Source organism: Hibiscus syriacus, unplaced genomic scaffold (genome assembly GCF_006381635.1).
Source record: "Hibiscus syriacus cultivar Baekdansim isolate YM2019G1 unplaced genomic scaffold, ASM638163v2 tig00110551_pilon, whole genome shotgun sequence".
Taxonomy (NCBI): domain Eukaryota; kingdom Viridiplantae; phylum Streptophyta; class Magnoliopsida; order Malvales; family Malvaceae; genus Hibiscus; species Hibiscus syriacus.
Window position 1 is genome coordinate 508,205 of NW_024062778.1, and position 72,089 is coordinate 580,293.

Genomic DNA, 72,089 nt, shown 5'->3' on the forward strand with positions numbered 1-72,089 from the left:
CATCCTCACTCAAATTCCAAAAATTGACATATAACCAATTTAATGGTATCCGACCACCATTAAAATTTCGCAGAACACCTCATAGATAATTCTGGCACAAAGTAGTCCAATTACTGTGCGTCATCCTTAAAATCACATCTCCATCCACTAGAAGCCCCAAGTGCATAGAAACATCCTCAAGCGTAATTGTGCACTCTCCGCACGGAAGATAGAATGTGTGGGTCTCCGACCTCTACCGCTCACTAATGCAGAAATAAGGTTTTGTTCTATCTTACAATGGCCTTTATATCTACCTATGTGACCGAATCCAACTAAATACGACCAAACACGGGTAGGTATCGTTAACTTAAGGTTTCTAATAAAAGGATCTAATATACGGTCGCTCTCCTAAAATATTAATAATTACAAAAATTAATTTATCCACTAATAATCATGCATTAAATAAATAAATTATTATTAATAATTTAAATTAAATTAAAATGTAAAAAATGTTACCGTATAAGAATAATAACTCGATATATGATTTTCATTCAAACGAAGCAGACCACCTTCTATTTTATAACTGCAAAAAATTAATTAAATAAAATATTAAAATAATTTAATAATTTAATAAAATACTAATAAAATATTAAAAAAATAAAATATACCTTAAGTTGAGAGGATTTGAGAGAAGTTGAGAGGATTTGGTGATGAAAATGATTGAGAATGGAGGTATTTATAGGGGTGGAAAAAGGTGTGAATGGTCTGAAATTAAAGCAAAGGCGCGGCCCGCGTGTATCCATGTCAGCGTAAGGCGCATTTCAGGGGGTGTGCCTTCCTGCAAAGGGTTAGATCGGGAAATAAAGTCTAAACGGTGTCTGACAGAGAATAAATGATTATAAGGGTGATTTTTCGAGAAATTCACCTAAGATAAGGCGGAGGAGCTAGTTTTGGAAGAAGGGAAAGATGAGAGAGGTGCATTAGGGTACTCTTTTCATTAGGATGGTTTTTAAAGGAAGTGACAACCTTGGGGCTCAAGTAAAAAGACATAATACTGAAAATAGCCCCTAATATTTATTAAAACAGTTATTTTGATATTTATTTTATTTTTTAGAATATTTTAGACCCTAATGTTTTAATTTGGGATAAAAAGCTACTCTATAATTTAAAATCATTAGTTAACACACGATTAACGCTCCAAAATATGAGTATTTTTAACTAAAATAAAACGTTGAGGGTTAAAATACTTCAGGAAAAAAGAGACAAGGTGATTATTATATTAAATGTTAGAGGTCAAAATACTACAAAAAATTGAATATGAAACAAAATGATAATTTTGATAAACATTGTGGACTAATTTTAATATTATACCAATTGGGGTTGGATTTTTCGAGGAGGATAACTCATTAAAACGAAAACTATATTTTTTATGGGTCTGAGAGACGAAATTGCCATTGTCAGTTGGTGTAGTACATTTTTTCAATGTTACAAAATATATTGGGATTGAAGGCACGGTGAATTATATATACATACCGTTTTAATCTTCAATTGATATTTAAATAAGGGTAAATTACATAAATGGTTCCCCAATCGTAGAATATTATTTCATTGAATTTTTTAACTATTAAAAGTTATAAAATAGTCTCCTGATTATAGGAAGTTGTTTTGTTGAGTCATTCGACTATTAAAAATTACAAAATGGTCACCTGACTATTCATTATGTTTCAAACTCATCCTTTATCATGAAAAAATTATCGGTCGTATGAGATGGACATTAACATGTTGACTGAGATATGATAGTTGTTTGAGATTATAAGATCATATTTTATCATATTTCAATCAGAATGTCAACGTTCAACTTAGACAACATTTAATTTTTAACGGAAAAATACAAGTTTGGAAATAATGAATAGTTGAGTGACCATTTTATAATTTTTAATAGTCGAGGGACTCAACAAAACAACACTCTATAGTCAGGGACCACTTTGTAATTTTTAATAGTAAGAGGATTTAACAAAAAATATCTTATAATTGGGAGACCATTTGTATACTTTACCCTTCAAATACTTACAATATTATTTTGATTAAAATCGTATTAGGTGGGAGGTTCTGTTGTGAGGCGGACTAATATATGGCTAAAAACGGCGTGACTGGTTAAATATGTGATCGGTTAAAAGCATTACCGAAATTTTAAATGTTTTCACCATAAATTTATTTGTGTTGGTAATAATAATGGTAATAATCAGAAATATTATCGTCGTATGTAAAACGCGCCAAAAAAATATTGACTTTAACATAATCAGTTAATTATTGTAAACATTATCAACCATAATAACATAACAGTAGCGCTTATGTAACGTAATATGTAACACCTTTTTAAAGTTGATGGGGCCTTAAAATCTGACGATAACAAAATAGGTTAATTACTTGATTTGCTATCAATATTATCAACATATTAGGTAGCGCCTAAAATGTTATCAAAGTTTAAGCTGGTGGAGTCTTAAAAATCCGACGATAACAAAATAGATTAATTACTGAAAACATCATCAACCATAATAGTATAACAAGTATCGCTTAATGTAATAGGTAGTGTCTTTTTAAAGTTGATGGGACCTTAGAATTCCAATGATAACAAAATATGTTAATTACTTAATTTGTTATCAATATTATCAACATATTAGGTAGCGTTTAAAATATTATCAAAGTTTAAGCTGATGGGGCCTTAGAAATCTGACAATAACAAAATAGATTAATTACTTATTTTGTTATTAATATTATCAACATATTAGGTAGCGTCTAAAATGTTACCAAAGTTTAAGATGATGGGGCCTTCGAAATCCCACGACAACAAAATATGTTAATTTCTTATTTTATTAGAAATAAATATTAATATTAACATATTAGATTGCGCCCAATAATGTTATTTTAAATAAAGAAGTATGTTGCAATCTGAAATATTAAAGTTGTGCTTAATGATATAGGTAGGATTTAATATATCATGTATCTTTGGATGACAATTATTTTTAAAATAAATATCGATAATACTATGATCTAATAGTCAATACTTGAGCAAATATCAATACTTTTAGAGTAAGTATAGATACATTATTATTAACCTTTAGAGTATCCATATTTTTAGAGTAAGTATCCATACTTTTGAATTTTAAAAAAATATTTCAAACGATTAAGTTGTATATATTTTACCGTTTACATTACCATCGAAACAGTATCCATACTTTTAAAGTATGGATACATTATTATTAACATTTAGAGTATCCATACTTTTAGAGTAAGTATCATTATTTTCGAATTTTTAAAAAATATTTCAAACGGTTAAGTTATATATATTTTACCGTTTAATTATTATTAACATTTAAACAAATCGGTAGCTAGTTTAACATAATAGGTAGTGCTTATTTAACGTAATAGGTAGTGTTTATTTAACGTAATATGTAGTGCTTATTTTATTTTACCGTTTAAATTATTAGTAACCTTTAAACAAACCGGTAGGTATTTTAACGTAATATGTAGCGCCTATTTTATTTTCCCTTTAAATAAATGTACCATAAAAAAGAAAATATTAGAAACTAGAAAAAAATAAAAATAAAGGTGTAATATAAGAAATTTAAAAAAATAAAAATATTTGAAATAACAACCAACAACAAGGCTCGTACCGTCGCAGACCACGCCTATCAACCATAATAATAATAATAAAAAAAAAAAGAGATAGGCAACTTTAGGGTTTTTGAGAAGTTTCAATTAGGAGAAAATTAAGGTTATAAATATAAATTATTTTATTTAATTAAGATATATTCACGAATTCATCAAGTAGTCTAATCGATCGAACGTAGTATTATTTTTCATAGAAGTTATAAGTTTAAAGAATTACATCTATGGGTATATGTTATCAATAACTAAGAAATATTCTGAATATATATTATCTTGTAATATCCTTAAACTATTATAAAATTTTATATTTATATTATATAATAAAATTTTAATTAAAATTTATGTCACAAGTTAATGTGAGCATCAATTCAATTGAAAATTATTATTTTTAAATATAATAATTTTATGATGATATTTTTTCATATAATTTTTAAATAAAAAGAAGAAAATATCACTTAAATAATAAACACAAATCCTAAGTTCTATGCGCCACTCCACCATTTGTTGATTTTATTTTACTAAATGTGATTTTTATGAATTATTTCTTTTTTAAAATGTACGATTGAATTTGATATTATTTAATTCAATAATACAAATTTAGTTAAGATTATACATAAAATTTGAAGTATAAAATAAAAAATATATATCAAATAATAATAGTAATTTAACCTTCTATATTAACAAACAATTATAATTGAAAATCATTAATAATTGATGAAAGGTTTTGTATCCTTTCTGTCTTCCTTGAAACCAAAAACAATATTGAAGATTAAACAATATAACCATACATGTACAGATAACCCTCACTGAAGGTCATTGTTACCCCTCTCTATTTTTTAAAATATAATTGCAACCGAAAACATTACTTTATCTAATCTAAGAAATTACGTTTTTAATAAAATTATTAGTTTTATACACCAAGAAAGAGGTTGTTCCTGTATAGTTGGACGCCAAAACTTGTCCATCTGAACTTGGTTCAGAAAATGCCATCTCAGATTTTTCAATAGCACGTCCCCTACAGAAGCTTTTCCTGCATTACACAGTTTAATTGGAACCAGATGCCATGAATTGGGAGAATGTATACCTCTGTTTTGAAAATCGGACCGGACCAGTCGGTTCAACCGGTTTAACCAGAAATCGTTGCTTAGTCCGATTCAATCTAAATCGATTGAACCGTTATTAGTGAACCAGCCAGAACCGCTAAACCGTTCGAACCGGACCGGCTGAAAACCGAGATTTTTTTTTAAATTAAAGCAAACAACGTCGTTTGCTAAACAAGCCAAGTCGAACTCGAGTATTGCTAAGCTCGACTCGAACTTAAAAACTTTAAAAATAAGCTCAACTCAACTCACAAGCTAAAAATTATCAAGTTCAACTCGAAATATAATATTGAAACTTGAACTCAAAAAGGCTTAAACTCAAAAAAAAAAAATTAGAAGCTCGATTAAAGCCTAAAATTCGAACTTGATTGAAGTGAAAAAATAGTTCACTCAATGCTTACCAAAAGACTCCATGATTTTGAAATCAAATTACCTCTATTATTTATAAAAGTTAGTTGTGATGCGCTTTTATGTTTCTTAGCAATGTGAGATTATTTTGTTATATATTTTTACTATTTAAGCTTTTGGAATGCTCTTCTATGTTTCTTAGCCATGTGAGATTGTTTTTAAAAAAAATTAAACCAAACAATATCATTTTGTTATGATTTTTTTAACCCCAAATTTATTTTTTAATTATAGTTATATAATTATATTTATTATTTAATATGTTTTACCTTAAATATTATGTTGTAGTTAATTTAAATCATTTTATTTCACTTAATTTTATGTTTTTAACTTATATATGTTATGATTTGCTTTGAATATGACTTGTGATATAAAAAATTATTTTTTATTAAATATTTTTATTTAATTTTTTAAATAATTATGATGTCGTTCGATTCTTCCGACCGATTAAACTGTTCGATCGATTGAACCAGTGAACCGGTAACATGACTGGTTCACTAACCGATCCGATTCTGAAAATCATGATGTATACTCGATGCAACACAATCACACATCACCAAAACTTGAAACTTTATTGGGGTAGTTTTATTGTACGGCAAATTAACTTAAGGTGAATTTTAACTTAAAATATTATCAAGTCAAATCTAAAAAGTTATATAATTAATAATTATTTCAGTTACAACCGAGAATATTATATTACAATGGGTTTTGACCTAAAATGTTACATGTTTACTCTAAAAAGTAAAATAATTGGTAATAATTTCGATTACAAATAAGAATGTTACATAAGTTTATTAACATAATTATTTAAGTTGCAACTATAATAGTTACACAATTGACATGATTTATTATGAAAAAACGTAATATTTTCAGTTTAAACTAAAATGTTATTAATTTACTCTATAAAGTTACATTCTTGATAATTTTTTCGATTACAACTGATTCTACCTTTTTTAATCTCATATTAACGGGTTGTATTTTAGACTGCTATTTTATCGGAACAACAATAGTGAGTTAACAATATTAAATCTCAAGGGTTTACCTTACTGCTTCCAACAATTGAGTGGCAATGCCTTTTCTTCTGTTGGAAGGAGTGACCCAGATTGCTCTTATGCCGCAAACGGCACGTACCCCTTCCTTTCTACACAGAGTTGCTCCGCTCCGGCTTTCATGTGACACCTCTGAAGGTGTTCTTTTTATGACTTCCCTCGGCAAAACAACTTCCCCAAACTGAAGTTCGCCTGAGCTTAACCTCGCTTTCTTTGCAGTTGCACCATCGCGTCCTTCGCCGACCAAACATGAGAGGACTTCAAAAGCTTGCTTTATCGGTTCTGCAACTAGACATCCAGCAATTCGTTGGGAGGAAACGAATAGGTATACCTGTAAACAGTATAATGGAGACATGGAAATTGTTTAACTTTGCAACTATTTGGACTGTAATACAGTGACATAGAAATAGATCAAATGTAAGAATCATTTGCTGATAATTGAAATAAATGAAACAGATTTTGTTAGATAATGTATATAATGTGCCGAATTGGAGTGCAAATATGTGAAATGTAATCACATGACCTTGCAATGCTTGTGAAAAATCCAGCCCTCACCAAGTTCAGTCTCCATCATCTTTACAACCTCTAGCACCTGCTAAAGCAACAGTATTGCAATGAAGCAACAGTTAACTGTGTGATTATATCAAAAAATACAACAACAACAACACCTTCTTCCCATATGTAATGGAGTAAGGGGAGGTAGTTATCCCCTAATGCCAGGTTGAGAGCAGCTTCCGTGAAAGACATCCAATAAAAAATTAGAAATAAAGATAAAATACAATGCATATTTAAATAAATAAATAAAATACGTAGTTGGACAATTTTCATATGCACGTTGTAATGGGAAGTAATCTCTGCAAATACACCCCTGCATAAAAATATAGATCTAGAGAGAGACTGAAGAAACAGTTAACGGAGAGAAGAGTGAACTTTTACTTCGAAATTCAAAACAAGTCGAACTAAATCGATTATATCAAAAAATGAAAAACCAAAATCTTGACCTTATTCCTCTGAGCAACAGGATCATAATCCAAAACCAAAATGACTCGACCACGTTCACCATTGGGCATAAGAACAACCCTCTCATTTCTCCATCCCTTCAAAATGAAGCTCAACAAAATTTCAACTTTTAATTCTTCAAATATTAGCTTATGGATCAAAACGAATTTTGTCTTTTACTGTTGTAGTAAATTGCAGAGCAACAGGTGGACGTGTTCCTTAATTACAGAAAGAGAATATATATATAGGTTTAAGAAAATACACGTGTGCGTACCTTGAATTGAATACCAAGAGTGAAATTCTTATGAAAGACGGTATGGTTCTTTTCATCAACTTCATCCCCAGGAGAATACTTGAGCCCACAAGTTGAACAACCATGGAGAAGAAAATTAGATTGACCTAACTCCAAATGGAACTGTGCATAGTTCCTCTTCTTATTCAGATTTCTCCCGCTTGAACCGCATTCTTCCCTCGAAAACCTATTATCTGAAATGGGATTTTCCGGTTTCTCATTGCTTGGTTCTTTTTTCTTGTCAATCCTTCAAAAGATAGAAATCTTTTTAAAAAATCCAAAACACCCCAAAAAAAAGCCATTACTTCTTTGGATAGAAGAAAAGAATACCCTTCAAAATTTGAACCTCTGCTCGTGTAGGTGTTGACAAAGATGTGCCGAGTCTGCTCCCAGGTAGCTAATTCATCGTTCTTGTCATCGCAGAACTCTGGAGGTGAATTCGAGCACTCACTTGACATAGAAGACGGCGGCGGCGGCTTGAAGAAAGAATTAATTTGGGATTGCATGTTGGTGTTTTAGGGAGATGATTGATTGAAGGAGATTTTGTTGCTTAGGAATTGGCGCTATAAAGATTTTAAAAATTTAGTTCCCATTTCCCACTTTAAAACTTCCCGCTTTTCCGGTATTACCTTTTTTAAATATTTCCCTTCCCATTTTAGGGTTCCGGTTGTGGGTTTAGGTTAGCATTATTCAAAAGTAGGAATGGTAAATATACCATAACCCGAAGGTCCCGATCCGACTGGCCGACTCAGTTTTATAGAGGTATTTTTTTTTAATTCTGAGTTTGAGTCGAGGCGAAATGAGTTATATGGTATATGACTTTGGGATGGGACGAGGCGAAATGAGTTCGATAATTATTAATTTATTCTTATATATATATATATATATATATGATATTTAAGATTTTTTTTTTATTTTTATATTGTTAAAATATATTGTTTAATTATTAAAAATATAGAAATTATTAGAAAATATATTATTTTAATTGTTTAAAATATAATAATGATTATAAATATATTATTTTAACTATTTTAAATTATGAATATATTCGAATCAAGTCAGAGTTGAAAATGGATTCAGGGCGAGAGAATAGCAAGAATTCATCAAGGGTGGGACAAGATCAAGTATAAGCAATATATTTTTAGGTCAAGGTCGAGGCAGCCAAAAAAAAAAGCCAACCCCAACCCGATTCAAAAGAAGATAATTTTAAAAAGTATGATTTTTAAGTGTTTATAAAAAATTGAAATCTTCGTTTTAAAATTAAAATATATTAATTTAAAGACCCTTTGAATTTGGGATCGAGTTATTTTATGGGTTGCTATCTTTTGTCGCATGGATATTCATTTTGAAAAAAGAGTTCACTTAGACCTGATATTCAATCATTTGATGTAATGAACAAATTCTCCCATCCCCTTTTCCCTCTGAAACACCAATACAATTTACAAACAACCAAACGATGGGCAAAATTAGAGAAAGGGTCCGTGCGAGGCCACTGCGGTTTTCCCCTAGAAGAAACCGAACCCGAAGAAACCGCCATTAATATGAACTTCAAATAACTGCAGTTCAGACAACAATCTTTAGCAGTAATCTTAGCTTTCTTAATACCGTCTCCTCTATGCTTCCCATCATATGTAATGTAAATTCCTCCATGTCAAACATGGATGGACACCATGAATATAAAATGGATCATCCAACTAATTTTTTGTTAGAACCCATTTTATCTGACTTCATTTTTCTTCTATAGTCCAGCATCCGACCCTCATGTCTTAACACATTTTTGAAGGAAGAGCTTAAGGTATGATCTTTGAAATATTTGGAAAAACTTAAGATAAAATTTGGGTTGTATCAAAATAATAATAAATAAAGAAAATAAACTCACAGTGGGCAACAACAATTGGATCATCAGCCAGCTGGTAATGCACTTGTGACCACCTTTAATTGTTCAAATAAACATTGCAATTTGTGCCTTTCTTCAAGGGTCATCTCAACTTCCGAAGACTGCAGGAACAATAGGAAAGAGACTAAGAACATATGAATTAATCACACAACCGCAAGACCATGGAGTTTTATAATGTAAGCTAATTTGCCGTTGCCTTGCCCAAAGAATTAATTCAAAAACACACTTAAATTTCAAACCCCTATGCAGTCAAAAGGTACTAAACACATACACAGCAAGAACCGACCAGATGGATCCAGTAGGAATCAGATCCAGCAGGGAAAAAGAATTGTAATGTCTTAAATTTGCCAAAAGCAGATGAAGAGGACCATGTCCAATGTCAAGGTGCTACTCTTTTGCCATTTAATGAAATTTGGAAGTCCACATAATTAGATGAGCATGCAGGACCAAAAAATGCGAACCGAAAGCCTTCAAAAATAAAATGTACTTTTTGTAGGAATGATATGCATATACAGTCAAACTTATCGATGGGATTGACACATCAACAATCAATGTTACGGAGCACAAGGATACCGATACTCGAATGCAAGTAGGTATTAATGCTTAAAGCATCCCAGTGCCTAGGATCCTTGTTAAATTTCAATCATGATTAGAAGAATAATGCATGCTGCAAAATCATACCTGAAAAGAAGCTATGCTTTGCAAAATTGAGCCGATCTCTGTTCTGAATGAAGAAATAATTTTCTGAACTTTAACGTCCTTGTACATTAATAGAAGTAAAGAAATCGTTGCATTTATCTGACTGTGACTGTCAGTGGCATATCTCGTAGAAAGCGGCAAATTACTGTCAGTAAAAAATGAACCAATCACATCCAAGACAAGCTTCAGAAGTTTGTTACTCCTATCAAACATGAAAAAGCATGGTAGAACGTAATATCGCCATGCTTGAACATCATCTTCTGGAATACACTGCAAAAACCAAAGACATTTGGCAACTAGAATCAAGAAAACAAAGAAGTCTTACAGAGCCGTATGATGACGCAGAAAGTTCTATTTGCTAGTTTCTCTTTCACTCCCGGTAGAAATTAGCACATCCAAACATATATGCACTAATAGTAAGAACTATGAAGTAAGAGCAATTTATATTATAGTTTATTAGAATCAACAATTCAACATCAAGGGAGCCAAGAGATGATCACTAGAAACAAAAAAAAAATTAGAAAGATGGCAGGATAATTGATAAGAAACAGGTGAAGCATTTAAGTTGAGGGCAAATGCTGACAACTTACATGCACAACATCCATAAGATATCCTGGAAGGAAATTGCTTAGAGCAATTATACTTTGTTCAGAAAGTTGAGTGGGTTTAGAGTCCAGCACGATGAGCACTCTCAACATTGCACAAGCATTTTCAAGAGGTGGTTGTAACAGCTGCAAAAAGTTACGACACCAACATGCAAATAAATTTTCAAGGGACCAAATTGAATGAGAAATAACTTATCCAACCAATCCAAATATTGCATAAAAACTTGACTATGGGTGCAAGGAAATAACTGAAATGGGGATGCAAGCAGTTCAGTTGACTTACTATCAAGTCAAGGATTGCTTTCTCTAGTATTTGGAAAACAACAGAACTATCACCGATCTGTGACAAGTAAGAGCAAAGCATGCTGGTGAGAGACTTAAAAGCTCCATGATTTGAAACCTTCCCATCACTTCCTCTAACAGGATATATGTTTTCTGCGAATAGCAAATCCCCATTGAGATAGATATCAAATGATCATCAAGTAAAACACAAGTATAGAAGTACGAAAACAGAACGAGGGAGGCAGTCATCTATTTTCATATAAACGCTTGCACCATGAAGCCCCTTATTTCTCATTTATAAAAGGACTTTTAGGAGCAACCAAACCAATATAATCTACCAGGACAATTCTCTGTAATTAGGAAGTCAACTTTTTACAATATCATCAGATTATAGTACAGCATGCTATTATGTGCTTGTGAGTTATGGATCTACAAGCAAATGCACCATAAAGAATTTAGTTAAAAGATACCCAAAATATATAAAAATGTTAAAAGACAAAAAAAAGGAAGTGCCAAGTGCTATAATCAACAAAACTGGAAAGTGAATATATTTCTGAGATACCCGGGAAATTTTTGAAACGAGATAGTAAAGTCATGAAGAAGCTGATGTGGTCAGCAATTTGGATGTGTCCAGCTTTGTAGGCAGCATGCAGAACCTCTATAATAAGGAAAGTTAAAAAGGGCTCCAATTCAGAACCTGAAACATACAGAGTAGAATGATGATTATAAAAGAAATATTCTATTTTAGGTCAGAGTAAATGTAACTTTGCTATTTTAAGCATCTTCTCACCAAATTTAAGTTACGATGACCCATCAAAAGAGAAACAGAAGATGCTAGTAACATCCAGAACCAAAAATGTCCAAATGTACAATTTCCTTCTTTTATGGGGAAAGAAATTTGGAAATATAAGCACATATGTCTTTCACTAAAAAAAATAGTACTCTCTCCATAAGTTACAATGACCCATCGAAAGAAAAACAGAAGATGCTAATAACATCCAGAACCACAAATGTCCAAATGTACAATTTACTTCTTTTATGGGGAAAGAAATTTGGCAATATAAGTCCATGTCTTTCAATAAAGCAAAATAGTACCGTCTCCTTAAATTACATGTCCAACTTGCTAGTTTGAAATGTCTGAAACTCGGTTCTCTTTCTTTTTTGAGCACTTCAAAAGAAATTCCTTTTTTCATATTGGTTTCCAAAATAAAATTTTTATCTTCTTTAAATGTTTTGGCATTATAAAAATATAAAAACTAAACATAAAGGACCTAAACCAACAAATGGTAAGTAGCACTTACACAGGCAACAAAAAGCTATTGATTTCAGCAAAAGTACATTCACGTTGGAGAAATAATAAAGGCAACAGATAGACAACTCCTGGCAATCCCTAGGAAGTCTCATGAAAGGACCGTAGTATACGTTTCCTGCAACAAAAGGAAAGGAATGACAAGTCAAATCAAAAGCATAAGTTTGTTTCACGGACTAAAATCTCAGTATGAATTAACTTATACCTTCTTGACATGTACTGAAAAACTCACTGAGTGCAAATTGAGTATTTTCATATTCCCAAAACAGAAAAGTGTTTGAACCAGAAAACTGCCCCAGACGAAGGAGGAGGCACAAGACAACCTAAGGTGCAAGGGAAATAGTTACTTCGTTTTGAAGATTTACAACAAATTGGACCATTGGTAAGATAATTATACAGGATACTCAAGCCTTTTCAACTTAAACAAAGTCCAATGTCAAAACATGTTAGTGAATCCCAGAAGGTAGAACAGGCTATTACCTGGGAAGAGGATGGTTGTTTATCACCAAGAAGGTTTAGCAACAGGGGCAGCTCTCTTATCCAGAGAGTCTGATAGTCTAATAACACAGTTTCACTTGCTTCAGTATAGTGCATATCTCCTCTCTGCAATTTGAAAAAGGAAAATACTAGATTTAATTTCCAGGTGGTGCAAAAGAGGGACAGAAAAGAGGAGTCTATATAAGCATGTCCACATGCATAGATCACGTTTTAGGGACATTTAAAATGTATTGAATTGAGCTTACAGGAATTAGCATTTCTTCAATCATGGACAGGCAAGCCAGTTTAAGTGAAGAATCTGGATTGCAACCCTTGAACGTCCGTGTAAATGACTGCAATTTAGTTTTTAATGGTTATACAGAATTTCTTAAGGCCTATGAAACAAAAATGTAGAACCAAATGGCTAACAAGAAGAAAGAAAAGTCAAACAGCGACGTCTGTTAAAACAAGAAAAACTAAGCAATATAATTAACTTGAATAATGCTCTCAGAATAAAACCAACCTCGAGAATGCGTGACTGCCAACCAGTTCCCACTTCCGAGGCAAGTTTGGGAATGAAAGGTAGCAATGAAGGTATATGCTTTTCCCATGTTGCTTTACCAGAACGTGTGCTACTACAGATCTACAAAATGTAAATTATGAGAAGCAATTCTATGAAGTCTGCACTCAATAACATAAAATGATTTTATATTTGAAGAGCATCAAAACAGTTTAAGAACCTGTAAACTAACTGAAAGAAGTATAATTACAAAAAAAAATGAAATTCTTGTGTTATTTAAAATTCAAAATAATCAGAGGAAAACTGCTCTAAGATAGACCATTGGTTTCTCAACCAAACCTGGAGAAAAAAAAAGAAAACAACTAGTAGAGAAATGCACTAATTTTCCCCTTTTTTCCAGCAACAAGAGAAATCCTATTTGAGTTTTCAGTGTTTCTCAACCTTTCCAAGATATATTTGGAACTATTCCCTGCTACAATCTACAATCAAACCCTTCTGAATTTTGAAAGATAATGAACAAGCAGGCAATCATCTTCTTCAAGAAATTGCAATGACTATCAGCCAACCGCCATCCTTATGATACGGTCTTAAAAAAGCCCCTCTCGCCAACCTACTTTTTCTCTTAACTTTCCAGTAGAAAACTACAGTGGGCATTGAACACCTTTTGAATCCTAACAATTCATAAGCTTTACCAAAACCATTTTTTTAGAAAAGCCATTACATGATCTTTAAACCAAAGTGTTAGGTCTTTACTTCAATGACCAAGTTCAGAAAGAAAACAGATAAAGGAGAGCAAGATGGTTTCAAGAAGCCAACCGTGCCGAGCAGTGCATTTTCGATGAACTCCAGAAATTTCTCAAACATATTTGCAGAAGGGCAAACCCATTCCCGGAGGTGCAAAAATATCTCTGTTATGACAACGTTCAGGATAAAATATCTATCATGCTCCTAAAATCAAAGTGTAAAAGGATCAGTTGCGACAAAATTAAGGAAAATACAAGAACAGTTAATAAAGACATCATCTAAATAGGGTTGCCGACACAAATACATATCAAGGATGGGGGAGGGAGGGGGCAAGACTATTAGTTCTTGATTCTACTGGTCAACAATTGGGGTTGATCGAAAGCCATATTATTCAACAAAGATATTTTTTCCACAGGAAATTGTTTTTTTTTTTCAAAATGCCGCTAAGTATCATTCAACATAGCACTTACAGTATTTGACGTACAGAGTAAAAGACAGCAACTGAAAATGGTCCAATTTCTAAGTACTTAATCAAGCCATCAAAATTCAAACATTTTGTATAAAGGATAAGTCAGCACACAAAATAATCCAAGGTACCAATTGAAGCAATAGTCAATAGATTGCAACATAGCTCAGCATCCAACAGCACGCAAAACTTTTTTTTTTGTTACTGCTAGACTATGAAATGGGTTGAGTCAATATTTTCTTTACAAAAGTGAATGGAAAGAAATTAAGAAAAAAAAATGTAAGACGCAAAAGATAAGAAAGTTAATTGGAAACAAAACAAAGCCATTGAAATTCTGGCAAGGAAATACCTTTAAAGAAAGATGATGCTTTGGATAGAGGGGAAACACCCCCAATAACTTCTTTGACAAGGCTGATGAGAGACTTTGATCACATATTGATTCAGGTGTTTCTTCATGAATTCCATAAATAAAAAATCTTACAGCAATATCTATGCTTTGAAGCATAGATAATATACAATCAAATGATAGCACATCCAGTTGTGGCATAGAATTAAGCAAAGGAATAAAATCTTGCAAACAGTTTATTAGAACTAGCACAAGCTCCTTCAGCTTCTTTATAATGGTAGAGAACCCTACAGAAACAAAAATACAGTTGTTAAGACAACCAGAGCAGGCCAGTATAGTTCTTTTTACCTGCATAATAATAATAATAATAACCTAAAAGAAAGAAAGAAGAGCAAAGTTGAGAAACTCTGGAGCTGAGTAATTAGCAAGGAGAAAAAGAGGGAGATGGGGCACTATTAAGAAACTTTGCAATTTAGATCATCTATTATTAACAATAATGAAGAAAACAGCCAACTCAATGCTGATTGTTAGATATGGAAGTCCTAACTCCATCAGGAAGAGATGGAAGCAAATGTACCGTTTAATACTTTTAAAGAATAATAAACAGAAAATGTTGCAAAAACCCTAATGAAGATTTTTTGAGAAAATTTTATGCAGGGCATAAAAATATAGAAACAAGACCATGCACTTTCCATTTAAGTGTTATCATCATTCATGTAGTTGAATAGAGTGCCAACAAAAAGGAGAAACAAAATGTAATAATGACAAGGTGCATTAAGCTTTTACATACTGGTATTTGCTGTGGGCGCATCAGGCTCAAAGCATGTATTATCCTGTCTCCTGAAATACTCTAATAAATTTAATGGAAATAAATACAAACATTAGAATCTGGTATCATGAATAGTGACTAAACTTTCAACTTATTTTATTAAATTATTACAAAAGAAGAACAACTTTTTTAGCCAAATTAATAGAGCTAAGAATGATTGTATACACATGATTGACAACAAGAACATACCTTATCAGCTTCTGGCTTTTTGCTTGGCAACAGAGACAAGCAGCGGACTAACCCCGAAAGAGTAGTTTTGAGCTTTCCCTTGTCTTCCAAATAAAACTGGGTTTTCCTTAAAATATCTTCATAGCTCTGAAGAATCTACTTATGAAAAAATAAATGAAGAAACACACACATGAAAAAAAGGGAAAAAGAAGAAACAATTACTTAAATTAATTCAAAATGGGAGTATCACCATCCAAAACAAAAGGATTAGCTGTATCACAATTTAAAGAGATCATCACTTAATTTTATGAAAACTTGATAATGCCCTTTTCCAATGAAACCTCAAAAGCTTAAACATCTAATATTATTAAGTATTAATGCAACTTTTCTTTTTCTGCACTATATATTAATTCTTTAACAAGCCTCTTATTTTAACAATGCTGCTAAAAACATAATAATTGCAATGGTGGATAAAATGACTTCATGTACCTTTTCAGCGTATAAGGAAAAGCAAGGAGGATGGTATTGCACAACAAGATCAAAAAATTTGAAAGCCATCAAGCGGATGTCAATAGCTAAATTTGTCATTGCATTGAAAATATAAGTCATCAACAAGGAGATGAAAAGTCCTTCATTATCCTGGACAGGAAAATCCAGAACCTATTGTCAGTTAAAATGGCCAAAGATCAATCACAATAAAAATAATAAAAGAAAGAAAATAGATAGATACAGCCATATCTGAACTCATAGGATAACAAATGAAGCACGGTTAGAAAAGATGGTAACAGAACTAAACTCTAAGGCAAGATTATATTCTAAAACACATACACACATATAATTTCAATTATTGTTCCTAGAACAATAATATGTTGTAAACATACACCTAAAAATGACACTGATTCCTTTGCCTTAAGCATGCTTCCATAATCCATCCAGAGCTTCATTTGAAGTGTGAGAGCAATTTAACATCTTACAACATACAAAAACTATACCAAACTCATAGATAAACGAAAACAGCAAACCCAGTTAGCATTTCTCCGGCTTGTTTGCAGATGTGAAATAAAACAAAATAAACTAGTCCAAACACACCCTTTGAATATCTAATACCTAACACTAAAGGCTAAAGCATTAAGATATCTGCATCACTAGTCTCTACATAGTAATCTAATCATGCAGCTATACATTTATCACAGTAAAATTAATCTTTGGAAACAGACACTGGCTTCAAATTAAGAGTAAACGATCAAGAAGGAAAAATCACCTCAGCACAACCAGGGAAAATTTCGGACTTAAACAGTTGATATAATGCTTCTCTAACTACTTTATCATCATCACTTATGCGCTCCCGCAGTTTCTCTATAACTGCATATCTGTGCAGCCTCAGCTCTGCTGGATGATTAATGACTAAATCCTTGATGCCAATTAATGCATCTTCAAAGAGAACAAAACTTACATCAAGATTGATTTATGGAACTTGAGTACAAACATTGACTCATAAAATTATACTCAATAAACAGATCATCTAAAAGAATAAAAAACGCAGAAGTTTATTCATAATTGAAATAAAGCAATTGGAAAATAACAGCCTATATAATTCTTTAAAATCATATAATAAGTGACCTCTTCGAACTTTGGCATTATGATGAGATGTTTGCTGAAGTAGTTCTTTCAAAGTCAATCCTTTCTTGCTCACAGCTAAGCCTTCCTTGTTTGTTGCCACACTCTGCTCAGGAAGTACAATTGCTGCTCCCACAATAGACATAAAAAGCGTATTTCAATCAATCACGTCAATTTTTCAGGAGCATGACAGAACTTTTTGCAGCAAAAGAAATGTTTCAAATTCCTCTATTTTTTTTCCAGTCAAACAAATGTCTCCCTGATTCAAAAGTAAAAATTAATATACATATTAAATTCTCGATTCACACCTTTGGATTTAATTTCGGTATTGGTGGCATTCTTCGGTGGAGGCAATTTCCGGCCAAGCTTTCTCTTAATTTTCTGTACATAAACCCAAATAAATAAATAAATAAATATTAATATTAAAAAAGTAACGAGTAATGAAAGAAAACAGAAAGTGAGCGTTAGCAATGGAATTACTTTGAAATCTATGCCCTTCTTTTGCTGCTTCTTTGAAGGGGCCTTCGAACGCGCCATTTTACCACCGTTTCAAACAGCGGTGACGTAGCAGTGTAATTTTTTGCTGAACCGATAGCTTTCAAAGTAACTCAAATTCTCTATGAGTCGTGTAAAAACCAATATTCAAGCTATCTTTTTGAATTCCATTGTCTGTCACTAAACTTGAAGGCAAGCGAGGGCTTTGGAGAAAGACGAGGCTGCGCGGCACGGGTTATGTTAACAAATATAAGCTGTGTTTGTTTACCGATAATTGATTTAGGGGAAATATTCTTCATATTTTTTAATATTCGTTTTATGGAAACTATTTGGTAAACTATATAATTAGTCACCAAATTACTATCACTTTTCTATTTTAGTTACCAAACTATTGTTTTAAGCAAAGATACAATGATAAAAAATTATCTGAACGATTGACTAAATAATCAATTTGACTTCTATTCTCTTTCTTTTTGGAGTATTTTGACTTCAACGTTTTATTTTAAGGTAAAAAGCCCTTCTGTTGATGAAAATCGTTTGTAACTAATGATAAATACTCTAAAATAGGAGACTTATTGTCCTAAAATTAAATATTTGGAGTCAAAATACTCCTAAAAAAATAAGAGTTAAAGTGATTATTTAATAAATATTAAAGATCCTTTTACCTTAAAATAAAATATTCAAAAAAATCTATTTAAGCAAATATTATATAATTTTTTGATACTATGCCTTTAACAAAAGCACCACTAAAAATTTAGACCAATAAGATGTGACACATCATTTTTTTCTCTCCTTGTCAATAATCTGTCATTTTTTAATAATTTTATTTAGATGAATAAGATGTGACATTTAATATCTTTATTAAATAAAAGAAGTGCAAATTTAGAAAGAAAAAAAAAGACTCAAACTCGTTTTAAGGTTAAATTATTGAGTTACACCAAAAGTCTATCGGTTCATTTTCAAGATGTCTTAGTGGTGAAATGATAAACACGTGATACTCAAGATCACGAGATTTGATGATCTTTTCTATCTAATGAAAATAGGGAATCCTCTTTAAAATCGTTCTTTCTACACTCACTCCGAGTATATGCTTCAACACAAATTACGCACATAAATGTAGATTGATATTTTAATATAAAACCACATGAGAGTTGGATGTGGACTTGCATCCGTATGTCACTGCACTAATCATGTCTTATTGCCTTATATGTGCTAATTGAATCTGTTGATTCCAAAGATGTTTGTTTCCAGATTTCTTCTCTCTAGGCAGAAGCTTCTGATGGGAAAAAAGGAAAAAAAACTAAAGTTTAACCAACTGAATAACTCTCCAATTTGACTTCATAATAGCATGAAGGATATTGTGGTATCAGGGATGGATGGAAAGGGAGTTGGGACAATAGTTCTTGAAAATTTAAAATTAATATATATTTTAAATATAGGGCAAACTACACGTTTAATACCTAAACTATTACTTTTGTTCCGCTTTAGTATCTAAACTTTATTTTATTTCAAAGTAATGCATAACGTTTAGTTTAGGTTTCATTAAAAACTTAACGGTGATGTTGACGTGTCACCATAAGGTAATATCATATCAACATTGATTTTTTTTAAAAAATAATATGTTAATAGTTTTGTTAAATTTTTAACGGTAGGTTACCAAAATGAAACCTAAACTAAATGTTAGGTATAATTTTGAAACAAAATAAAGTTTATGTATTAAAACTGGGCAAAAATAATAATTTAGGTTCTAAACATATAGTTGACCCTATTATTTATCATTCATTACAATTATGTGAACTCGAAAGCAGGAAGCCATTATCCTTGTTTACATCATTTGCCCACCTCCCTTTATCCAAATAAAATTAGTAGTGGAGGGAACTATTGCTGATCTGAATTTCCATTTTAAATCATAGGAATAACAACAAAATAAGCAAGGCTGTCTAATAAATCGACAGGAATGCTGGGGACCAACCATGTGTGCTATCAGAGATAGACCGGGAGGAAAGGGTCGGGACAGTCACTCCCCTAAAATATTTAAAAGTTCACATTCCTTAGAATTTTATAAATTCGTTCTTCTAACATAAAATCCTACATATGTCCTTGTGTTCTATTGATATCATTGATATGTATACTTTTGTATTATTTCAAAGTTATTCAGTAATTTAGATATTAATTGAAAGATATATATTACATATCAACATTGAATTCTGAAATAGACAGAACACAAACTACTATGTACAAGTACCAAATCAACAAGGCATTAATTCTCAAATAAATGCAACAAAGTAGCTGTTATTATCGACCATCTGCAGAAGTGAATGAGTCTGCAAAACCAGTAGGCCTAGCTGGGATACTCCCTTTGCTGTCTTCTAGGTCCAAATAACTAAAATCTTTTCCTTCAGCTTCTTGCCAATCTTTCACCATCTGGTTAAGAGGAAGGCTGTAATCGATGCCGCAATAGTCGTTGTTATCTTCATCCAGCGGTTTCCATTTTTCCACGAGCGGAGCCAATACATTCACTGCATGCCCCATGTCCGGTCGTTGGCTTGGTTCCCTTGTAGTGCAATGCCCTGCAAGTTCAGCAATGATGGAGATACTCTCCAGTGTTTCATCCTTTACGTCGAGAGCGGGGTCGATAGCAGCCCTTAGTTTCTCCTTGTCTGATTTGATATGCCAGAACCATGCAGCTAAGTACTGTGTCTCTTCAGGCCTATCCTCATCGAGTGCAGTCAATCCAGTCAGAAGCTCCATCAGCACAACACCGAAACTAAATACATCGGCTTTGGTCGTGATTTTTCCTGTCACTGAATTTTATTGGCACTTGAAATTAGAGTTTGCAAAGAATCAAAAGGACATCTGTGGGTCTAAATTATGCTACATGTAGAAATTATTGAATAACCATAGACAGCTTGCTTACCTGCATATTCTGGTGCTAAGTAACCGAAAGTCCCTGCAAGCCTGGTCACAACAGATCTCTCCCCATCAGGAGCAAGTTTAACTAAACCAAAATCTGAAACTTTTGCTCTGAAATCGTCACCAAGTAAAATATTTGAAGACTTAAGATCTCGATGTATGAAGCTCCGATGAGCTAAAGTGTGAAGATACTCCATTCCTCTGGCTACATCCAAGGCAATATTTAGCCGCCTCTTCCAAGATAGCGGCTCGAATTTGAGGCTCTTCCAATGGAAAAGATGCTTGCTAAGAGCACCTTGAGACATATATTCATAAACAAGAATTCTCTCGTTGCCTTCAATGGAATAACCCAAAAGAGATACCAAATGACGGTGTCGAACCTTAGAAAGAACTGCAATTTCAGCCTGGAATTCATCCAAAGCCTTGTTTGTAATCACACCAGCCTCCATTCTTTTAACTGCAATTTGTGTTCCATCATCTAGTTTACCTTTATAAACTACACCGAAGCCGCCACGGCCAAGTTCATTCTCTGGTGCAAAATTTTTTGTCACATTCCGAAGAACTTGAACTGATATAACCAAATTTCCAGCTTCAATTACCTGAGAATCCCCAATGCTGCTACTATTTCTGCTTGCAGAACCACTTCCAGCTACTGTAGAAGTGCTTCCATTGGTGTTATTGGAAGCAACAACAACCTTAACTGTATTACCAGGATCAGATGGATCCCGTGGATGGATTACCAGGGAAGTCGAAGCCAACACACTGTCTTTTCTCTTCTTATAACAGTAGATGGATAGAGGAATGACCAGAAATGCAAGAACTGCAAAACTTGCAACAAGAGCAATGATTAAAACAAATGTGTTTCTTTTGAAACCCTTTGTTTTGGTGGATTCAACAGAAGAATCATTGGTAGTGGAACCCGAATCTCTTGATGAACTAGGTGGGACATAGGGTGGCGAAGCAGAAGCTGAACTCTCAGGTGGAGTATTTTCCCCACCTATTGTAGGGGCTGTCTTACCACCATTCAACAAAGGATTGCCAGTTATGACAAGATTCACACTTCCACTAAATTTTGGTAATGGACCGGATAAGTTATTGCCACTGACATCAAGAGTTTCCAGGGATTTCAAGCTAGTCCAGTTACTTGGGATGGAACCACTTAGATTGTTAGTTTGAAGCCTAATTTGAGAAAGGGAGTCCAACTTTGCAATTGAAGGACTCAAACTACCAGAGAGATTATAATGTGGCAAGTTTATGATCGAAACCTTCCCACTATTGCATCTAATTCCCAACCAGTTGCAGGGATCATTATCAGACCAAGAAGAAACAAGCCTGGGAGGGTAATTCACCCCTGCAAGAAACCCTATAAGTGCCATAACTTCGGGAGAGCAAAGAAGCCCCGGTGTGGCTTGACAGAACTTGTTCGAAGCCAAAATCACCTTTGATGCTTTGAACACTGGAATTGGACCCATCAGCTGATTATTGTTCAAATCTAATTTTTCCAATCTCATATTTGCTAAACTAATAGGAATCAGGCCAACAAGTTTGTTACTATTAAGATTGAGATCCTTCAAGAGTGTTAAGTTACCGATGTTCTCCGGGATTGTTCCGGCGAATTGATTCCCGTGCAGCCATAAAACTGTGAGGGACTCCATTGTTGCCACAACATCAATTGGACCAGTCATCCCTCCATGAAGTTGATTGTTGAGCCAAAGCATCTGCAAAGCACTGCCACTGAAAGTTCCCTGAATTTCACCAGACAACCTATTACTAGAAAGCATCAAGTTTGTTAAGGACGACATGGAACCAAGAAAACCTGGCAATGAGCCAATCAAATTGCAGTTCATACAAGAAAAATTGGTCAATTGAACAGAATTTTGCAAGGCCTTGGGGAATGACCAGCCGGTGGTAGCATTAAAATTGTTGTGGTCCAATGCCATGACTTCCAAATCATCTAAGCCATCAAAGAAATCAGATGGGATAGAATCAAAATTGTTATAATCCAAATAGGCATACCGCAAATTAGATAAGCCTGAAAAAGACGGCAACTTTCCACTCAACTGATTTCTCTGGAGACCAATGTTGTTGAGCATGGAGAGTTTGTTCAAGTTTCGAGGCAAAGTACCCTTCAAGCCCACACCTTGAGCCTGAATCTGAGTAACCCTGGAGTTCTCACAGTAGACGTGGTTCCAGCTGGGAGGACCACAAGGATCACCACCATTTTCAGGCCACTTCAAAAGCTCAGGATTATCAAGTCCATCTCTGAATTCCATTAATACATCAAGGTCACCAGGGTCAGTGGTGCTAAAAACCACAGTGACAAGAGATAAAAGAAGCACTGAACCAAACTTGCTTTTCATTGCAGATATTTGAGCAGATAACCTCTACTGCTATAAAAGAAGCTTCATTTGAGCAACAATGGTGGTTCTTCAAATACCCACTTCATTTCTTGCATCAAACAATTAAAAAAGGACTTCAGATTCCATGAATACTACTGAGAGACACTGAAGAACACACAAGAATTCATGAAAACAAGCAAATGAACATGGGAAAAATCCATCTTTGGGACCTACAGAGCAACAAGATCAGATCTTTGACATGGATACTGGATCGAAGTTGAACTGTTGAAGAATATGAACCCAACTACAGGAAAAATAAAAGAAACTTGGACGATACTTTAAAGCTTAAGACTTAAGAGTTGAATTTAGAAACGAAAATATATAATATAATCCTCAACATCAAGAATCTGGAGGAACAGTTTCTTCATTTGCCACACATTTCCTTTTCACCCTTCCCTGCTTCACCAATACCTGCAGGAGGAGGAGGGCAGTAGTGTCTTTTGCAGAAAGCCATAACTTTGAACAGTTTTCTTTCTTTATATTGCCATTAACTAATGAATTTGTTGTAAATTTTGTGGTTTGTTTAGTAGCAATGAAGGTGGTGGGTCTGTGCTGCTTTGATTTCCGTGACCATTCATATTCGTCTGCAGATGATAAATAAATAATGAAATGTGTTTTTGAATTTGAGGTTGGAACAATAATTGTCAAATTGTGGTCCTCAGCTTTCTTTTCAGATTTCCATTGAAAAACAACTGCTGAGAATGAAAAGGGTTAAGATTATACTTAAGAAAACTGTGAGATTAGATTGGGAAGTGTAGGAGAAGAATCCATTGATTAAGAAACGATACCTGAAAAGAACAAACCTATGCCATGATTAACCAAAGACACAATCCCTTTATTGGTCCATATCATGGCACCCAGCTGAACTTGTTGAATATAATATTAATATAACAATATATAATTTTAAATTAATTACCTATATATGATCTATCAATTTACTAATTTCAAACGAATATTACAAAAGTTTACTATAAAACAATCATTATAATTCAATTTACTCCCTTGACTTACATTTTCTAATAGTCATTTTCAGTATTATAATTGTTGACCATAAAATTGTGATTGTGGCAGTTTTTTGCGATTTATCCTTTTTAGTTTAGACAAAAAATTATAATTAGTGACAGTGACGGAGCTATATCTTGGTGAGGGTGATTACGTCTCTACCCTGAAATTCGAGTTTTCTTCTATTAATTAATTATTTTATTGATAGTGATTATCCTGAAATTTTATTTGTGTACACTCTATTCAAAAAATTTATATTGTTAACATATGTGTGTTTACCTTAAAAAATATTTCTGGATCAATCACTAGTTGATGATTTTATGAACTGGATGAATGATAAATAATAACTAGATTGAGCTCAGAAAAGAGATTGTGAGAAATAGAACTTTCCTTATTCCAACCATATATGAAGACTTATATAGTGACCCTTTGATAACATATTCAGGATAATGATAATTATTTGCAAGTTGATGAACTAAATAGATATAATCCCTATATATTCAAATGTAGATCATATATACTTATCAAAGATCACATCAATAATGTATAGATGTATAGAGGATATAGAATTTCATATGTTTCAAGAAACTCTAGAAATTAAAAAAAATAGAAAAATTAAAAATTTCTGAAAATCTCAACATTCAAAGAGTTACAACAATAATCAACTCAATTCACTTAAATTACACATGCCGATCATAGTATGAACTTTTTTGCATAGATTTCTAGAATCATGATATATGAATGAATCCTAAACTATGGTCCAAGTAGGTTTGGAGGGTTGATTTATGTATGTTAGGGATTATTAGTTCATTACCAAAAATTCATGTTGGTTTGGTAAGAATGGACTTTATTTATTTTTAATAAATTCGGAATGAATATAAGGTATTACTTATTTAAAGATTCCCAATTTTTTTATAATAAATGTTCATATCCCTACATAGGTGATGTTCAAATTGAAACCGCAAAGAATAATTATAAATCCCTTAATCATTGGATCGTTAAACAAGAAAGATGGCATACTATTGGTACGTTAGGACAATGAATACTCATATCTCTACATATTTGCATCAACATTTCAAAAAATAATTGTAATAAATTTCTGAAATTGGATAATTATATTGTTTCATGGTTAGTGGCATTGATATCTCTGTCTCTTTAGTTTAAGATTTTCTTCTAAAAGAATTAAAATTTTTAAAAATTAAATAATATTATTTTAAATGAATAAATTATATGATTTTAAAATTAAATAAATATTTTAAAATTTTGAAAATATTATTGCAAATAAATAAATAATACGATTTTAAAAATTATAGTGAAAAATTAAATAAATATTTTTAAAATACGACAAATATAATTTTTATAATGATTTAATATAAATTTTATACAAATAAATAAATAAATAATTTAATTTTTTATTTTTAAATAAAGTAAAAAATTAATCTTTTACTTTAATAACGATTTAAGTATTGAGTTCAATATAATAAAAAAAGATTTATACTATAGTTGAGTAGTTAAGTTTTCGATCATTAATTTAAAGTGTTCCATTCTAATTATCAAAAAATATTTATTTTTGTGGTGATACAGTTATATAAGTTAAATACAAAATATGATTAAATTAACTCACGTGAATAGCTTAGCTCAATGGTTAAGTGCCTTGTATCTTATACAAGTGTCCCATGTTCAAAAATTCATGCTTGGGAGCAAAAATGATTCCTTTCATCTTATCCTCGTAGTCAGTGACATTGATTAAATAAAATTATTTAAAAAATATTGACGAAAAAAGAGAAAGATGATGTGAAAATTTAAAAAAAATAAAAATTTAACATGTCATGTCACATCAACATTATGTATGATTTTGAAAAAGAAAATTTTAAATGCTAAAACAAAATAAAAATAATAGTTTATGTACTAAACATTTTGTTTATCTTTAATATTTACTTAAAAAATACAATTTAATTAGGGAAATACTTTAATGGGTCGTGAAGTTATTTTAGACGTCCCATTTTAAGTTTTAAAAAGAAAGACATTTTTTTAAAGAAAAAATATAATTATATATTTGGTTATTGTTATTTATGTATGACGTCAAAAAATTACTCCACTAAACAGATTCATTCTATGCTATTCGATATATTTAAATGATTCTATATTCTAAATTCTAAATTCTAAATTATAATATATTAAATTTAAAATTCAAATTTACACTCTAAAACCCCCAACATGTATTCCTAAAATATGTATCATAAATCTTGAATGGAATACACGACATCATTAAAATTTCATTTGCAAAAAGAATTTCACCGTCGATCTATAAAATGTAATTTTTATATTTATTAATATTTTATGTTTTATTTTATTTACAAATTTAGTTAAAGGTTCACTATCGATCTATGGAATACATAACGAAGTGGGAGGAAAACGTCAAAAAGAAGAAGATAATGTTATATAAAAAGGTTAAAAATACAGAAGAGTGGTTGAGTTGGAGGCACAAATAAACAAAACGAGTGGAAGCTCTAAAATTATTTTGATAATAGAATATAATCAAGACGGACCGAGATGAGTGAGTGAAGAAAATTCATCTTGAAAATTTAAAATTATTATATATATATATTACTAAAAATTTATTTTTTAAAATTTTATGAATTTATTGTCTCTTAAAATTTTAAAAATTCGTTCTGAAATATAAAATTTTACATATTTAACCCAACTTTTCATGGTTTGTGATTAATAAATAATTAACCTCTAAGGTTTAATTTGATTGTCGGTGGAGATGTTTTGCTCAACTAATATCATGACATAATTAATTTTAATTTATACAAGTTTTTTATGTCATTTCATATGCACCCATCTTTAATTAATGTTCTTTAATAAGATTTAGATTTTAGTCCAATATCCATGATGGGACATAGCAACATAATAAAAATTACTTTTTCAAGAATTTTTTGTGCCTAAATAAAATGAATTTTTAGGATGTAGGAAAAACTTGTTCGCTGGAATATTTATGAGGAAATTGAAATCTGTGAAGGAATTGAAATCTAATTTCATATTCTATTTGGTTGGAAGAAAATGGAATTATAATTCAATTCCATATTCTGTTTGGTTCGCAGACATGTCAGATGAATTTGATTTCAGTAATATAAAATGACAGAATTACCCTTCTTGTGTTTTGCTTTATTTTAGTTTGTTTTACAACTTACATATAGTAATATATTATAAAAAATTTAAAAATATTAAATTTTCATTTTATTGATTGATTATTCATTTCAATAAATTATAAAAATCATGCTAATAAACATCATAAGTTAAAATCATCGCAATCAAAATATGTTTAAGTTACCAAAAGATAGAGCAATATTTCGATACATTTCAATCGGAATATGTTAATTAGTTACAAAAAAATATACCAAAAACTATTTTTATTCAATATATGAATTAGAAAACCGACCCGACACGACACAAAATAATAATAAAAAGTATTTTTATTCAATAAAAACATTGACTTAATTGAAAAAAATTATATATAGAGGGTATTATTGTAATTATTCCTAAATATATAAGGTAAAATTATATATTTTTTTCGGGTCGGTCCAGCTTTTTTCACCCTAAACCCAAACCCGACCCGACCCGACCCGAATATCACACTTAAAAAAACCTGACCCGACTCGACCCTAATATCACACTTAAAAAACCCGACCCGACCTGAACAAAATAAAGTTTCACCGACACGACCCGAATATATGAATTAGAAATCCAACCGACTCGACCCGAAATAATAAAAAATTATTTTTATTCAATAAAAACAGTAACTTAATTGAAAAAATATATATAGAGAGGGGTATTATTATAATTATTCCTAAATATGTAAGGTAAAATTATATATATTTTCGGGTCGGGTATTTTCACCCTAAACTCGAACTCGACCCGACCCGACCCGAATATATGAATTAGAAACCCGACCCGAAATAATAAAAAAAATTTTTTTATTCAATATATGAATAAGTTACCAAAAGATTGATGAGGGTAATATGATCAAATTTCAATTCCCTCCAACAAGGGAATTGAATTCCATCCATTCTTGGATGGAATTCGGGTATTATTATAATTATTCCTAAATATATAAGATAAAATTATATATATTTTCGGGTCGGGTATTTTCACCCTAAACTCGAACTCGACCCGACCCGACCCGAAATAATAAAAAAATATTTTTATTCAATATATGAATAAGTTACCAAAAGATTGATGAGGGTAGTATGGTCAAATTTCAATTCCCTCCAACAAGGGAATTGAATTCTATCCATTCTTGGATGGAATTCACTTTCCCTCATTTGATGGAAAGTTGAAGTCATAAGGGATTCCAATTCCTTGGAAAACTTGTACCAAACATGGGAAAGTGGTGGAATTGGATTCCAATTCCCCCAATTTCAAGGGATTCCATCAAACCAAACACCTCCTCAATTTGTGAAGAGGTGTGGGTGAACTCTGTAATGCATTGTAAAAAATCAAAAAAATATTAAAAATATAAATGAATTAATGGATCTAAATGTAAATTAGAAGCATCTTCAAGAAACTTTTATAAAAAAAATGAATGAATGAATGAAACAGTTTGAAAAGGTGAGTATGAAGAACGCTAGTGTTGTAAATGAACTGGATTTGAACGAATAAAATTGTATTTGTGTTCGTTTGTTCATTTCTGAAGGTGTTTGTGTTTGATTCGTGTTCGTTTAAATTTTAAGTATTGTGTTTATGTTTGTTTATTTATTTTTGAAGGTGTTTGTGTTAATTCGTTTAATGTTCGCAAACATGTTCATTCAATGTTAGTTCAATGTTTAGCAACCAAAGCTCTCTTTTTATTTTTTTTATTTGCAAGGCAAAGAAAAATGGTGAAATTACATCAATAGCCATTAAGTTTTTCAAGTTTCACAGTTTAAACTCTAAAATTCATCTTATGTTTAATTTTGTCCATATTTTTACCAATATTTAAAATATAAAAAATAAAAAGAAGATGAGAACTAAGTAAACAAGTGTTATATTTTGACCCAAGTTATAATTGGTAATTAAATTAGTTTTTATTGTAATTCTAGTAGTTGCATATTACTTGGTAATTAGGTTTATTTAATAAAGTAAATATTTATTTTAGGTAAGAATTATGAATTATTGGTGACCAAATATTTGACTCGAGAATGTCTTAGCCTTTAGAATTTGTGAGACATAATTATTTTGGAGAGATGTAATCCTTTTTGGATTTCTGCAACTTTTGAGATTTATGTTGCAAATATAGTTTTGTAGGGATATTGAGTGTTTTTGTGATACACCGGGTTTTGGTATCTGTAAACACCCGTTTTGTCCGAGTCTACAAAAATATTATTATATTATATTATATTATATTATTATTATTATTAATTTATATTTTTGCAGGTCCCATGTTCAACCCCCACTTGTCTGAACCATTTCTCTTCATGGGAAACTGGTTGTGCATTCATTATCTCCTCACCTCACGTCTTTTGCTTAGGAGTTGGTCTTCTTTTTTTTAAAACAAAGGTCGCAGTACTCAGCTTGGGGATATTTCGAATGGCTTCTGAAGATGCTAAGAATCTTGTTGATGAGGAAATAGCACATGCTCGAGCTGAAATTGAGAGCGAAAGAGAAGCAGTTCAGAGGGTGTTAGAGGCCCTTCCGGAGCAAGAACAAATGTATCGAGCTTCAGGCAAACAAATTATAGATATAGAGCATGAGCTTCGTGCATTAAGAATTCAACTTGTAGAGAAGTCTAAGGATTCATTACTTTTTCAAATAGAGCAAGGCCACGCAGTTCACTCAATGCTCAGGAAAATAGAGAAAAAAGAAGGGAAAAGGGGAGAACAAAGCAAAAAAGAATAGAAGAGAGAGAGAGGCATTATGGCCTCTCGGCCATGGCGCGAAACCACCAAACAATATACTCTTGCACCAGCCTTACTCATTGAGCTTCATTCGCCTGAACCAAAGCCTTGCCATTACCATCACCTTTGCCTAGACGAGAGATTACATGTCACCATAGCTATGTTAGTCTTGCATGACAACTCACTACTCACATCCAATTTTTTCTTTTGAACTACCCATGCATTAATAAAATTCGGAAAACCTTAAACTGAAGCCATTAATCGTTTCCATTCAACACCATCAATGTACCATCGATCCCGAAACCTGCAAATGGTGACCCGAACCCGAAAGAAGTAAAAGGACCGAGATAAGAAGAAAAAGATGAAAAGAGCCATAACAAGGATATGAGCTTACCCATTCAGCTGAGGCATATTTTCGGCGATCGGAGGCTCCCTTCATCTATCCGAACGGTCAACAAGTAGATGAGGATGCGATGATAAACATACTCCGACCGCTATTCGATCCAACGACTCAATCTCAAGGAATCCAATTAAATTTCAAAAGATTATCAAATGTAAATAATTCATATTGTATTTAAATTATTATTTAAACTTCTACTTTTTGCGATTAAGACAACCGAGAAATTAAAATGTACCGAAAGAACAGTTCAAGGGTGTTAATCCTTCCTTGACTGTAACCGACTCCCGAGCCTGACATATTTCTGGTAAAACGCAGATCAAGTAAGATGGTGTCTGATCAACCTAGGTATTTTTAAAATGATCGGTGGCGACTCTAACGTTTTTTATTTAAGTCGAAGCCCAATTTTGGGCCCACCCGAAAGATGGTTGTTACAGCTTGGCGACTCCGCTGGGGACAGGTAAGTGAGTCAAGCCAGAATTAGTTTTTTTAAAGCGAAAATTATAAGTTTAAATTTTAATTTAACTTTTCGATTCTTATTATTTATCTTTGATTATTTTTTTCAAATAAATAGTTGTACTGGTGTTTTTCAATGATTTCAGATTTTTGAAAAAGTTTTCATCTAAGGCTCCATACCTGAGCCCCAAACCTTTTTTTTAAATGGGAGTAAAAGTGTCGCATTCGTGAGAATTTATTCTCCGTGCGGGCCTAGCAAGTAACCTTCGGGATTCATATACCTTATGTGTTCATGTGAATTTATTCTCTATGTGGACATAAGGGAATGTATCCTCTCGAGTTTAACTTATTCCACATAAGCTTGTAATGGGCTTAGGACTAAGGGTATGTCAAGCCCAAGGGGGCATCGACAAGGAGAACTCGAGTACCTTCTTTAGAACCTAAACCGGGAGATTATAGGGAATTAGAGCCCACCCCAAAACTCCATTTCAAAACCTAGGATGCCTGAATTATTTAATGCTTTACTTTCTATTCAAAGCATACGAACTTGACAAATATGCGGTTAGGACTTATTCAAAATTAACATGCGGGGTAGAGATCATGTCCGGGTAGGAATAATAAGCATGTTGGGTAGATATCATGTGGGGTATGACTTTTTATTTTCATTATCACTTTGATTATTATCTTTATTTCACTAACTTTTTCTCCCTTTTATTTTTTGCCTTATTTTTATTTTATTTTTTTCATTTACATCATTTAAAAAAGGTGTTGATCCACCAAAAAAGTGTTCATTAAACATAAATAATTTGCATTAATGGACAAAGGGGTTATAATACAAGAGGTGAAAACACAGAGGTCCGACTATGGTAAAAAAAAGACTCATAAGGAAAAAGAAACAATCTGCAAGGAAACTATGTGTCACATTCAATCAAGAAGACGTGGTTCCCACAATCGAAGAGTATACCACTCTGATGCATTGTGAAGGACTCAGAATGGATCAGGATTTACACCAAGCACATCAAAAGTCTACTTTTCGAAAATGGGTTGACAAATGTTATAGGGGCAAGACGAGAAAAAGGTAACTAACCTGGAGAGTCCATTCAAAGACAACAAAACAAGATGGCAAAATGATAACTGAAATTGGAGGTTATTGTTGACAAATTCAAGAAACAAGCAAATGAACTTTAGATAGTTCCTTTCGATGGAGGGCTCTAATGACATTTCCGTTGGGAACAGGTTCAACAAAGGGTGAAAGCTAGAAATGCAGTCATTCGAGCAGCTCAATACTTGCACGGTTTAGCCAGAGAAGCTGGAGTGGTTCGACAGGGTATTCAACTGGTGACGGACGAAGGTAGAAGACTAGTCAATCTTTTTTAGGTCTAGAAGACTTAGTCAGAATGTACCTTTAGGATGTTTTTTCTCTTAAGAAATAACACTTTTGTCCCAATAAAGATTATTTATAATAATAAATGTGTTTTTGGATCAATGCCTCGAACATTTCCAGCATCATTGCATTTTGCATAGCATTCATTTAAGTATTTTTACATGCATTAATCATACCTTGTGGGGAACTTTGAGGAAGTGATTCTAACGGTAACTGCATTTACACAATACTAAGAATGGAAGCAAAATTTGATGAATTGATGAAAGAGCTGGAAGAGAGTTTGCAAAAGATTCAAGCAGAGTGGGAAGCTAAAATGGAGCAGACACAATAGGTTGCCGAGGAGTGTATCCTGCAAAACAAAAAAGACCTAGTTGACCAAATGGTAGAAAAATTGGTTAGGCTCAACCAAAAAAGAGGCAAAAAGAAGATTTTCTTGATTAGAGGAACCTCTGAATGTGTGAGTGCACATGCAAATCCACTGATACACATTTCGCCGCATAAGCTTCTAAGTCATCCAATAGGCTTCTCTGCCACTGATCATAACATATCCACTCCTAAGGCAATGAGAAGAGCCAATAATGAGATCCCTGAGAACTTGAAACAGTGGTGCAGAGAGATATTCAAAGTAACGAGAGAACAAGGCTCTCACAATGAAATGGATGCAACTGAACTAGTTTTAGTTCCCGACCTGATGCTCCCACCCAAATTTAAGAAGCCCTACTTTGGAAAGTACAGTAAAACCAGTTGCCCTAATGCCCATTTCACGATGTTTATTCGAAGAATAACTGGATACACCAACAATGATCAGATGTTGATCCAATGCTTCCAAGACAGTCTGATTGGACTCGCTTCAAGATGGTATAATCAACTGAATCATATTTAAGTTCACTCCTGTAAGGATTTAACTAGTGCTTTTCTGGGCCAATATAAACACATGATTTATATGGCCCCTAATCGAACAATGCTGCAGAATATGGAGATGAAAGTGACAAGAGCTTCCGATAATATGCTCAATGATAGAGGGATGTTACATCTCAAGTGCACCCACCAATGAATGTAAAAGAGTTCATCACTCTATTATCGATACATTGAAGTCTCCATATGATAGGAACTGTCACCAAGAGTTTCTTTGACATCGTCATGCGTGAAGAAATTATCGAAAGAGCTATCAAGAATGACCAGATATGAGACATTAAGGAAAGAGCTTAGATTAATATCATGGGATCTTACCTATCTAATATGGGGACTAGACCTCATAATGTCTTCCGTGAAAAGACTCGATCAATCCAATTCCAATGACGTATGAGGAATTACTCCGAATGCTAGTTGAGAGAAATCTTATGATTACAGTTCAATCCAAACCAAAATAATTCCTATATCCTGAAGGCCATGATATTAACGCCATATACAACTATCATATTGGGAGCTCATGGCGTACCACTGAGAACTGTGGGGTATTGAAGTGCAAAGTCAAAGATCTGATCTATTCAGGGCATGATTGATTCCAAGGACAAGACCAGTAGACAAAGAATGACTTTCTGTCTGAGGAATAAAACAAGAACTAATTTATTATGCATACATCTTAGACATAATTAAGAGCATCACATTTATCATTGTTCGCATACATAATTTTGCAGCTTTAGAGTCAAGTTTCAATTTCAAGGTGAAAGATACTCGATTCAAAAGAGTTTTAAAAAATTTCGATGGTGGTTGCTACACCTCAACCAAGTTGACCTATGGAAAGTTCGAGAGTTAATTCAGGGTGGATCCAATTTAGCTTGACTCAACGGCGAATGGCTAGTTTCCCGTTAAAGTTTCAATCCATATTTCAACGTCACTCGAAGAACATTTCATATGACTTTCTCATGAATGGGGGTCATCCAAAGATCATCTCACTTGGTTCAGACCCACTAAGGGGAACCACCTGAAGAATTATGATCGGCTTAGACCCGCGAAGAGGGGCCATCATTCATTTAGAGGGAATTTATTGCACAGCTTAAGCCGAGAAAAGTTGTCTGTCAACAAGCAACTTTCCAGTTTCATTCAAAGTCAATTTCAACTTCACAGTGAAAGATATTGAACTTGAAAGCAATGCAATTTTGGATTTCAACTTCACAACGAAGGACATCCGATTCAAAGATCAACTTCACAGCGAAGGAGACATCCATGATTTCAACTTCACGACGAAGGATATCGTGTCCAAGTGGATTGACTTAGTTTCATAGCAAATGAGTTATCTGTAACAATGGGGGGTTATCTCCCAGCCTATTACAGTATAGCTCAAGGCGAGAAGGGTTATCTGTCAACAAAAACCTTCAAGTTTGATTCCATTTAGCTCAAGGCCATATCAAATTTATAGCATGCTCAAGGCGAGAAGGGTTATCTATCAATTATCAACAAAAACCTTCGAGTTCGATTCCATCAGCTCAAGGGCATATCAAATTTACAGCATAGATCAATATGAGAAGGGTTATCTATCAACAAAAACCTTTGAGTTCGATTCCATTCAGCCCGAGGGCATATCAAACACATTTTAGCCACACTTGTGTTTGCACTTCCACAACATTTTAAATAAAATGCTTTCTTTTGAGGAAATGAGCAATGAGGAAGTTTAATCTTGAATTCCTTGAATATCACCTTAATTAAAAGTTTTTTAATAATTGAGGTTATAAATCTTTGACAAATGACAAGATTGAACCCTTGTAAAACAAGGACCCCTTGATCCTAATCCAAAAGATACATATGAATATATACCTTTCTCTTGCAGGGACCTAGCTAGTTTTCTCTTCTCTGAAGAGTCCATCAAGGATTTGGCATTCAGGTATGTGTTAGGAGTGGACAAAATGGAGCAAATAGCACATCAAATTTCTAAACTAATTGGTTTCTACTTCTATTAATTATGTTCAACGACGATCATGATATTCTCAGATGGAATGATCAAGTAGGTGAATCTAGTTTAGGTCAGTTGCTTGGGAATTGAACTCTAACGATGAGATTTTTTAACCTTCAACAAACACCGGGACTATAATAGGTTATCCTCGACAAACTTAAGAAATAAAATCCGTATACCCAGACAAATATATATATGTGTACAATAAAGTTGAGCTATTTCGCTAAAGTAATTGTGTAGAACTATTTTTTGATATAAAAAATTAAGGGAAAATGTTTTTTGGACTTGAATTGAATTTATTCAAAGTTTTAAAAGATTTCAAAAATAATTCAAAGTCCATTTAAAAGATATATTGAGCAAAAATTACAAGTAGTACCAATATTGTTCTTTGCAGTATCGATACCACATGAATGGGTATCGATACCCTACATATAATATTGATACCTTAGGCAAAGATAGTACTGATACCATCAAGGTAGTGTCGATACTACCATGAAGGATCAAAACATCGAATGCAAAATGGGTACCGATACTATGAAAGGGTATCGATACCATAGTGCAAAGTAGAACCGATACCCCTTAGGCAGTATCGATACTACAAGGCTCCAACGGCTAGCAACGACTAGTTAAATTTGAAATTAACAAAGGTAATACAAATACCCTATAGAGGAGTACCAATACTTCCTATTCTGTACAGCCTTATTTTATAGAAAATTAATCCCCAACGGCTCCAAAACATCCTTAACGGCTAGATATGACTTCAAACTTATTTCAAGCTATAAAAACAAGCTGAGGACACTTTAAGAACATATAGAACACCTATCCAAGCAATCAAACACAAGATAAGAGTTTCTAAATCTTATTTCATCTTTCTCTTGTAAATATTTTTGTTTTTGTGAGCTTAATTCTTGTAAACACCTACCTTAGAGAGGTTTTCTTGTTTACATTTCCTTTCATTGTAAAGGGGTTTTGGTTCTAGCTAAGCCTGCAAAAACTAGGGAAAAGGTTCTAGTTTAGCCCATGAAAAACTAGGGAGTTTGTAAAGGTTATCTCTTTGTCCTTGAAAAAGAAAGAACAAATTAGTGAATTTGTTGGAAAATCCTTGGTGAGGAGCTAAGATAATGGATGTAGACTTGGTTGAGAATTCGAACCACTATAAATTGCACAATAAATTGCTGTGCAATTTTCTATCTTTCAATCTCCTTACTCCTAAACATAAAAATTGACCCTACCCCTCTTGGTGAACCCTTTCGGATGTCGATTCGAGCTTCCGCAACTCCCAATAATTGGTATAAGAGCTTGACTCGTTAGAAAGCTTCACATCCTTGAGACGATCCTCGAAGAAGCTCTACCAATACCCGACTCAGCCGACAAAGAGATGGCTTCAACCTCTGGTGCCTATTACATTGAAGATTCGCATATTGTAGATTCACAACCAGTAAACAAGCCGCCCTTCTTCAATTGAGAAAATTATGCCTATTGCAAGAATAAGATAGATTCTTTATTCAAGCCTACGATCTAGGAGCTTGGAACTCAATTATGAAGGGTTACTCCACTCTACCGGGTGATTGGGATTGTAACACCCCCAACCCGTATCCGACTCGGATTCGAGTCCGAAGTGTCACATTGACTTTTCAAAAACCTTTACTTTTATAAAATAGTGAGTAATTTAAAATTTATTATTACATATAACTTATTCAAAACCTTTATCGAACTATTCAGAGCTTATACAATATATTATCTTTAATACATGCCAACTAGAACTTTATGTATTAAAATACATATTATTCACATTTCTTCAGATCTGACCTTTGGTAAGGAGAACTGACCTGTCTTGCTCCACATTGCTCTTTACTCTTCTCACTTCGGTAACCTACGTGTGAAACAATCACACACTAAGTCGATGACTTAGTGAGGCATTAAACACATTAAAGTAACTCTAACTACTTAATCATGCATGAACATATCATATCATGCTATCTGATCAAAAACAATATAACATTTCATGTAATCAAATGTACACATATACACATCATCATATCAATCATATAATACAATTCATATCACAAAAGCATATACTTTACATGTAATATATATGTTTATTATTATCTCTTTGTTAGCCCATGTACATCCGTGAGAACTGTAGATATGTGAGTCTATTGAGGTTGTGCACTATGCTGTCACCACAGCTCGTATAAATGCACCGAAGTGCCACCTAGAATTGCACCGTAGTGCCGCGTAGAAATGCACCGAAGTGCCATATAAGGTTGTCCCTAAAGACCACATATCATTTCTTAAGAATCATATACATATGCCAAGGATCAAGTATGTGTCTCAAAAGACCTCACATATGTTCCAAAGAATACATATATGTTCCAAGGACCGCGTAGACCCTCAACTCTTGGCATGCCAACTATACCCTAGCTCTCATGACACATAACATGGGCATCATCATTTATGTCCATTTCACATTTTCACATACACACGTAGTTCACTTTCACATAAACACGTAGTTCACTTTCACATAGCACGTAGATTATGTCACATAAGTTGAATCACATATACGTATAAACACGTAAATCACTTTCACATATCACGTAGCTCATATCCATTTTTCATACTATTTCACATTTCTTGTCACATTGCTTATATCTTATTTTTATATCTTATCCTATATATATATAGTCACATGTTCATATAATCCATCATTTCCTCATCTAAATGTGTATTCATATAATTCATCTTCCTATATATATATATCATTTTTCCTATATTTGTATTCACATCATTTATATTCTTCTTCTCATAATCTCATATATCCTGATTAATAGCTTATATCATATATGTATAAAATAACTTATCTCATATCATATAGCTTATACCTCATTCTATGACATTCACCTAGATCATATCACATCTGTCATACTCATAAACATATGTCACTTCTATTATTTCATTTATATACTAATCTAATCTATTTACCTAGTTCAATTCATATAGTACCTATAGCTTTCTAATATGACTATGTAGATTTCCATCATACAACCCATATATCATAATTTTATTTAAGCATATGTATCTTTCCCATCTAACTCATCTTATATGTTCCTATTATCACTTATGTTCAAGTCTCATATCATCATATAAGTCAATATTATCTATCTTGTTTCAATTCTCATTCAATGATATAATTATATTTTACTATTTCACATAAATGTTCATACCATTATTCACTTACCCAACTCACATTCTTATTGTTTATATAACCTTGACACTTGAGTACTTCATTCCCATCATTTCTTCTAAACTCGCTTTTTACCATATTCCCATATTATTACTTAATTTATCTTCTATCATGTATTCGCGTAATCTTATATTCCATTTCTATATATCTCAACGATCTTATCACATAACTTCTCTTTTATATTCATATAATTTCTTATCATATCATCATAACATAGCATATATTCACATCAACCATGAAATACATATATAATAACATGTCAACACATACCATAACGTATAGCTCAGACACTCATAACAAACACATGTTCATGTTCATGCGTCATGCACAATATTATAGAAATTAGACTTGTCGCAAGTCTTATTTCCCATTAAACATCATATATAAAATAATACGCACTCACCTTGGCCTCACTAAGTTCCAATCCATTTTTATAATTTCCTCTCTTGCGAACGAATCATAACTTGATAATCGTTCTGGGACTTGTTCGTGCTCGACATCTATATAATCATACATTGATACATATTAGTATCCAATTGATATACTCCAATCTATCATTTCTTAGACCAAAAGAAAGGTATAATTCTATTTCCCTTGAAGTGCATCGATGCATCCCTTAACATGTGCATCGATGCACTCCTTATGCATCGATGCATTAATTGCATTCGATGTTTCCATTTTTAATGGGTGCATCGATGCACTTCCTGTGCATCGATACACAATGAACAATTTCTGGAAATTTACCCTTGATGCATCGGTGCACCTTGAATGTACATCGATGCACATAGCCCAGAAATCCAATTTATGCCCGAAAATCCCCTCTTTTCAACTTAATTACTTCATATATCATTCCATTTCGTATTCTTAACTTACTTACTCCTATTCAAACTCATTTATATTCATTTATCTCGTCTTGAACCTTAATATCCTCTTCTCTTTATTAACTTCAAGAATTATACCAGATTTTTCATCATATTTTAAAACTCATTTTATCACTTCATATCTCTTAATTTAACCCTTGACAAGTCAAATTTATCTTCCAATTTGAGTAATGAACTCCATTCCAAGATTTTATTTGTAAACTCTAAATCTTTAATCTCTCCTAACTCCACCATCCTTTGCTTTTAAGATGATTTAAGCTTTCTTTAAGCTTAATTATCATCTAATAATCAAAACTCAAATCTTAAATTTAACCAAGAACTCAATAATCAGAAAACTCACCTTTGGCTCTTGGCTTTCACGCGTGAAGGAAGAAGAAAGATAAAGAGAATTCTGGAAACCACTTTGTTTCCTCTTCTCTTCCACGTATTTAGTATATAACCATATTTAAATATTTTCCTTACAAATGACCATTTTGCCCTTCAATTTACCTTATAATTACTAACATCTTTCAAGTAATATTTCAAAATAAATCATTGAACTATTTCATTCTTCTACTTTGGTCACCAAATTCTGAAACTTTACAATCTAATCACTAACCCGATATTGAGGATGTTACAGGGATGATTGGAGTAATAAAGAGAAGAAAAAGTTCCAGCTTAATGCTAAGGCTATGCACATTCTCTTTTGTGCTTTAGGCACAAATGAATATGGAATAATATCATCTTGTTCCAGTGCAAAAGAGATTTGGGATAAGCTCCAAGTTACTCATGAAGGAACCGAAAAAGTGAGAGAAACAAAGATAAGTCTTCTCAACCATAGCTACAAGAACTTCAAGATGAAACATGATGAAGATATCAAAGTTATGACGGATAGATTTTTCATGATTGTCAATGGTCTCAAGGTATTTGGAGAAGTAATCCCTAATGAGAAGCTTGTGAGGAAGATGTTCTACTCTCTTCCAAAGTCTTAGCAATCGAAGAAGACGTCCATTATCAAAGCTAAAGACCTAAAGTCTCTCACTCTCGATGAGTTAATTGGTTCCCTTTTAACTCATGAGTTGATGGTGAAGGAAGAGGAAAAAGGTGAAGAGAAGAAAAATAAGAAGAGGAAGGAGGTAGGCATTGCCTTCAAATCCACCAATGAAAGCTATCAAGATTCAAGTGATGAGGTGGATGAAGATGATGATGAACATGAAGATGAGATGACCAAGCTCTTCAATTAAAAAGATTCATGACTTCTAAGAAGTGAAGCATGAATCAACCAAAAAAAAGAGTCCCCCGGTGTGCTTCAATTGTCAAAGAACGGGGAATGTCAAGTATGATTATCCCCTTCTAAGAAAGAAGGGATCATCTAAGAAGAAGGCATTTGTTGCAGCTTGGAGTGATGAAGATGACTCCAATGATGATGAAGAAATAGTCTACCTATGCCTCATGGCCAACGAAGAAGAATTTGAGGTTTCTTCTAACTCAAATGAATTAAATTCATGTTCTTTTAATGAGTTACAAGATGCTTATAATGTGTTGTATTTGGGATTTGAGACCATGAATTCCAAATATAAGAAATTAATTTCAAAACTTAGAAATGAAAATAATTTGGTTTTGAAAGCAAAAATTGATTTTTAAAATCAAAATGAAATTTTGCAAAATAATTTATAGCTTTCAAAAGTCAAAATAAGTGTTTTAGAAAAAAGAAAATTTTGATTTAAAAGTTAAGCTTGAAAGCTTAACAAAAGAAAAAAAATTAATTTCTAAAAACAACTCATTATGTTTAAAAATGGAAAAATGCTCACATTGCCATTTTCATGGTCATTTGGAACATACTTGTCCTATAAAGAAAAGAAAATCTTTTAAAATTAGACAAGTATAGGTTCCCAAGGGAACAAGGGGCATTGAAACTAACATTCATGGATCCAAAGCAATTTGGATACCAAAATCTACTTAAATGTCTCTTTTAGGTGTGTGGGAGTAATGGTGATGAATATAAAGAAATCTAGATGCTCTAGCCACACATGAAAAAGGAATGAGTAACCTCTAAGCTTAATGCTTTTGATTTTGATTATTTGGTTGCTCATTTTGGTTTAAGCATGCATGAGTTTTGATTTTAAATAATTATGTTTTGTTTTTAATCTCATGTATGTTAAGAGGAAATTATGATGAGCATTTTAATGTTTTAATGATTTTTCATAAATTTTTGTTCATCATAATGAATTTTGGTCAAAATTGGTTTTAAATGGAAATGATATCTCTCTAACAATTGATATCAAATTTTCAAATACTTTGATTTTACAAATTTTAAATTTTTTACCTTAATTTTTAAATGTTTATGCATGTGGTTTAAAATGTAAATGATATCTCTCTAACAATTAATATCAAAATTTTCAAATACATAACATTTTTAAAATGCTTTATGCATATGCACTTAATTTCAACAATTGGTATTGCATAAAATATTTTAAACTTAGATATATTGAATTTCATGTGCCAAATATGTTTATTATTCTTTGTTGAAATTCAATCTTGTTTAAGTGTCAAGATTTTAAAGCTAATTTTTGTTTGGAATACACTTATTGAGGGGGAGCTTTGATTTTTCAAATGTTTTTAATGTTAAATTAGTACTTACTCTCCAATGTTATTTTAGAACTTTAATAGTTGAATTATTTTTGATATAACAAAAAGGGGGAGAAGTATGTTTTGAAACATTTTATTAAGGGGGAGTTTGGCCTAAAACGATTTTTCAAATGTTTTGTTATATCAAAAAGGGGGAGATTGTAGAACTATGTTTCGATATAACAAATTAAGGCAAAATGTTTTTTGGACTTGAATTAAATTGATTCAAAGTTTTAAAAGATTTCAAAAAATAATTCAAAGTCCATTTAAAAGATGAATTGAGCAAAAATTACAAGTAGTACCGATACTATTCTTTGCAGTATCGATACCACATGAATGGGTATCGATACCCTACATATATATCGATTCCTTAGGCAAAGGTAGTGTTGATACCATCAAGGTAGTACCAATACTACCATGAAGGCTCAAAACATCGAATGTAAAATGGGTACCGATACCATGCAAGGGTATCGATACCATAGTGCAAAGTAGTACCGATACCCCTTAGGCAGTATCGATACTACAAGGCTCCAATGGCTAGCTACAACTAGTTAAATTTGAAATTAACAAAGGTAGTACTGATACCCTATAGAGGAGTATCGATACTTCCTTTTCTGAACAGCCTTATTTTGTAGGAAATTAATCCCCAAGGGCTAGATACGACTTCAAATTCATTTCAAGCTATAAAAACAAGCTGAGGACACGTGAATAACATATATAACACCTATCCAAGCAATCAAACACAAGAGAAGAGTTTCTCAATCTTATTTCATCTTTCTCCTGTAAATATTTTTGTTCTTGTGAGCTTAATTCTTGTAAACACCTACCTTAGAGAGGTTTTTTGTTTACATTTCCTTTCATTGTAAAGTAGTTTTGGTTCTAGCTAAGCCTGCTAAAAGCTAGGGAAAAGGTTCTAGTTTAGCCCATTAAAAACTAGGGAGTTTATAAAGGTTATCTCTTTGTCCTTGAAAAAGAAAGAACAAATTAGTGAATTTATTGGAAAATCCTTGGTGAGGAGCTAAGGTAGTGGATGTAGACTTGGTTGAGAAGTCGAACCACTATAAATTATTGTACAATTTTCTATCTTTCAATCTCCTTACTCCTTAAACACAAAAGCTGACCCTACCCCTCTTGATGAACCCCTTCGGTTGTCGATTCAAGCTTCCGCAACTCCCAACAAATTGGTTATAGAGGAGACTCGAAAGCCTTAGCTTTATGAATAGATTGTATTCAAACCATGACGTTGATCGGGTACTTGGCAATTCAGTGTTTGCTCCACTGTGGTTGTCAAGTCAAAGACTTTGTGACAACATGACTCCTTCAGCTAGCCGAACAAAGGCAATTAAAAGATATATGTACAATAAAGCTGAATTCAGCTAGCCAAACAATGACAAGTTAAGTCAAATTTACTAAATAAGGAGTTTCGGTGAATATGGACTAAGGGAGTTGAGGAACACCTTTTATAGTCGAATTCACATGAGAACTTAGAAATCTCATTTTTAGACCGATATTTCTGCACTACCTTGACTAGGTGAATCTACGAAGCTTGAAAAAATGGATGATTTCAGAGAACTGAAACAATAGTGTTCTAAAGAGTATAGTAATTGACTATGCTAGTTACGACATTTTGTTCGCATCCGATCAAAATACCAAACCAAGAAACAGGGGCATGCCATGATCTTCAAGGTGACCGAATTGATGAAACAAACCTTAGAATTTAGGTAGTCAACCTCTAAACCAACATTTTCGATCTTGATATTTGTCAAAGATTTGCAGCTATCAAATATTAAAAGAGTAGTTGATTATTTTGATATCCAATGAACTCCTGTTTTATGATTGTTTCAGTTTGAAACTTAGAAGGAGGCAATATTTTCAAAATTCCTTTTGATATGTTTCAAAAATTTAAAAATTCAAAGGAAAAAAAGTATTTTCAAACAAGATAAGTTCTTTGGAAGTATCTTGGAATTCAACATATATCTTTCCGAAGCTCAAGATCGAAGCTGGGGCAAAAGGAAACCAAAATTTTGGGCAAATTTTGATGGGGAAAGGAAAATAAATTGTCTTAGGTCAAGGCTTATGCACCACACTTGAGAAATTTAAAGGGCATCGCCCAAATCAAGACTAAAAAAATGACATTCTGTACATTGGATTTAAGCCTGTTGAAGAATCCAAGATCAAGAATAAAAAATTCAAGATTCCAGAATCAAGAGTCTTCAAGATTGACAACCAGAAAATGAGATTTCTCTCAAAATCCTAAAATAAATTATTTCGCATATACATTTTAGGCACACATAAGAGCATTGCATCCATAGCATCGCATATGTACATATTTTTGCAGATTCATGCTAGAGTCAGTTTCAACTTCACAGCGAATGATATTGGACTTGAAGCGAATGAACTTACACAAGATTGGATTTCAACTTCACAATGAAGGATATCCAAGCCAATTTAGTGAAGCAATATAACTCGAGATTGGATTTCAACTTCAGAACGAAAGATATCCAACTCAAAGCTCAACTTCACAACGAAGGAGTCACCCACGGTTTCAACTTCACGATGAAGGATATCGTGCCCAATGGATCAACTTAGTGTCATAGCAATCGTGTCACCCCAGATAACCAGCAGTCCTCATCACGTAGGAACCGTGTTATCACCCTTTAGATAACCAGCTATCCTCATCGCGTGGGAACTGTATTATCATCCCTAAAGATGGCCAGAACTCTTCATCACGTATGAGCCGTGTCACGCTTAGATAATCAACCGTCCTCATCAAGTAGGAACCAAGTTATCACCCTTCCCTTAGATGACCAGAACTCTTCATCACGTATGAGCCATGTCGTCCCCCAACAACAAACACTATCAAGTCTCAAATCAAAGAGAACCGGACAAAAACTTGTTGTCTTTTTCATCTTTTCCCTATTATTCTTAACACAAAAAATGTGCAAAGAGGGGAAGCTGTAGACAGTCATTTTTGTCCGGGTCTACAAAACATTATATTATATTATATTACATTACATTACATTACATTACATTACATTACATTACATTACATTACATTATTATTATTATTATTATTATTATTAACTTATATTTTTACAAGCCCCATGTTTAATACCCACGTGTCTGAACCATTTCTCTTCGTGGGAAACCGGTTGTGCACTTATTATCTCCTCACCTCACGTTTTTTTGCTTAGGACGTGGTCTTTTTTTTTAAAACAAAGGTCGCGACACTCAGCTGGGGGATATTCCGAATGGCTTTTGAAGATGCTAAGAAACTTGTTGATGAGGAAAGAACACAAGCTCGAGCTGAAATTGAGAGTGAAAGAGAAGCATTTCAGAGGGTGGAAGAGACCCTTCAGGAGCAAGAACAAATGTATAGAGCTTCAGGCAAACATGTTATGGGTATAGAGTATGAGCTTCGTGCATTAAGGATTCAAATTGCAGAGAAGTCTAAGCATTCATTACTTTTCAAAAAGAGCAAGGCCACGCTGTTCACTTAATGCTCAGGAAAATAGAGAAAAATAGAGGAAAAGGGGAGAACAAAGAAAAAAGGAACGAAACCACCAAGCATTATACTCTTGCACCAGCCTTACTCATTGAGCTTCCTTCTCCTGAACCTAAGCCTTACCATTACCAACACCTTTTCCTAGACGAGAGATTATATGTCACCATAGCTATGTTAGTCTTGCATGACAACTCACTACTCACATCCAATTTTTTTCTTTTGAACTACCCATGCATTAACAAAATTCGAAAAGCCTTAAACTGAAGCCATTAATCATTTCTATTCAACACTATCAATGTACCATCGATCCCAAAACATGAAAATGGTGACCCAAACCCGTAAGAAGTAAAAGGATCGAGATTAGAAGAAAAAGATGAAAAGAGCCATAACAAGGAGATGAGCTTACCCATTCGGTCGAGGCATATTTTCGGCGATTGAAAGCTCCCTTCATCTATCAGAAAGGTCAACAAGTAGATGAGGATGCGATGATAAACATACTCCGACCGTTGTTCAATCCAATGATTTAATCTCAGGGAATCCAATTAAATTTCAAACGATTATCAAAGGTAAATAATTCATATTGTATTTAAATTATTATTTAAACTTTTACTTTTTGCGATTAAGACAACTGAGAAATTAAAATGGTACCGAAAGGGCAGTTCAAGGGTGTTAATCCTTCCTTGACCGTAACAGACTCCCGAGCTAGACATATTTCTCCTAAAACGTAGATCAGGTAAGATTATGTCTGATCAATCTAAATATTTTTAAAGTTTTCAGTGGCGACTCTAAAGTTTTTTATTTAAGTCGAAGCCCAATTTTAGGCCCACCCGAAAGACGGTTGCGATAGTATCTATAACGGTTTTTAGATATATGTGATATCATGTACTTGTATTCTTCGTGTTCCCTAATTTATAGTGGATTATTGTTTATCTCGCCGTTGATGTAAGCAAGGCCGAACCACATTAAATTTAATCTCTTGTGTTTGTTGTCGATACTTGTTTTCGTCCGAGTGACGTTTTATAATATTATTATAAATAATATTATATAATCTATAAATTTTATTATTATATTATTATTACAAAGCCCGAAGACCTGGTTAAAGCTCGGAAGCCCAAATTACACGTGTGGTTTTCACCTCCGTATGGGATAGGGGACCATTCTTTGAGCTCACACCTTATGTTCCTCGTGTGGTTTTCACCTCCGTGTGGGCATAAGGAAGTGTGTTCCTTCGAATTGAACTTAATCTGAAAGTTTGTAATGGAATAGGATTGAAGGATTGGCAGTCCAAGGGGACACCAACAAAGGACAATTCGTTGACCCTTCTTAGTCTAGAGCCAAAACTCAGCATATAGCAAACCTAGAACTAGAGTCTAGGTGAAGCCTAACCAGATCGAGTCTTGTAAGATTAAGTACACAAGGAAAGACATGTTGAGTTTTTTTTATTTAATATTATCTTATTTCCGGAATAAATGCATACGAACTAGAAATCATGAGGTTAGATTATTTTTCCAAAAAAAACATGGAACTAGAAAGCATGAGGTTAGGATATGATTTTTTCTTACTAACCAGTTTTGTATATATTCTGAAAATGCATATATTAATTGTTCTATTTGCATTTGCATAATCATGACATACTCAAAGGTGTTGATTCAAGAGTGATTATCAAAATCAAAGGTTTTCATTATGGACAAAGGGTTTCATGATCAAGTAAACTATGAACCAACCAAAGAAGGATATCTTGAGGAAGCTTTTAAAATAATGGAGGGGTATGCATACAAAAATCCTGTTAGATTGGTACCGAAAGCTTTTTATGGTAGAGCATCAATAGAAGCAGTCACAAGGGAGAGAATTTTTATGAAGCTCAAGCCCATTTTTTGGAAAAACGAAAACAAGAAATTGAGCAAAGAGGTCGAAGCCATGCTTGATGATTTTCGAAAAGTCAGTCAAACCTTTAAAGATGTTGGACTAGGAAATACCCCTGAAGAATGAATAACATAAATCATTAAACTGAATACTGATGTTTTATTTTGGAAAAGATACATGAGGATCACGCAAAGAAATTCTCCTATTAATGTGAGATTAATGTTAAGCTGAAAATATACAACGCAAAGCAATTGTTGAAGAAATATACAATGCAGCCATCACCAATTTAGAGAAATGTCAAGCTGAAAATCAAATATTTAAGAAGGATATAACCAACATAGAGACTTCATATCTGATCCATTAATGTGAGATTAATGTTAATTAAAATCCACTAGAGCTCAGAACCATACATTGATGAAAATGGTGGATAATTATGGAGATCTAGTATAAGAGCTTCTTGAACATAAATGTTCTTTGATAAAGAAAAATGAACAATATTATCTACAACTTCAGGAAATGGCAGGTAAGATTCAAGAAAAAGAAGATAACATGAAGAAAGCTGCTGCCTAAGTAAGCAAGGTAGCTCACAAGCTGGTAAACCTAGCTGGTTTTACAAGGGAACTGAAGCAGGATGACGATATGATTCTGGAGCATAAATGGAAATTAACTTGGTTTTTTAAGGAAATAGAGAAATTAGGAGGGAAAGTTATCCTTTTTATGTAATGATCATTTGGATGTATTAAAAAAACCTTTTTGTGTTTAATGGAAGCTGTTTTAAGATAATTACTCTTGCATTATACTCTTTTATACATGCATTTACATTTTTATTTGCATTCATGCTTTGTATGACATCACATGAGAGTAATCAGTGAAAGATTTTGAAATCGAAGGACTTCTGAAAATCAGGGGCAGGTCTTAAAAAAGATTGAAAGCAATGAATGGAATATTATCTCGAGTTGGAAGGATTGAGAGAATCCAAGAGAAGCTTGTGGAAATCCAACAAGAAATGCTTGAAGAAATAAGAAGGTTTCAAGATGAGTTCAGGGAACAGATGTCTAAGATGATGGGTATGATGGTTACTCTATTATATGGGGGGAAATGTTAGAAGACCCTATGAAGAATGAAAAGATGAAGATCTCAGAAAAGTATGGATTTCAATGATATAATGACAAATGACCAAGAACCTATTGTGGAATGTATAAATCCAACTCAGCTTCATGAATCCATAAATATGACAGAAAACATGGACATTGAAGTTGGTTCCAAGAAAAGAAGTATGGAACAAGTCCTATTGAAAATGAATAAAAAGGGCAAGAAGGAAAAAAGAATGACGCATTTCATTCCAATTCCAATTTTGTATTCAGATTTGTTACCATTTCTATTTGAAAGTAGTCTTGTAGTACTTATTTCCATCCAAATTGGAAAAATATCAAGAATCCATGTAAACATCATTCTGAAGATTTTGGTCACTCTACAAAAAATTACATAATGCTGAAATTAAAAGTCCAAGACCTTATGGCAGGAGGATTGTTATGTTTTGAAGGTAGGAAACCAAAGCTGGTTGAAAAATAGAAATTTTCAAGTCATTTTCTCTCTCAAGACGATGGTCAAAAGTCAGACATTCAAAGCAAACATTTTTAGGAAAGCAATAGTAAAGAAACAATCATATCAAGGGAATCTCTACCCTGTTTTCCATCAATCTCATGCAAAGAGTTATATGCAAATTACATGAAGAACAACTTATTTCCCCATGTCTGGCTAAACCTTTCGCACCTCCTTACCCAAGATGGTATAATAAAAGGGTCTTTTGTGAATATCATGCTGGAATCCGAGGACATTCCATTGAAAATTATGGCAACTTCAAACGACGAGTTCAAGATCTTCTGACTCATGGAGTTATAGAAGTAGATGCCAACAATCAATTCATTTTGATCAAACATCTGGGAGACAACTCCGGAAATGAAGTTGATAGTGTCAAAACAAATGAGGACTAGGCAAAACAAAGAAGGATGAAGTATGTATGGAAGATTTAACTCTCGGTACTTCTCTTAAGCTAAAAGATGGTGCAAGAATGAGAAATGAAAAAGCAAAAGGAAAAGTAATTCAAGACTGTCCTACAGGTTTAAAAAGAAACAAGGTAAGTATAACCTTGGAGACACTCATATCAGATCTTTTAAAATCCAGAGAAGTAGGGGAAATTTAGTGAATGCTACTCCAAGTACAATTGTAAGAAACATCCAGAATCAGGATACAACTATTATCACTAAAGAGATTGTTTTAAAATTCAAACTGAGCCCAATTTTTAGTCGAGAAAGATGATGATAGGATTTGATCAAGAAATAGCTTAGGAGAAAGCTGAGATTTTTATACCTAAAAGCTCATCCAAAGAAGCTAACCGAGAAATGATAAGAAATGGGGGGAAAATATCGACAGAGATCCTGGTTTGATTATACATCCAATATCTAAGGAAAAATGAGGCAGTGGAAGTTGTTATCTACCACTATTATACTTTTCATTTTGTAGCATCTTGTTTGAATAGGTTTTGTCCTTTTTTTCTGCCTTTTGTAATAAAAATGTATTGCCTTTAAGGTTATGAGCATTGAATCAATTTTGCAATCTTGCAGTTCTTTGAGTATCATTAGATTAAAACTCTTTACAATTAGAGTTATACATTTTTGGCAAAGTATCAAGATTGAAAACCAGAGAAAAGGACTTGAACTTACCTCAGATGAAATATACCCAAATACTACCCTTTCCACAAAAATGAGAGAGTTTTCTCTATTGTAAGGAATTAGACAAAAAGCTTGGTATTGATATTTAGAAGTATACAACGTGGGAAATCTTTTGTAACATTACAAAGCTAACTAGATTGCTTTTATATTGATGATATTTGACGATGAAACTTTTTCTAGTCTAAGGTTAACTGTTTGTAAATTGAAATTTGGTAATGAGATTTTTTGAATTTCACCAAACCACAAGACTATAACAGGTTCTTTGTAAAAAGTAAGAGTCATATATGCAATAAAGTTATCCCTCTAGAGCAATTGGTTAATAGCATGGCTTTATGGATAAGTTTCAATTAGCCCAATGATGGCTAATGTCAATAAAGCTGAATTCAGCTAGCCAAAATGATAAAAGGTTACAAAAGAAGTTGCTGTAAGAAAGTGAAATAAATGCCTGTTATGGTCTATTTCACACACGTGCACGCAAAAATTTCATTGTTAGACCGATATTTTCACAATGCTTTGGATAGATCAAGGATTTTAGAGAATTGAAATGGAGGTATTTTAGAAGGTCTAGTAATTGTTATACTAGATTGTGTCATTTTGTACGCATCCGGTTAAAGATACCAAGTCAAGAAAGTGAGGTATGTGACAATGTTCACAATAGAGCGAGAGGGGAGTGACATCTTCACTAAGATGTAACCATAGAAAATAGAGAAGCCAACCTGAAACTAACCTCTCAATTTTGATACTTGTCAAAGAACTATAACTCTGAAATAGTGAAAGTTGTTGATTTTTTTTATATTCTTTGAATTAATGCTTATGATTTGATTCCATTGTGAACCTTTAAGGGGAAATATTTTACAAAATTCTTTCATTTTTTATAAGAAAAGAGGAAGAACATTTTTTAAAACATGATAGTTTCAAATGAGAAAAGATCTTGAAACAAGTTGATGTTTATTCTACCCGTATTGAGAAGAAGAATTAGCAAGGCCAAATGATGAAGCCTTTCACATTCTTGAAAGCAAGTGGCCTGAGAGATCAGAAAGTCTAGAGAATGGGACTTATAACATTCCTTTATGACAATATGTCAAGAAGAAGATGATTACCTCATTCAGAAGAGGCATATATCTCGTATATTTATGTCAGAAGAATTGATTGCTTCTTAAGTTTGTAACGACATGAAAGAATCCCAGAATTTTGGGACATCTTGAAGGCTCACATCAGCATGAAATAATGTTGGGGCATTTTAATACTGGGGCATATTAAAAGCTTACGTCAGAAAAAAATAAAATGTGGGGTATGCTGAAGGCCCATTTCAGACAAAAATGATCCAACCAGGTATTCCAAACGATCACATCAATAGCATTTGTATTAGCAAAATGCTAGGGCATGCTGGACCCATATCATTCTAGAAAATTATTTCCCTGAGACAAAAAGGTATGAAGAAAATGGTGAAACAATAGAGTTGATCATATATCACTTTTCTGTCACCATGTGATCACATTATTCCCACATGAGCTATAAGAAATGATGGATGTGTTGTCAAATATTCCCTGATATGATGATAACAAGTTAAAGCATCTCATTTGTATTCTTATTGAAATATCATAGTGATGTCATGCAAAAAAAAACTCTGAATATCATTCAAAGAGTTCTCTGGTTGAGAAATTTAGAAACCACAAGAAAGAGTGAATGTGTTGTCAAATATTATGGTGTTGAACCAATGTTGTGATCGTGTGGTTGACTTAACATGAAGTTTGTCTTCAAATTCCAAGAATCATAAATGAGAAATGATGAAGATTTATTTCCATGAAAAGACGTTGGAACTTTAACAACAAGAAACTAGTAGAGTCAACTAAGATTGAACGATGAATTGTTGTTAAACATCTTGACATGATATGGTTTAAATAACCTTATTTGAAATCTGATTAGATGTGGAGACATGAATGAATTAGGATAAATCCTTCTTATGAAGTGTTTTAAGAGTCAAATAGAACAGATGTGGTTGATATCTTGATTAATCTCTGCTGAGTTTGGCATAGTTATGTCTACATTTTGTAAGGATGATAGATTATCTTTTCAAAGATGATAGATTCTCTTTTCAAAGATGAAAGATTTATCAAATTTCTACATAAGTTCAAGGACAACTGGTGTTATGAAGAAGAGTGAGCAACAAGGTCATAATTCTGAATATGGCAAGAGTCTCATAGATGAAACAATTCTTCTAAAGGTAAAAGAAGATACGAAGATATAAGTTGACCATATGGTTATTCAAAAATAAAAAGGAATGATCGAGTGGAAAAAGAGCAAACTTTGGAGTCAATTAAGGATTAAACCGATATTTTGCATTCATACATTCATAAGAACATTATTTTCTTAAATGTCATGCATTTAATTGCATTTGCATAAATACTTTTTTATAAGAAAGATGCAGGGACAAAATACCTTATGAGTATAAGGTAAAATTTGAATCACAAATTAAAGGAATCATGTTTGAAGAGGCAAACATCTAAAGAATAGATGAACACAATCTACAGAGGAAGCATTAATTTTGGGGCATGCTCAACTAACAAGTTGTTTCAAAAAATGAGAACACGATTTTCAACGTTTCTCATTTAATATTTGCTAAAAATGAAATTTTTGAAGAAAGTTTCTTACCTAGTAAATTATTTTCCACGAATTTGTAAAACCTTCGGGTCATTTGTAAAGCCTTCGGGTCATTTGTAAAGTCTTCAGGTCATTTGTAAAGCCTTCGGGTAATTTGTAAATCCTTCGGGTAATTTGTAAATCCTTTGGGTAATTTGTAAATATTTTGGGTCATCTATCAGTATTTTGAGCAATATGGTTCTTTTCAAGTCAAATCAAACTTCACGGAAGAGTAGTGGAAGCAAATACAACTTCGATTCTAACCTTCACGAAAGAGTAGTGAAATTAGATTCTTATCAAGTTAGTCATTTTTAGTCTTTACAGAAGAGTAGTGAAGCTAGAGCAGAAGCAAGATCAAAAATCGAACTCCACGAAAGAGTAGTGGAAAGGATTTTTCAACAAAATATGAGATCTTCACGGAAGAGTAGTGAAGCAAAAGCAAGAACAAGAACAAAATTCGCTCTCCACAGAAGAATAGTGAAAGGATTTTTCAGCAAAGTATGAAATCTTCACAGAAGAGTAGTGAAGTAATCCAATTGCGAGTCTAATCTTCACAGAACAGTAGTGAAATTAGATTCTTATTAAGTCAATCATTCAAGTTTTCACGGAAGAATAGTGAAATAGGTTTTGTTCAAGTCATGCAAATTCGGCCTCCACGGAAGAGTATTGAAGCAAATCATTTGCAAGTCATCCTCAGCCTTCACAGAAGAGTAGTGAAGCAGGAGAACGAACAAAATAAATTTGCTCTCCATGAAAGAGTAGTGGAACGAATTTCCCAGCAAAACAAGAAGTTCACTCGACGAAAACTTGTCTTTTTATCTTTGCTTTATTCTTGTTCACACAAAAATAAGCAAAGAAGGGCAGCTGTCGACACTAGCTTTCGTCCAAGTGATGTTTTATAATATTATTATAAATAATAATAATAATATTATTATATTATTATTACAAAGCCCGAAGGCCTAGTTAAAGCTCAGAAGCCCAAATTACAAGTGAGGAGGCCCGGTTACAATAGGCAGATTCAAGTCTAACCTAGGAGGCCCAGAAGTAGTAGATCCGGTCCAATTCTAGCTGACCCGAAAGCCCAGCAGGTCCAGAAGACCCAAATTAGCAATTAGGTGGCGTTTGGTTCGCATGAATCCCTTGGAATTAGGGGGAATTGGAATCCAATTCCACCACTTTCTCATGTTTGGTTAAAGTTTTCCAAGGGAATTGGAATCCCTCATGGCTTCAACTTTCCATCAAATGAAGGAAAGTGAATTCCATCCATTCTATGATGAAATTCAATTCCCTTGTTGGAGGGAATTGAAATTTGACCATACTACTCTCATCAATCTTTAGGTAACTTATTCATATATTGAATAAAAATATTTTTTTATTATTTCGGGTCGGGTTTCTAATTCATATATTCGGGTCGGGTCGGGTGAAACTTTATTTTGGTCAGGTCGGGTCGGTTTTTTTAAGTGTGATATTCGGGTCGGGTCGAGTTTGGGTTTAGGGTGAAAAATACCCGACCCAAATATATATATAATTTTACCTTATATATTTAGGAATAATTACAATAAAACCCCTCTATATATCATTTTTTTCAATTAAGTCACTATTTTTATTGAATAAAAATAATTTTTTTATTATTTCAGGTCGGGTCGGATTTCTAATTCATATATTCGGATCGGGTCGGGTTGATTTTTTTAAGTGTGATATTCGGGTCGGGTCGGGCTTGGGTTTAGGGTGAAAAATACCCGACCCGACCCGACCCAAAAAATATATAAATTTACCTTATATATTTAGGAATAATTACAATAATACCCCTCTATATATATATATTTTCAATTAAGTCACTGTTTTATTGAATAAAAAATTTTTTTTATTATTTGGTCGGGTTTGGTTTCTAATTCATATATTTTTGGGTCGGGGGGTGAAACTTTATTTTGGTCGGGTCGGGTCTCGGATGGAGGTTCCCTTCTTTTCGGGTCGGGTCGGGTGGACCAAAAACCCGACCCAACCCGACCCATGGCCATCCCTAATTGGGATGATTTTAACTTATGATGTTTATCAGCATGAATTTTATAATTTATTGAAATGAATAATCAATCAATAAAATTAAAATTTAATTTTTTAAAAATTTTATAATATATTGCTACATGTAATTTATAAAACAAACTAAAATTAAGCAAAAAAAAAACAATTTAGAGCAATCCTGTCATTTTATATTACTGAAATCAAATTCATCTGACATGTATGCAAACCAAACAGAATATGGAATTGGATTTCAATTTTGACAGAATATGGAATTGGATTCCAATTCCTGACAGATTTCAATTCCTTCACAGATTCCAATTCCCTCAGAAACATTCCAGCGAACCAAACGCCACCTTAGGGTTTTCTCACACAGTTCCAGCGCCGCTAGCTCATCTCCACCGCACGATCAAAGGCATACCAAGGGCCATAAACGAACCAGCAAAACCCTAGGGTGCTCATTACAACCCTAAGGTTTATTCCGGCCACCGCCTCTCGTTGTTCCAACCAGTGCATGCCACGACGATCGCCACCTCTCCAGAGTTATCCCGAAGGATCTAAAAGATCAACGAGGACCAACAACATCAGTCTATGGTGAGTCACCACCATAGGTCCAGTAACTCATTGAATTTCCTCATCATTACAGAGGATCTCCGAGGCCTATATAAGGCGACCCTGCAAACAACAACAGAGAACAAGCAACAAAAAAGAAGAAGCAAGCGACAAAGGGCAACAAACGGGAAGTACCCACATAAACACATAAACAAGAACAACTAAAGCAAGAAACGGAAGTTGAGAGCACTTACCATCGTCGAAGCCCAAAGGTCGTTGGAAAAGAGATTTTACCGAAGGTAAAAATCTTAGATTTAGGCTATTTGAAGGGTTTTTAGAGAAAAAAAGAAGTCGGATTCGAGTGGAGGGGGTTTTGATCTACGTTTAGGGTTGGTTTGATGTTTTTCGGCCACCATGTGTGGTGGTCGGGGGCGGCGGAGATCGGTGGAATAAGGTGGCCGACCAGTGGTAATTATCCCTCAGGCGAGGGATTTTTAGAGAGAGTTCAGAGCTTCTCTCTCCTTTGAGAGAGAAGCAAAACGAGGAAATGAGAGGGTTTACCCTCTTTGGGCCAGTTCTGGGGCTTAAATACCCTCCCTCGTTCGACGCCATTTTGGAGGGAAGGTATCTATGTAATTTTTACATGGGTAAACTATATGCGCGGTCCCTCCAGCTTTGTAAACCTTTCATTTTTGTCCCGAAATCAGGTTTCTTCGTATTTTAATTTGGCATCTTAATTTTGTTATTTTTATTTTAACCACTATTACGTTTATATATATATAAATTATATATTGCAAAGCAATTTAATTAATAAATACCAGTACCAATTTTGGGCGTTGTGGGAATGCTAATTCTTTCCCATACGTAACTGACTCCCGAACTAATTTTTCTGGTAAGCAGACCTGAGTTGTATTATTTTAATATTATTCTTAGGAATTTTTATTAAAATAATATGACATTTTGGTGACCAATCTCACCAAATAAAAAGATTGGTGTCGACTCTATAATTTGGCGTTTTATCTGATTCAAGGAGGATAAACAATTACTTTTTTGATACTAGTTATACCGTTTGGCGTGTACTATTTGCCGTCTCCATCGCCGGGTAGACAAACGTCTCGACATTTGTCTTATTTTATGTTGTTATTGCTTTAGTTATTTTTCAACTTTCAAATTCCTAAAAAGAAGTTTATAAACAAGCTGATAAATGAACTTATGAATGAGCCAATAAATGAGCTAATAAACGTGCTTATAAACGAGTCGATAAACGAGCTTGTTCGTGAACATAAACGAATCAAACACACATTTGTTTGTGTTTTTTTATTAAATGAACATAAAAATTCGTACTCATTTATTTAACTTAATAGACGAACATTATACGAACGGTTCACGAATAATTTGTCTAACATTATATTCATTTACACCAAAAAAGAAAAGAAAAGCAAGCCACGTAAAATGAAAGTTAGGTTAAAGAAAGAATCTCACATATATATAAAGATTATTTGTAATTATGTTAGGTTGGATTAATGTTGGCGTGCTTTAAATTTGATTCTGTAACAATTTAATCTTATTATTTTATGAAAAGAAAATTCATCCTATCCACCATGAACTTAGTTTCTTTTAGAGAAAAAAAAAACTAAATCTTATAAAATCTCATTAAAATTTGTCATTTTTAGATTTTTTTTAATAGTCTCAGATGATTATAAGATAATATCGTTTTATATTCTTTCTTAATTATTGACAACGTCAATATATACATACCCTGCAGACATAACTGCTCGAACCCAAAATCTTAACATAAAATAACATTCATCATCATATATTTTTTTTGCTATCCCTATTGGTGAGTAAAAAAAAGGGTCCCCGTCCATATGAAATGGAATCTTTTTTTAGTAGTAGTGGGAGATGGACTTAGTGCTTCAATCCAAAGGGTCAAAAGTGTTAAGGCCATATCTTCACACTATTCCAGCCTTTTTCCTATCCAAATATTCTTTTATTTCTTTATTCTATCTTCTCACTTTAGCCATCAACATTTGCTTTCTTATCAACATCCCGAATTAATCTTCTTCTTAATAATAAATTAATTTAAGAAGTTATATTAAAAATTGTAAGGGTTGCAAAATTATAAAATTTTAGAGAGTGTGGAATTAGATAATTAATAGAAAATAAAAAAAAATCCTAAGATATAAGAGAATTTAAAATTTCTAAGGATATAACTGCACCTCATTATCCCTCGATCCATCCCTATGCTCGAGGTTAATATTATTTGAATTTGGAATGAGAATATGATATATATCTATATTTTAAAAGTTATATATATATATATAATGGTTTCTAGACTATCTGAGTTATCAAAAACATATATATAATTTAATAAAATTGGGGAGTCGTCACGGATTTTTTTAGATGCAATCGCCTATTTAGAAAATATATTATTTTAATAAAATATTTAATTTTTTATTAAAACGATAAATTTAATTTATAAAATAAAAAATTTGATTCAGAAGTATGATTACGCATAAGAAGACATTGACACCCTCACGATATCCGCTATTAAAAACAATGTCATTTAACATTGTGTTATCCTCAATTTGATTTAATGAAAATAAAATTAATATTTAAAAACAATTCCTAATAAATCATTTATTTTGAGAATGAAATGAATTTATCTTCCATAATAAAGAATCACTGTGGCGGCCTGACTATGATTCTTATTTAAATTTCAATAGTTTCATTTTATTCATTAAAATGATGTTCTTTCACAAATAATAATTATTAAAAATCTTGACTATAGTCTGATGGTGATCCCAAAATTACTATTATCAACTATCGTCTAAAATTGTAATTACTATTTTTTTAATGTTTTTTCTTTTCTTAATATTTCTTTTGGTTTTTTTAAAAAGTAATAATGATACATACTAATAGTAGTAGTGGTGATAATGATAATACTAGTCGTAATAATAATAAAGGAAACTGATAATAAAATAATATAATAATAATAATAATAATAATAATAATAATAATAATAATAAAATAATAATAATAATAAAATATAATATATATAATAATAATAATAGTGAAATAATACATAAAATTAAATAATCAATAAGAGACCAAATTACTAAATAGAGAAGAATAAGGGTTAAATCAAATATACCTACAAAAGGACTACATTAAATAGGGTATAAACGTGGAAGGATCAAAAAATTATCCATTTCTTTAAAAATGCTCAAATTTAGACTTCGAGTTGGGTCAAGAAGCGAGCCACTAAAAGCCCAATAACTGAGGTGATAGAGGTGTCAAAGTCGATTTATAGACCTCTCAAACATAATTATCCAATAAGAGAAGATTGCAGTAATTACAAATCAGTGAATCAATAACAATATAAACTTCTATGTAATATATGTAATTTGAAAACATTCAAGATCATACAACACATAACAGGTAGGGTGTTCAAATTAATCCGTTATCATTAATCGTAGCCATTAATCGATGAACCGTTACATTTTATAGGTTAATTAACCGAACCGTTAAGGTTTAATGGTTTTAGTTAACCGGACCTTTAAAAATATTGGTTAATGGTTACAGTTAATAAATTTTAATAAATGGTTAAGCATCGGTTAACCGTTAATAAATTATAATTAATATTATTTTTTATAGAATAGAATTAGAAATAAAATCAAAATGATTCCTCCTATTTTTGAGTTATCATGTTTATTTTATAGGAGTACATTAAATCAAACATATATGAAAGAAATACACGATTTTAAATTATAAAATATAAATATACACGTAAGATTTTAAACTGTAAAAAATGAATATACCATAATATATATTCTATAAAACAAAATACATATAAATAAGATTTTTACAAACATGTATGTTTCTATTGTCGTAAATTTTATGAAATTTTAAATTTTTTAAGTTGTATTATGTTTGAAAAATATTGTAATAGGTTAACCATAGGTTACCCTATAATTGAACTGTTAATAACGGTTAACCGTTAGCGGTTAACAATTTCTTAATGGTTAGGTTATGATAACAAAATTTTAAAACCGTTATAACAGTTAACCGACTGTTTAGACTTAACGATATAGTTAACCGCCCATGAACACCCTTAATAACACGTATCGATTTAGTCATAGAATTGATTAAACTCAAGCTTTGAAACCACTAAATATAACACTCTAAATTTGGTCTAATTGTAAAATCAGATTGATGATGTTACATTGACTAATCATGACAATAACATTGTTAACCCTAATTCAATTACTGAATAATCAATCACGTGAATATTTAGTAATTTAGAAAGTCAAATCATAAACTTTATAAAACTTTGGGGTCTGCTTGTACAATTTAAACCTTTTAAGTGGTTGGTATCAATACTTGTTTATATGATACTAGTACTATAGGACGAGTATTGATACTCTTTAATTAAGAGGGACATTAAGCCTTAATATAATATCAGTATCATTTTATAGTATCAATACTTTTCTCTTAAATAGAAAGCATAATGACAAAATTATTCTCTAACGTTTGAACAAATGGTCACTTTGCCCTATATTTTTTAAAAAAAAAATTTACGCTCAACATTTCAATTTTTAGACAAAATAAGCATTGTTAGATGAAAATTGTTAGTTAACTAACGGTCAACCCATATTGTTGATGTGGCCTTTTCCCAAGATTGTATAACAATGAAATAATATTTAATATACGCACATGCGTGATATAAAAATGTATGACATCTTTAGTAATGATTGGTATGCATATGAAATTACAAAATATATTGATTTATTAATTCAACTATATCAATTCGATTAATATATTTTTATGTCTATATGTTACATGTATATATTATGTATAGTATATGCTTTTTGAATATTTTATAATTTATTATTTTATAGCTTGTGATATATTTTTTTATTTTTGAATAGTTATTTTAGTATTTTTAATATAAATGTATTAATTTTTAATAATTAACTTTTTATTCTTAATATTTTTAAAGTTATTTTTTGAATTTTTTGAATATTTTAGTTAAAGTTTCATATATATATATATATTATAAAAATTAAATAAGTCATTGAACTTTAAAAAATTAATCTAACCCTCGAAACGACTAAAAAACCAATTTAACCCAATTGTTACGTCATCAGTCGCTTTGAACCCCCACATTAGTACCCTAAACTAACACGTTAGCATCATAACGGTCAACAATGAAAATTATTGGTCAAAGGATCACATTAGATATTTTTTTTTTAGTTTGAGGGTCACATTAAGTAAAAAAATAGTTAAAGTATGCATTGATTTTTCGGAAAAGTTTGAGGACCTCATTTACCATTAAACCAAAGAATTATTATTAACCGTGCTTATTAAGAGCAGAGAAAAGATCCATAATGCGGCTGGGCTGGGATGCTCACCGTTAAATTTAACCTTCAATAACGCATTAGCCCAATATATTTTAAAGCCCTAGGGTTTTCCTCTATCTTCTCCCAAGTAAAGATCAAAGCTTCATCGCCATGGTTAGGGGTGAGCAAAACTCAATTTGGCTCGAAAAATCAATTTTTTCGACTTGAATTTACTTAAAAAAAACTCGACTCGAATTGATTTCGAGTTTTAATTTCATAAATTCGACTAGAAAAAATTTCAAGTTCAAATCGAGTTGTAAAATACAACTCTCTAATAACTCTAGTTTTTTGTAATTAGCAGATTAATTTTAAAATTTGAGTCAAGTCCCTCAACTTTGTGTTGTATATGTAAATCACATATGAAAAAAATAAAAAAAATAAATGTATTGTATATGATTATAAAATATTATTTAAATTGGAATAGAAGACGATGTCATAATATTGTAAATATTTACGATTAAATTTAAATAGAAATTTGAAAATTTGACTCGACTTGAATTTTATAAACTCTAGACTTGAAAAAATTTCAAGTCAACTTCGAGTTATAAAACATGACTCATCAACTCGAATAACTCAAATTTTTTTGACTCGACTCGAGTCGACTCTATCGAACGCTCACCCCTAGCCATGGTTAGTTCATTTCGACTTGTCTCCTTTTCTTTGGAAGAACTCATTTCAGTGGTTATTTTTTTCCCTCGAAATTTCTTATCTAATTCTCCGTTTTAGCCGCAAGGAGATTACATTGAGCTTTCCAGAAAGAGGCATGGTTATCGCCATGACTTCTTCGAGAAGAAGCGCTAGAAGGAAGCTCGTCAAGTTCACGAGCGTTTCGCAAGAAGTCGACATGGTTCTTTTCCATATTGATGTTTCTCAAAATCTTTAATTTTCTTCACTGAATTGGTACATACTTAGTTGTCAACATTTCTTTTACTGTGATATATGATAGTTAAGTCACATCTATGGATGATGGGAATCGTCGAGCATTAAGTTCCCCCTTTGCAAGTTTCCTATAAGACTAATTCGAACATGTAAGATATAGTATGTAGCAAAAAAACCCTATTGTTTCCAGTGTCTTGATTACGGAGTAATGAAATGTAACTTCTCTTGAGACATGAATTTATCGTTTTATGATGTGCTAAAGCTTTTGTATTGGGTCTATACATTTTTTTTAAGAAGTGATTATAGCTTTAATCATTTCTTTTCATTCTTTACTAATTATGCTAACTAGAAACTGATTTTGCATCATATCAACAAATTGGCCATGCATGAAGAACCATCAACTAGACGGAAGGTTGATGATGAAGTGCAAGATGGAGCTATTCCTGCCTATCTTATGGATATGGACAACACCACAAGTGCAAAGGTATTCTGATAGATGACATTAATACATTCTTCGATTCATATGACATTAAGTTTAGTGTATATTTTTCTGTTTAGGTTCTAAGCAACACCATAAAACAAAAAGGAAAAGAAAAGCTGGAAAATGGGAGGGCCCTATATACCCAAGGTAAAAAGATGTTTTTCTTATTACGTTTTAATATGTTCTCTCTCTCTCTCTATATATAATATATATATTGTTTTAATAGGATATAACGTATAATTTTTCTTGCTAATAAATTTGTTCGACTTCTAACTTTTGTCCTCTAGGTAAGGCCTGTTGCGGGGATGAGATGCTTAAGGTGATCAGATCTAGTAAACGGAAAAGTAAGTATATATATAATTAGCTTCTTCCTATTATGCGAACCATTAATTAAAAATCAAAATCTTTCTGTTAGCTCTTTCGATCAATCGAAGTATGTCAAGAGGGGTGAAATTGCTTTTTAAAATTTTGATGCGGAAGTAACCGAAAAATAAAACCTTGCACAACGATTTTAGAGTTGTTCGACTTCTAAACCAAGTCTACACCCAATACCTTAGCATCCACATTAAGGATTTTTAAAATCCGTTAGATTTACTAACTTTTGAGGACGATGTAACCTTACAACAACACACAATTTTATACACCAAAACTTGCTTACACTCTCTCCACAAAAAGAATTACAAATAAAGAAAAAAAATCTCACAAAGTCAAATGTGGAGAGGTGTAACAAGATTTTGGGTATAAATTGTATGTTGTTATAAAGTTACACCCTTGTCCTTAAGGTTAGAAAATCCAGTGGATTTGAGAATTATTATTGTGATTGTTAATATAGTGAATGTAGACTGTTTAAAAGTCGATCACTCTAAAATCGTTGTGTAAAGTTTTTTTCCAATTGTTTCCACATCAAAATCTTAAAATGTCAATTTACCCCTTGACATACTTTGATTGATAGAAAGAGCTAAAAATTTGTGTATAGAGTTTGGTTGCACTAGCTAAAAGAACAATTTTGTTTCTAGAGAATCTCTGGTTCATCTGGTTTAATTTCTTCCTGATTTTCTTCTCTTTCAGCAAAACAATTGAAGAGGATGGTCACAAAGTGCACATTTGTAGGACCTGGTTTTACTAGAAGACCTCCCAAATATGAGCGCTTTATCCGCCCATCAGGATTGCGATTCACCAAAGCTCATGTTACAAACTCTGAACTGAATTGCACATTCAACCTTGATATCATGGAGTGAAGAAAAATCCCAATGGCCCTATGTATACCTCCCTTGGTGTTATGACCAAAGAACTTTCTCTTCTTTCCAGTTTCATTCAGTGTCAGACTTAGATTAGATTAGATCTATGTTTAAAATCCAAAATTTGTTTTCTATGTTTATAAAATCTGGGTATATCATTTCCCTTGCATCCAAGTTTTTGCCATGTGGGGATTGTATTAAGGTGAGCAAAACTCGTTCACTTGACAACTATTTTTTATTCGATCTACCATAAATGTTTGTAGTAGTTATGACCAAAGGAACTTTCTCTCTTCTTTCCAGTTTCATTTCAGTGTCAGACTTAGATTTAGATTTAGATTCTATGTTTAAAATCCAAAATTTTGTTTTCTATGTTTATAAAATCTGGGTTATATCATTTCCCTTGCATCCAAGTTTTTGCCATGTGGGTGATTGTATTAAGGTGAGCAAAACTCGTTCACTTGACTAACTATTTTTTTATTCGATCTACCATAAATGTTTGTAGTAACAAGGCGTAATGGAGTTGATAACACAGCTGCAAGAGGGCCACCTATGATCGATATTGCTTGTCCACTGTGCCCGATGGTTGATGGATCCAAAATGAGCAGCCCGATTTTGCAGTAGATTGCAAGATCCTTACAGATGTTCTTGAAAACATTATAGCAACCAAATCCGTTTTCGAGCAAGTATTTTGCTCGATGAACCACTAAATCATCCGGACCGGAGACTACGAGAGTGCAAGTCCCACCTCGTGCTTTTGCAAAGAAGAAAGCAGGGCTGACTGCATACCGGAAACAATACAAAATGCCACCAGCAAGGAAGCAGTTCAAGCATGAGGAAACAACACCACTACATTCTTCCAGCGGAGTGCAAGTAGGGCAATGCAGTTGAGATCGATCTGGCCCCGAACTTGCAAGGAGGATATCCAGAACAGTTCCCGTACCAACTTCAACGAATGACTATCGTTTCCAACATAGATGCCTGCTCTCACACAGAAGTATAAAGGTACAACTAGTAGAACAATTCCAGCACATAACTCTTCGAGAGATAATCTGAATAAAAACAACATATGCAAAGTTCTGAGTTCATGCATGTATCATTCTAAAGCTCCAGCCTAGGATACGAATTAGCCGGTTAGGGATGGATCGAAGGAGTACCGAGGGTGCAATCTGCAAATTTTAAATCCCCATATAGTTTATGTATTTTTTGTATTTTATTGATGATTGAATTTTTCATTCCCGAGTATGAAATTGGAAGTCATTTGGTGTACTGAAGTTCATTTTGAGTAAAAATAGGAAGAACAAGACATGCTTTTGGTGAAAGTATGAGAAGATACTGCAGAGATTGTTGGTATTGTAGCAACACTAGTACTATTCAATTCATGCTTTTAGTTCCGCCATTATTTGTAATGCGTTTTAAGTTAGTCTTTGATTAAAAGTAGCAAGTGAAATTAATAATTTTAGTCTTAAAACTTTTACGAGTAATAGAAGACAATTTTAATTTGGGTAAAGTATAGTAATGGTCACTGAACATTTCTGAAGCTTGCATTTAGGTTCTCTAACTTTTAAAATTTGTAATACAGTCCCCCAACATTAATCCATTACAATATGGTCCCTGCACCTATGAAATTAGGATAATTATATAAATGATCACTGAACTTTTAGGTACTTGATTTAGGTCCCCCAACTTTTAAAACTTACAAAACAATCCTCAATTTCATTCTAAACACAAATTCCAAAGTAATTCAATTTCATTATAAACCCTAAATTCCAAAATAATTCAATTACATTCTAAAACCCAAATTCTAAAATACTTCAATTTCTGTCTTTTTTAAATGACGCCAATGTCACAAATTATTAATTAATTTACTTTTTATATTTAAAAACATATGATATTTTTTAATATTATTTAAAGACAATAAAATTTTTCAATAGTAGAATATATGATAATAATCATTATTTAAAAATAAATATATTCTGATTATTTGTGTATGTTTTTATATCTAATCATCATGTTAATATATTTTATATCTTCATAAATATTAAGACTACATAAATAGCAGAGTAAAAATTATATATGAGTTATGTTAATTATAGTAATGATGTAAATATATTTTTTTTATGTTATTCTATTATAATTAAATATAAATATTACCATGATAATTAAATATTTATTTACTTATTACTCGAATATTTTTTGTAGAAAAAATATTTATAAATCATAAAAAACACAATAAAAAATAAACACTGAAGTTGACTACTTCAAAATAAAATAAAAAATCAATAATTTAATATAATATATCCTAAGTTGATGATAACAACTCACTCAAAGAGATGGGTTTGTGCCATGTTTCGTACATAACGTAAACTTTCTATTTCATGGTCACGTATTCTTTTAGTTCTAGCACGATCTATTTTTTAATTTTCTAATACACTTAACAAAATTATATTATAACTCGTTAAGTGATTTCATAGGTAAAAAAATATTATTTTCTTTAAAAGTTTTAAATTCAAACAATTGTGTTTGTAGGGTATATCTATATTATTAATAAATTAAAAAAAAATTGAATAAATACAATCTTATAATCACATCGAACTATTAAAAACTGAATTATAATTGAATAAATAAAAAATTATAAGGATGTCAATTGGGGATTTTAATTCTTAATTTTTTCATTGAGAGATTGTGTTTTTTTATTCAATTTCTTCCATAATCATTTTTTATATTTAAATTATTGAAGGTCACTAAATTTACATTTACGAGGAGGGAGTGTATTTTTTCTTCTTCACAAAAGTAAAAAAATAAAAACGCTATCGCGTTCTTAAAGATAATCTAGTATATTCATCCTTAAATTGAAATATTTTAGAATTTGAGTTTTAGAATGTAATTGAATTATTTTGGAATTTAGGGTTATGAAATTGAATTATTTTAGAATTTGGGGTTTAGAATGAAATTGAGGAATGTTTGTAAGTTTAAAAGTTAGGGACCTAAATTCAAGTGCCTGAAAGTTCAGTACCATTTATATAATTTACCCTAATTTTCATAGGTGCGGACCATATTGCAAATGGATATTAAATGTTGGGGGACTGTATTGCAAGTTTTAAAAGTTGAGGGACCTAAATGCAAGCTTCAGAAATGTTCAGTGACCATTACTATACTTTACCCTTTTAATTTTTAAATGAAGCTGGAAATTTTAAGTTTCAAATCAAGTACTAAAATTATTTTAAGTTTTATAATTAGTCCCATCTTATTTTTGAATTGGTGTCCAAATTGACTTTATGTTATTTGAAAAATCAGTCTACTACCTAAGAGCATATTTAATTTCATAGTAATTCTGAAAATTATTTGATTTGACCCATTTTAAAATATATATTTGACTTTTCAATCTAGTCCCTAATTTTTTTTTTGCAATTCACGAAGATTTACAAATCCGTTTTAGTTGAATCATTTTGTAGTCCTTCGTAAAATGGTTTTGAACTTAAAAGCGAGGTTGTTCACTTGTTCTAAGATTTAATTGTTTATTGAAATTTTGATACCAAATGATTATTTACCTTTATATGATAAAATATTTGTTTTTAGTAGGTAAAATATCGCTATGTAATAATATTTGTTCTTTTTTTAGTATTTATTCGAGTCGCTTTGATAATTATATGACCTTTAAATTTAAGTCACGTCATTTCAATTGAGTTTGAGATATCATAATAAAATAAGATTTTATTTGTTCTTTTTATGGTACTAGTTTCCCAGTTGGAGACAGACGGATTTTGACTTCGATCTTATTCTCGAAGTTCGACACCAATTACGAAATGACTTCAATTATTAGGTACACACACTCAATAATTTGGGTGCATCATCGTCTTTGATGCCAAGGCATTCTTATGTAGTTAGCTTCGAGTTTGACTTGAATCTGTCACCAACACAACATTCAACGTACAATCCATACAGTATGGGTGTGGTTGTCTCATCTTCTCAAAATGATATGGGGTTAGTCCGTGATTGACGCACTCCTGCTACACTTGATAACTTTTCATTCAATGACACATAACTATTCTGATTTAAGGGGGATCATTCTGACAAAGAACCAATAAGGAGTCTGGTCTCAATGGTGATGAGTAGGCCTCTTCTAGAAGAGCCAGATGAGCTTGACATGAAAGTGAGAGGAGGATGATGTCCATGACAACAAAGAACACGCTGTAACTATCAACGTTCCACATGCTGCCACGCCTATTTCTTAATATCAGCCACCATCCCACTTCACAACTATTAATATGAAATCTTTTAACGCTCTAGAATTTTCGCAATTCCCATAGATTGAGCAATACAACCAACGTGGTGATGGTGAAATTTATGTACGCCATTTAGTTAAGACGACTATGAAAAGAACAGTAGCGGACAAGTACATTTTTGAATGTGTCCACAAGAAGCAGGGATGTAATTGGAGGATTCGTGTATCATGGTTGAAGACGATGAACAACCTTTAGAAGTTTACAAAATACGTCCAACCTTATACATGCCCCGTCAACAGCCTCAATTAGGATAATCATAACTTGGATGTGCATGTGCTTTGTGACGCATTCATTCCACTGCTTAAAGTAAATCCACGTATAATAGTTGCGACTTGTATTGCTGCAATTACATCTCAATATGACTACACAGTTGGCTACCATAAAGCATGGTATGCAAAGTATCAAGCCCATCAAAAATGATGAAGAAACACATATCAGGAACGGTTCTAAAATTGGAAACTGTATCGGTGTACAAAAATGATCGTGTCGTACAAGGTATGTTCCAATTCTACCAGTTATTTTAAACATTTTTGTAGAGCGTTAATGCATTCTACAACTGTAAGCCGATGGTTGAAATCGACGATACTTAGTTGTACGATAGATACACATAAATAATGTTATTGGTGGTTTCACAAGACGATAATAGAAAAATTATTAACATTGCCTTCACAATAGTCGAAAATGAAGATATATACTTTTAGGAATTCTTCCTTAAGAACTTACGAAGACATATTGTTCTATCACATGTTATGCGTGATAGAGATAATGAGATATGTCTTATTTCTGACAGAGGCTTATGGATCAAATATGCAATCCAACGTATGGATCGGTCTTGGTAACCTCCTTAAATTTATCACCGGTACTGTTTACGCTACATTGTTACAATTTATTTACAAAAGTTCAAGAGTAAAGATGAATGTATAATGATGCTTCGAATAGGTACATCTTTCACGATTTTGGGTTTAAGATATCTTTTCATTTATTATTTCTAACTAATTGTTCCATTTTTAATTGAGGGGCCACACACATTTCATATAATGAGGTTGAGGAGCTGCTTCAAAATATGAGAGACATGAATTAGAAGACTATAACTACTTTGCTAAAATCTTGAGAGAAAAATGACTTTGATCATTTAATATGGTCACATAACAACAAACTTTACTGAGGCGATCAATTCATCACTGAAGGGAATGCGTCATTTTACTATCACTTCCGTTGTTAACGCGACATATTATCGATTGACAATATTTTTTTGCAACATTGGAAAAGCAAGCAATTGACTGGATGACAGGTGGCCACAAAGTCCACTCAAACCTCCTCAAAAAATTATAAACATTTGTGCAGTATTCAAATGCAATTAATGCGACATGCTTCTTTTGCGAAGGCTAAACAATCTGTGTTTCGGGTTTGAGGCCATTGGAAGGCTTAGAGCACAACACATACGTGGTTAATCTATGACAATGAACCTACGAGTGTGGAGTCTTCCAAACATTCAAATATCCGTGTGCGCACGCCATTGTTGCTTCTTCTTCTTTACGGATTCGCTACATGGCATACTTTTATCGGTATACTTACTTGAAACCGTATTCAAGGTTTATCAATACGAGTTTCCTCCAATTGTAAATGAATGAGATCTGGATGAAGTTGATAAGGATTTGGGTGAACATCGAGAAAGAACCGGACAACCGAAACTATGTTCTATCTGTAGGAATCCTGGACACATGAAGAACAAATTTCCTAATCGGCCAGGCTGTCGTATCGATTAATTGCGTTTTTTCATTGTATTACTACTTTTTTATTTAACAAAATATATTCGTTTGTTTTTAATTTCTTTTGGTTTCAAACCATTTTACCCCACTTATAATTTCTCGTATGTACCGGTATTTGCCTCAACTGAATGATAAGTTCCAATATTACACCTTTAATCTTATAAATTATTAAATTTCTTCTATTAACTTCTCGGAAATACCACTTGAATGTGACTATCAAGTTTTTTACCCTGCATTGATGGTAACAACTATAATGACTCTCAACAACTCCAAACGACAGAGATGGTATAAATTGAAGGTTAAAGAATTTCAAGGTCAACAAGAATCAAATTGAACAAGTATATCAACATCAAATAAGTTTTTTGTACTTAATTTTTTTTATATTCTTTGTAACATACTTGTGAGCTACATTGTTTAATTTGCTCAAGTGTTGTCACAACCGAAAATTCTTGAGCTTTATTAAGTATTAATTTAGTTAGTTTTAAGGGAAAATTTCTTAGATTATAAATATTTCAGGATAATTCTTGAATATTCAAAAAGTTCAGGGACCCAACCTTGTATTTTCCCATTTTTATTATGTATAAAAAAAAATTTAATGAAATTAGGGACCAAATTACAAAATTTCAGGACTTGTAGACCATTTTAGCACCTGTAGGTAGTTCAGGGACCTAACCCCAAATTTCTATTTTTTCTATCGGCAGGAAAAAATAGAAAAAATGGATTAGGTCCTGCAAGGGATTGGAACCCTTATCCCTGGGTTAAGGTCGCCCATGCCCTAGTTGTTTAGGCTAGGGTACTGTTGGTGATATTTTTATTAAATATATAATATATATGTAACACCTCCGACTCGTACCCGACCCAGATACGACTCTGAGATGTCACATTGACTTTCCAACTCTTTGACTCTTTGAAAATTTGACTAAAATTTAACTTTTATTAGACAAATGAAAATATTTTTAAAAAATATATCAAAGCTGTTGGTGATATTTTTATTAAATTATATAATATATATGCAACACCTCCGACTCGTACCTGACACAGATACGACTCTGAGGTATCACATTGACTTTCCAACTCTTTGACTCTTTGAAAATTTGACTAAAATTTAACTTTTATTAGACAAATGAAAATATTTTTACAAAACATATCAGAGCATCTACATTTTAAAACATTTTTAGAACATGCCGACAATATTTCAAATAATAAAAATATATACAATTCAAATTTTACTGATCTGACAGTCTTCACCGGTATGTTGTCCTGCCCCTTGCTTATTCGACTTAATTCTCGAATCTCTTTGAACTTACGTGTGAAAAAATCACACACTAAGTCTATAATTTAGTGAGACATAACGAGTATATTAAAGCAATAACATTTATGTTATTTTCAAAATAACATTAAGTACAAAAACACTATACTCTTTCTAATTTATAACATATATTATTAAACATTGATTACTTTATATCTATTTGACACTTGATTCTACATTTCCTTAAAAATATCTCATATAAAATCAATAAACACTTCATTAACATTATAATATTGTTACTCATTTTTCAATTTTTTATCAAGTTTGTATTATTAGTCCAACGTATATTGCTGAGAACTCAAGGTATGTGAGTACATTGAGGTTGTGCACTAATGCAGTCACCACTACTCACATAATTTACACCGAAGTGCCACATATTTGTCCCGAAGGACCACATAGGTTTGTCCTGAAGGACCACATAGATTTGTCCCGAATGACTACATAGAACCCTCGACTCTTGGCATGCCAACTAAACCCCTAATTCTCATAAAATATACTTTGAGCTTATTCAATATAATTAGGTCACTTTTATTATTCAAGAGGTATTTTATTCATATAGATCACATTTCGCGTATAATAATTCCACATAAACTAAGGTCTCTTAGCACATATTCATATAGAACATCTCACGTAGAACATTTACTCATAGCATTTACCATAGCACTATTCAAATTATCATTTATTCACATAAAATATATATTCATAGGTCATATACTTATAACATTTCATGTAACATTATTCAAATTATAATATAAAAATAGTTTGGGTAATTCGTACCCAAAAATTTTAACAAAATCATTTAATAAATCAATATATAAAAATATGTTTTATAACATAATACAAATCATTTATTCAAAAACATTTGAGGTTGGCTTATCGCAAGCTGCCCTCCAATCTTATATAAAATAAGTAAGTTGCACTCCCTTTTTGCCTCACTTAGAGGTACACAAAAAATACGAATATCCGATTTTGCGCAAAAAATATCCGAAACTGGATTTGGGAAAAAACCGGTTTTTTTTAAACCGGATCAGATATTTAAAAACCGAATAGTATAACCGGTTTGGGAAAAAATTGGACGATCGGTTTTTTTACCGAATTAAAAATCGGATAAAAAACCGGTTTTTATCCAAAAAAATCCGGTCTGGGGTTTTAAAAACTAGCCGTTAATATAGCCGTTGGGGGGATTTTTGTGACCATTTTTTCTAAAACAAATCACCATTTTACCACCCTAAACATGTATAAATAGGTTGGGGATGTATTTGGTTGATTACAACTTTCTCAAATCTTATTATACAACACCTAAACATCTCTCAAATCTTATTTTTGTAATTTTTTATTCATCATGGCTACAAATACTGACCCTAACATGGCTAAATCTTCCGTCGGGGGAAACTTTGAAGTCGTGAGAGTGATCGAACACACTC

The 72,089-nt window shown here is 32.4% G+C and overlaps 4 protein-coding genes and 1 pseudogene across 4 annotated transcripts; 1 reads left to right on the plus strand and 4 right to left on the minus strand.

The window, feature by feature from the left end:
* Positions 1-4,524: 4,524 nt before the first annotated feature.
* LOC120131251 (protein CHROMOSOME TRANSMISSION FIDELITY 7-like) lies at positions 4,525-8,078 on the minus strand. The gene is made up of 6 exons (XM_039148284.1): positions 7,824-8,078; positions 7,476-7,740; positions 7,204-7,299; positions 6,726-6,794; positions 6,196-6,533; positions 4,525-4,678 (listed from the first exon to the last, which is right to left on the minus strand). The coding sequence occupies exons 1-6, from the start codon at positions 7,997-7,999 to the stop codon at positions 4,525-4,527; spliced, it is 1,098 nt and encodes a 365-aa protein (XP_039004215.1). The 5' UTR covers positions 8,000-8,078.
* An 802-nt stretch (positions 8,079-8,880) lies between these two features.
* LOC120131252 lies at positions 8,881-18,139 on the minus strand. The gene is made up of 20 exons (XM_039148285.1): positions 17,933-18,139; positions 17,761-17,833; positions 17,456-17,578; positions 17,097-17,266; positions 16,325-16,474; positions 15,857-15,991; positions 15,625-15,688; positions 14,842-15,125; positions 14,099-14,230; positions 13,286-13,405; positions 13,029-13,115; positions 12,766-12,888; positions 12,491-12,608; positions 12,278-12,403; positions 11,539-11,673; positions 10,978-11,129; positions 10,680-10,820; positions 10,072-10,359; positions 9,373-9,491; positions 8,881-9,258 (listed from the first exon to the last, which is right to left on the minus strand). Exons 1-19 carry the CDS (start codon positions 17,987-17,989, stop codon positions 9,396-9,398), a joined length of 2,574 nt encoding a protein of 857 aa, XP_039004216.1. The 5' UTR covers positions 17,990-18,139; the 3' UTR covers positions 8,881-9,258; positions 9,373-9,395.
* Positions 18,140-20,108: 1,969 nt separating this feature from the next.
* LOC120131297 (receptor protein kinase TMK1-like) lies at positions 20,109-23,538 on the minus strand. The gene is made up of 2 exons (XM_039148306.1): positions 20,865-23,538; positions 20,109-20,751 (listed from the first exon to the last, which is right to left on the minus strand). Exons 1-2 carry the CDS (start codon positions 23,218-23,220, stop codon positions 20,243-20,245), a joined length of 2,865 nt encoding a protein of 954 aa, XP_039004237.1. The 5' UTR covers positions 23,221-23,538; the 3' UTR covers positions 20,109-20,242.
* A 38,380-nt stretch (positions 23,539-61,918) lies between these two features.
* Positions 61,919-63,396, plus strand: LOC120131254 (annotated as a pseudogene).
* A 342-nt stretch (positions 63,397-63,738) lies between these two features.
* On the minus strand, positions 63,739-67,515 carry LOC120131255. The gene is made up of 2 exons (XM_039148286.1): positions 67,384-67,515; positions 63,739-64,260 (listed from the first exon to the last, which is right to left on the minus strand). The coding sequence occupies exons 1-2, from the start codon at positions 67,513-67,515 to the stop codon at positions 63,739-63,741; spliced, it is 654 nt and encodes a 217-aa protein (XP_039004217.1).
* Positions 67,516-72,089: the final 4,574 nt, after the last annotated feature.

Excerpts from the sequence above, each read along its gene's own strand:
- LOC120131251 (XM_039148284.1), bottom strand. The coding sequence starts at position 7,999 with ATGCAATCCCAAATTAATTCTTTCTTCAAGCCGCCGCCGCCGTCTTCT. Across the intron at positions 6,795-7,203 it reads CTGTTGCTCAGAGGAATAAG|GTGCTAGAGGTTGTAAAGAT; the intron begins GTCAAGATTTTG and ends TTGCTTTAGCAG. Across the intron at positions 6,534-6,725 it reads TTTTTCACAAGCATTGCAAG|GTATACCTATTCGTTTCCTC; the intron begins GTCATGTGATTA and ends TACTGTTTACAG.
- LOC120131255 (XM_039148286.1), bottom strand. The coding sequence starts at position 67,515 with ATGTGGAACGTTGATAGTTACAGCGTGTTCTTTGTTGTCATGGACATC. Across the intron at positions 64,261-67,383 it reads TGAGACCAGACTCCTTATTG|TCATTCGTTGAAGTTGGTAC; the intron begins GTTCTTTGTCAG and ends TGGAAACGATAG.
- LOC120131252 (XM_039148285.1), bottom strand. The coding sequence starts at position 17,989 with ATGGCGCGTTCGAAGGCCCCTTCAAAGAAGCAGCAAAAGAAGGGCATA. Across the intron at positions 15,992-16,324 it reads TTTCCTTATACGCTGAAAAG|ATTCTTCAGAGCTATGAAGA; the intron begins GTACATGAAGTC and ends TTTCATAAGTAG. Across the intron at positions 9,492-10,071 it reads AAAGCATAGCTTCTTTTCAG|TCTTCGGAAGTTGAGATGAC; the intron begins GTATGATTTTGC and ends TTGTTCCTGCAG.
- LOC120131297 (XM_039148306.1), bottom strand. The coding sequence starts at position 23,220 with ATGAAAAGCAAGTTTGGTTCAGTGCTTCTTTTATCTCTTGTCACTGTG. Across the intron at positions 20,752-20,864 it reads CTTAGCACCAGAATATGCAG|TGACAGGAAAAATCACGACC; the intron begins GTAAGCAAGCTG and ends AATAAAATTCAG.